At 39.9% G+C, this 50,882-nt stretch overlaps 1 protein-coding gene across 4 annotated transcripts; it reads right to left on the reverse strand.

Moving 5' to 3' along the window:
• Positions 1-501: 501 nt before the first annotated feature.
• papss1 (3'-phosphoadenosine 5'-phosphosulfate synthase 1) lies at positions 502-28,279 on the reverse strand. 4 transcript variants are annotated; one of them, XM_048246573.1, is made up of 12 exons: positions 28,153-28,279; positions 27,473-27,587; positions 17,124-17,359; positions 14,943-15,081; positions 12,497-12,615; positions 11,912-12,025; positions 11,540-11,651; positions 9,283-9,488; positions 8,634-8,769; positions 7,102-7,370; positions 6,019-6,248; positions 502-1,793 (listed from the first exon to the last, which is right to left on the reverse strand). In XM_048246573.1, exons 2-12 carry the CDS (start codon positions 27,582-27,584, stop codon positions 1,643-1,645), a joined length of 1,824 nt encoding a protein of 607 aa, XP_048102530.1. In that variant the 5' UTR covers positions 27,585-27,587; positions 28,153-28,279; the 3' UTR covers positions 502-1,642. The 4 variants fall into 4 exon arrangements, with proteins under 4 accessions (XP_048102530.1, XP_048102529.1, XP_048102526.1 ...); XM_048246572.1 differs by having other exon boundaries at positions 28,149-28,271; XM_048246569.1 differs by having other exon boundaries at positions 28,032-28,268.
• Between the last annotated feature and the right edge of the window lie 22,603 nt (positions 28,280-50,882).

Consider the following 50,882-nt stretch of genomic DNA (forward strand, 5'->3'; position numbering starts at 1 on the left):
CGTCAAGTTTCGTGAAAGTCGGACAAACATTTTAACGTGGGTATTTGGTATTTTATTTGGAAATACATTTTGATGTATTTGTGCCCATCCCTGACCGTTCGCAGTGCTCAGTCCGAGGGGCGGGATAATCGGCCAACAGCAACATCCATCTTCTTTGTTTTCAAGTAGCAGGGATTTCAAGCCAAACCGTTGCAACTCTGCCATCAATCACTATGTTAAGCCCGCCTAACGACTCTATACACGATTTGATTGGCCTGATAGAAGTTTAATTTTTCGAGCTCACAAGCCAACAGAGTTGCTAGACTAGCCCTGGAAGCAAATGTAATTTGCTGCCGCTAGGGTGCGTCTAGATTTCTAGGCTACCATCCTTGCATAGGCCTACTAAAACTGTCTCAACTGGGCGAGCTCATGAATAGTAATGAGCTCATCAATTCCACGTCAATCTGAAGAGCTTTTGCAATTGGCCTAATTTCTCTGCTTATTTCTTTTCAGTGGCTAGACTGACAGAGGAGGTAGCTGTTTATTTTCACATTCACGACATCGCACAAACACATATGGACGTAACATGTAAAAAAAATACAAGTAAAAACGGTTTTGTGTGGCAGGGCACCTTTAACTTAAGTACACAAATGTCTTATCCATATCTACTAGACATTACCTCAGTAGTATCTACTTGAACATATAACATGATACACAACAGGGTGAGATTGTGAGGATTGCAAAGAATGTACAGCATTTTCTAATAAATGTCATGGTTGACTATAATACATAGAACACAACACAACTAAATTAACTCAGATTCACCATTCTAAGTTTGTGATGCACTGAAATTACACAAACCATTTAAAAACTGAATAACATTTAATTTGCTAGCAGCCGGACCAACAGACTGTCTTCTGAATTACTGAAGCTAAGCAGGTGTGGGCTTGGACTAACCATGGAAGACCTCCCTGAAAAATGTTGCTGCTGGAAGTGGTGTTGATGGGTGGAAAGCAGGTGACACTCTTCACTCTGGCCAAAAATTGATCCCAATACCCCTGTGCAGTGACGGGGACACTGTACGGCAGGTGATGTCGTTCTTTGGATGAGACGTCAAACCAAGGTCCATGGTCATTAAATATCCCATGGCACTTACAGTATTGCAAAGAGTAGGCTTCCCTGGTGTCCTGGCTAAATTTCCAACCTGGCATTCAATCTGGCCCTCTAATCATCCCCCAGTGTAATTGGCTCATTCCCTGACTCTACTCCGCTATACATTGGTGGTGGTTAGTGAAGTTCCCCCTTCATTGTGAAGTGCTTTGGATGTCTTGAAAAGCACTATATAAATGCAATGTGTTTTGTTGTTAATTTGATCCAATTATCGACCTTTCAAAATAATTCAATAAATATTCATAATGATACTTATTTCTTAATCATGATATTTTAAGTTATAATATATGCTTCTGGCTAGCACTATCCTTACTTTGTCTTTCTAAGTAGACCATCTTTCAGAAAGATTTCCAGTGTAGAACAAAAAGGAGGTGAGTGTTTGTGTACAATGCGAGATATATGCCTAAGTACCACAAGCTGTCAGCACATACAGTATACTGTGTAGTCCAACAAGTTGATGAGCTTTCAGAAATGGGATGGATGTTGTCTATCCTTAGGCAGTATCCACATCTTTCTCTAGAGACTTGTAGTACTCCTTAAGAACATTCCAAGCTTTAGGGGCCATGAAGCCATCAGGAGGATTCTGACCCTCGCGAGCCATTTTTCTCATTCGTGTTCCCGAGATGAAGTCGTAGTCTTCATGCCTGCAACACATAAGGTGACTTTTAGTGTGGCAGAGAATGTGTGGTTAATTCATTTAGGGCAGGGGTGTCATATTAGATAGTGGGCCGGATTTGTTGGAATGAGACATCGTGGAGGGCAAACACTGTCATGATCATTATCATTTTTCTGCATGGGTGTCTGAGTGTTATTTGATGATATCACTTATGGGCAAACAAGTACAAATAATGCACTGCTGTCATATACTGCTCTTTCTCTCTTGAAATGCTCTACTTCCATGTTTGTTTTTACACTTCTTTCTTCCTTCCTGAGGATAGTTTGTAGTGCTAGGTTTAATCAAGTCATCATATCATAGAGATATTGCTTATAACACATTGAATATCTTTTTTTTTTTCTAATTTTCTCTTCCTACCCAAAACATCTAGGTAGGAACGATATGAAACCGGCTGGCGGGCCTGATTTGGCCCTCGGGCCTTCTGTTTGACACCCCTGATTTAGGGTGTATAGAGAAGGCAGTGTTTGTTTGTTTATTTATTTAGGCTATTCATTTATTTAATCTTGAGACACATGATGAAAAAAAATAACAACAAAAAAGAACAACAATCTGTTGATGCAACCTCCCAAATTTCTTTATATACAGGCATGAAAACGGGTCGGGTGAAAAAGGTGAGAAGGGTGCACGAAGAGGGAAATGGCCATTTTATAGCAAAACAAGCGCGAGTGACATTGTTGCCAATAGTGCATAGCTTCCATGGAGTATGAAGTTGAAGAAAACAAACTACAAAATGACTAATTTTTACAACAAAAAAACCCCCTTTATTTCTTCTTTTTGGCTTGGGCCAAAGTAGGGAAAGGGCCCGCTTGCACTGTTTGGCAACTTGCTTCAGCCTGGTCCTCCTCTCCTCAGTAATCTACATGAGTTTTCTTTCTTTCTATGTGCCTGAAGTTATCAGACATTTCTGAAGATTTCATAGGCCTAATGGACACTTCATAGTAGATTATTAGAATAAGTCTGAAAAGGATGATAAGTCTGAATATTTGTTGGACCAAACCAGGTAATAAATAAACTTGCTTGAGACGCACACTATTTCAGACTAACATTATTAACATTATTATATAATAGAGTGTCCCAGTGACGCCACTTCCACTTGCCTCCATGGGACCTATCTTTAAAAAAAATTTGAACGCCAGTCTATGGCGAGAAAGAAATTATTTTCTGGTCCCGGTTGACTTTTGCCTTAAATTACCCATATGATGTTTGTCCATTTTAAAGACAAATTTCATGTAAAGACATTTGCAGTTTGTTTCGTAACTATTGAATTACAACATTGTGAAAGATCGTAATTCCAACGACTACAAACCCATCAGTCAGCGCTTAGTGACGCGTTAGCTCATTCACAGCCACACTAGATTGTACAAGCATACCAGCAACAGGTCTTAATTGGGCTTTCCTTGCCGATGAAAATACCATGAGTCAGAGGATTGAACACATCAGGTAAGTTGTATTCGTCCATAGACTGTACATTAGATACTGTTAAGTGACATAGCAGGCAGCAAGATGCAACCGTTAACTAGCATAACAGCTAATCTTATCGTTTCATTACGTTGGTGGACGTTACATCGCTCTCGAGACGAGAGATGTAGTCCACTGAGCGGATTCGTACAAAACCAACATAACTTTTGAAGTCTATCGAACAACAGTACTTTCTTGACGTGAAAAATTATCTTTTAAATTCACACACATCATATGTGAAATTCGTGGCACAATTCAAACTGTACAAACAAAAAATAATTGTTATCTCTCCATTAACTCCCGTTCATATTTTTTTTGAAAGATAGGTCCCTTGTAGCGGAAGTAAAACGGAAGTCACTGGGACACTCTATAGGGTAGACTAGGATTTATATATCTATAGACCCTTTCAAGAGAGTTAAAATAAAGGGAAAATAAAAATACAGAAAATAATAATAATAATAATAATAATAAAATAACATTTACATAAAACAGGTACAATTTGACATAGGAAGGTTTGTGATTACAGATCTAAATTGATTATAGGAAAGTAGAGAGTTCATTTTTATGTTACATTGGAGATTATTCCAGGAAGTAGGGGCACCATAACAAAAGGCAGACTTTCCCAACTCAGTGTGGATACGAGGAACCTTGAGCATCAGTCATTTGATCTGGTCTGATAGGGACCAGAATTCCAAACAAGCATGTTTGAAATATAACCTGGTAATTTTTCAACAATACCTTTGTAAATAAAGAGATACCAATGAGTAATAACAATACCTTTGTAAATAAAGAGATACCAATGACTTTACCATAGAGGACACAATGAGTGAGTGCAATAGCCATCACCAGTAATGAACCTCAGGGCAGAGTGGTAGACTGAGTCCAGGGGTGAGCAAGCATTTCTACAAATCACATCACCATAGTCTAGAACTGACATGAAAACTGCTTCAACAAGTTGTTTCCTGTAGGGAGGTTGGCTTTGTTTCTGTAGAAGAAACCAATTTTTTTACAGTTTTTTTACTAGGATGGCTATATGGTAAATAAATGTGAGTTTGTCATCCAGCCATATACCAAGATATTTGTACTCAGAAACTCTATCAATGCTGGAACCATTGGTTATGTTTTAACCTGCAGCCTAGGCTACTTACAGGATTGTGGCATTGTGCTAGTGTGGTTAACCAACCAATAAAGTTGTGCGAACAGTGTTCACATTACATGTTAAACTGTACCCTGAAGACACAGACTACTGATCAGGCCACTGAATGTTTCTTAAAGACAGCATTACCATGTCAAACACTGCTTTTGTCTCTGAACTCCACAAAACAGCACAGTTTAGGAGCATTTAGTTAAACTATTTAGTTAGTCACATTAGCCTTTGCTACTGATAAAGTATGCCTATTTGCTTCACCTTTTGTTGATCTAGATGGCTCAAACTGCACATATTCTTCATCAAATGAACTCGTTATGTCTATATTTCTGTCCAATATTGCTAACTTTAACAACATTAGAAGAAGACAGCCTATGCTACGTTGCTACACTAATCTCAACGTCTTTTTCTAACAGAAGTTAAAAGTTTCAACTAGCCCACCTGCAATAAGCATCTTTGCTTCAGACAGGGAGGCTATTCCGGCGCAAGCGTTCTGTTCGCATTGCGTCTGCAGCAACAATTAGCTCCGACTGTTTAATAAATGCATAGGGGCTGCATTCACATATTCGATGCTGAAGTTTTTTAATGGGGATCTGACAACACATCAAGATGTGTTTGCGTCTGTGCGTGATTTGTAAACTCAGTTGTAACCCCATACCCCCCCCCCCCCCAAAAAAAAAAAAAACATCAGATCAGCGCGAACCATGTAAGTCCCCCATTTTGGATTCCAACCGGCGAATTTTGCCGAAAGGTGAGGATTTATGTGAGTGTGATTTATTTATGCGGCGAGAATGTCTAGGACTGAGCGGCGGTTATATTTGGTACCGCCATGTGATACATTTAGTCAGCACTCTCATTAGCTATTCCCAAGGCTACTCCCAATCAAACAAATGGAAATACTTTTTTTTAAGAAGTATACAATCTTTTGATTTTGGAGTAAGTAAGTAATTATGTTGATTAAACAGTAGCAATACAATAGAAATGGGTGAACTTCACTAATGACCATTTTCCACCGAACAAGACCTGCTCGGACCTGCTCGGTTTTCTTTCTTTTCGAGCACACAAAAGTGCCTCCTTCATTGCAGAAGGAAACTTCCGTGTCATCATTAACGTGGGACGCACAGTTACAGTTTGTAACAATAACAACAATGGAATCAAGCGAATCCGTGAGAAAGTGTTTGTTAAAGGAAAACTGGCGATTTTTTACAGATCTCCATTTCTCGAGGTCACTAAGTACTGTCGATATGAAATAAAGCGAAAAAACAAAAAGAAATGGGTGCTACCTGCAGCCAACAGCTAGAGCAACCAGGCAGCTACAGTGCTACACTCTGGGGGCATGATATTAAAGAGAGCGAGTTGAGGCAAGCTGAGCAGGTTCCCTTCAGCAGAAAACCAAAACAGAAACACTGCACAAAAAGCCAAGTGTGTGATAGGCTTGTCCAGCAATTTGCAGTTTGCATTTTTTTTCATTTAAAGTGATACTCAAATGTATAGCATTTTAGCAATTTATATAACTATTGTTTCCAGATTGCAATGTGTGACTATGACTGTGTAGCAACATAACTAAAAACGAAAAATAGCTCCTTACCTTTGGGAGTTATAAAAGTCCATGCTTTTCTTCACCTTGTTGTAAGCAGCCACTTTGAAGGGGACAATCTCCAAAGAGATGAGGCCTGGTGCCATTGTGAGAACTTTAGCTCCATGTGTAGCATCGTACAAGTCCTTTCCAGTGGATGGGTGAGGCATGCCTGCAGGATCACGACCAACGATGTAGAAGTTTGCACCTGCCACCATTCGCGCTCTGCAGTGCCACTGTACCTGGATAGATTGGAGTTGCTAGTTAAAATACTGATAAAATACTTTCTTCTGTCTCATCATTCTGCACTCCGCTGTGCAAGTTACAGGTGCTCTGCAGCACCCCTCTAGTGGTCGCCTAAGCTACCATATTCAATAGCATTTGTCTCGATGGGCAAAATAAATTGCAACATCAGTACACAATGCATGACATGATTGCACTTTACAACAAAGGTAGCCTCAGGTAGTTTAGATTAGAAACAGTTTTTAGAAATAGCCCTGCATTAGCACCTAGATGTAACTAATATGGAGCCGGTGTAAATGAGTATATGGTAGGGACTTTGCTAATAATAACAGTTAAATTTGGCGGAGTGCTATGAAATGTTATGTGTATGTCGCAACAGTGATCTATTGTAATTGGATAAAACAAACATTTAACTGATAGTTAAAACTAGGAGGTATTCTGATCCTATAAATCTAATGAAAGAAATAGTTTCTTTGAACATGGTGGAGAATAGTGCATTTGGCGCTTCAGTGCTTCATTCCTCTAGTTGTAACAATAACAATAATTGATTAGGACTATTTTAGCTAAAACATGAAATATTTTAAAGTGGTAGTTTTAAAGTGGTAGTAGAATTTTTTTTTGGTATATTTTAAAGTGGTAGTAGAATTTTTAAAGTGGTAGTTTTAAAGTGGTATATTTTAAAGTGGTAGTAGAATTTTGGACCTAGGACCACTAGAACAGGAACGAAAAAATTCTGTTTTCAGTCCCTGCCAGAAATTCCATGACCCGTGAGAACCCTGTTGGGTATAAGTGAGGCAAACTGATATGACAAATGGGGCTTTTATCACAATCCAATCCAAAAAGAATGTTTACTTCTGTTGGTCCAGCATACATCATTGGTGAGGGGAAGATGGCAACAACTGTTGATGAAGGGTCTAGGACACCATCTTCAAGGACAGCAGCATGTTGGCGCATGCGCCAGAGCAGAGGCACATCATCCTCTTTAGTCCAACCACCAAGTGGGTGCAGCAGTAACACTGGCTGCCGGTAACCACGTTCTACTAGCCTCCGCTGGGTGTCCTGCATTAGCAATGCATGGCCATTGTGAACAGGATTACGGAGTTGAAAGGCAAAAACAGCATCTGAAAAATAAAAGAATACAACAGAGATGTTAGAATGCTAGAATTTCACATGTTAGAATTTATTTCATTTCATTTCATTTCATTTCACGTAACTGTAACTTTGTAACTGTAACCATGAGCAGGATGCTGGCGATCATGGACAATGACTGCCACCCACTACACAGCACGCTCAATAAACAGAGGAGCATTATTAAGTGGCAGGTCATGTCACGGTCATGCTCAACAAACGGGTTGAAGAGGACTTTTGTCCCCACACTGCAAAAAGTGATAGCTTACCAAGTGTTATAATCTTATTTGAAGATAAAAAAAAAATCTAGTTAGTATTGTTATATAGATACTTACTTTGAGCTTTCTTGTAAGATTATTTTACTTAAAATAAGTGAAAATCTTCTTAAAACTAAGTCGTTTATTGCCAAAACTAAGACAAAAACAAGTAAATGTATCTCTCAATGGATTAAGAAAATGTATCTTAAGATTTAAGACAAATAGACCTCTTTTTTTCACTACTGACAGGTTCAACATGTAATCACAAATGTTGGCCAACATGGAAAGGATCTCTATCGATATATAACTATATCTGTTTTACCCAGTGGATGTAAAACAACTTAATACGAGTTGTTTTACATCCACTGTTGTTGTGCAAACTACAACAACTAGATATTTTTATCTTAATATAAGATTATAGCTCTTGGTAAGATATCACTTTTTGTCTATCTACCTTCAGACAGATACAGGAAGGGTGTAAAATACTCTGTGCTAAACACTGCAAAAACTGCTTATATAATAAAATCAAACCAAATGTTATTAATCTTATATCAAGATCAAAAAATCTAGTTGGTATTGTTTTCAGTATAAAGAGACTTAGACCTAGCTCTTTCTTGTAAAATCATTTGACTTAATTTAAGAGTTTAAGAGTTTGGCTCCTTTTAGCACTCTCTCTTTCGAGGGGTGCGGGGGTTCTTTCGAGAGAGTGCTAGGTAAGTCTTTTCACTAAAAATAATTGTTATGATCTTAATATAAGATTAACACTTGGTTAGATTTTATGTTTTGCAGTTGGTGAGTAGCATTAGAGTTTTGTTGGGCAATAAATGACTTGGCATAAATGATCCTTGTCTTCATTTATGTATAAGAATACAGAAAAAATATAAAGGCATGAAAGTAGGCCTAAATAAGAACTAGTGAAGTATTAGTACAAGAACATAGTACAGAAACCTAATTCTGGCCTATGAAGATGATTGACACTACTGTAAAGAGTCCTCATACCTGCATTCATCTCCTTGAATTTCTGTCTCAGCTCATTTGGAGTGAGGCGATATGCATCCAAGCCATCGTTCCAATAAATGCGATCCAGAACTTGGAGATCACCCCCAACTAACCATTCTCCACTCTCCATAACCATCTGAAAGAAAATCATTGTTTTTAAGTCACCATAAAGATATAGTACACTGCAAATAAATAAATCTAACCAAGTGTTATTAATCTTCTATTAAGATAACAAAAAATCTTTAGTATAAAGAAACTTCCCTGGTGCTCTCTCGTAATATTATTTTGACTTAATTAATAAGAGTTTGACTTATTTTAAAGAATCATATCAAATCAAATATGCTCAATGTAATGTTTTAAAGACAAATTTGTTTGTTTTCATGATAAGACGCCTTAAAATAAGTCAAACTCTTATTAAATTAAGTCAAATGAATTTAGGAGAAAGAGCTAGGTAAGTCTCTTTACACTGAAAAATTGATTTTTGATCTTGATGTAAGATTAATAGCTCTTGGTTAGATTTTATTAGATAAGCAGTTTTTACAGTGTATAGAAGATTGCGGCGGCAGGTGGAATGCAACATGTCTTTAGTTTTGGCCAACAGTTATCATCTTCTCTTCCGGTGCACATGTTAGTATCTCTTCACTCTGACCTTAATGTAAGGGTGGTCTTTGCAAGTGGTGCCCCACTGGCGGGCACAGCGCTCCTCCTTGCGATGTTCGTAGAATTCAGGGTTCCGAAGAATGGCCACGCGTTGGCCTTCAGAGACCAGTGCAAAGGCAGTGACGCCATTTAAACGGTCTTTGTCTGCAGTACAGACAGGCAGGACCACGGGCACAGACAAGTTGATAACCCCACCTATAAAGACATTACATTATTATAAATATGTTAGTGTTAGTTACAGGAGTTCACAGAGAAATAATATTGTGCACATACTTCTTGTCAAACACAGATAAGTCTGGCTTCAGAAACTAATAAGCGCTGCGGACACCGGCGCCAACATAAGTGCGGTGCACTCCACTTTCGACATTTGATTACTTAGACCCCATTATTCTCAATACAACCCCGCACACCACCGTCAAACTCTGCCGCAACCTCCGCTGGTGCAGTGCCGGCCCAAGCCTTGATGGGGCTCCCCTCCCACCACTGCGGTGTCACCTGTACTTGACTATTATTGATACAAATGTCACACTATAATGTAACATATAACACATAAATTGTATTAGTATAGTTGTTACAGAGTCCTTACTCAAACATAGTAAGCAGTTCTAATAACTTATGTATACTGGGGGTATAAATAAAGGTTGTCTTTGGTTATTTACTCTTTACATCAATGCTATACAAAACATATTGATCTCAATGGTGCATTTTGTGTTGTTTTGCTCTGACATGATCACCTGAGAGTACCTGAGCAGGGGTGGGGATATAATTTTCAATTTCAGTGATTTCAGTGGCACCTGTGGTTACTCTATACAAAACATATTGATTTCAATGGTGCATTTTGCCCATGTTCAGGGTGGAAAATAAAAAAGAAAGATTTGCATAAGACAAGTCAAATTGATATTTTTAAAAAGAAGGGATCATGGAGAATAAAGGAAAAAAAATATTTAAAAAATCTTTGTACAGTACATTCCCACAAAGTGTTAGGGTGGTCTAAAATGAGATCCAAAATGATTTTTCAGACTTGTGAGGTCTGCTGTTCAGACCCTGAAAGAATTTATTTTCTGTTCATTGCGTTTTGTGAGTGTTTCTACTTATCTCAATAAGGAAAATAAATTAAGAGCCTATGTTGAGTACAAATATGTCTTCTGAAGGCCTAAACAGAGCCCAGCCAAAAAATAAAATTTTGATCAACTTTAAGAGACAGCAATGACCGTGCCGGATCATCTGGACTAAACATGACAATTTTGCTACATACCATTCCTATTTATGTACCAGCATGCACAATTTGAGCCTCCTACATGGTTAGTTCTTGTGCTATGGGCTTGTGAACTTTGACAAAAAAAAGGCCGAACAAAATCGACACCTCCCTCCCCCTGTAAAACTGGCTGTATCTTGGAAAGTATTGATCTGACATAAAACTAATTTTACAGTGTATCTCCTGGGTAACAATCGCCTTATTCACCCGGCGGCCAGAACGAGGCTAGCAGATGGTGGTGGTAATGCACTCCGTTTGCAAACTGCAAAAAAAAAAAGCTTACTGAAAAAGAAGAAGGGTTCACTGGCCTGTTCTTCTTCTTCAGTGAGTTTTTTTTAGCAGTTTGCAAACTGAGCGCATTACCACCACCATCTGCTGGACTGAGGTGTAATGGCAAGTGTACCCTTTAGCCTCGTTCTGGCCGCCGGGTGAATAAGGCGAATAGGTACACCTAGTAATTTTTTCAGAATTTTTTGAGACCTAAGTACGTGGGCTCTGGTTGAATTGACGTGGAATGACCCAGCTGACTTGACTTGACTCTAGACATTTCTTCGTCGATTTATCACTTTTGTTGTGCCGTTTTTCTCTACGGAGCTCCCCCTTACAGCTTTAGGGTGCATATTTCACAACCGTCTGTCTGGTCTTTTCGCTGGATCTGCCATGATGAATGTCTAAAAAATTAAGCCATCGCTGCTTGTTCTTATATCTAGTCGGCATGGCTAATGGTTTTATTCCAAACTTGTAAAAAAGTATTTTTCACTATTATGGAGTAGCCGAACAAAGAACAGATTCTTCCCAACATCGTACAGTATGCCACATAAAAATTGTTCATTTCCACAGGTAGCACATAAGCTATTTTCTCGATTGAATACACCGCAGTAATGGCATGCGTTGTGGCATGTACGGATACAGTGTCTGTTTTGTTTGAGCCTTTTGCGTATATAGTGTGTGTTTTGTTCGTTTTCAGAGATACAAATTTTATTCACTCTACCATCCAGAAGGCAGTCAAAATGAAGACACTGCAGATACTCTCTCTCCCTCATGAAACCATTGAGTGGAGTAGCCCAACCCTCAGCCAGGACCTGAACCCATTGCAGGTCAACCTGGAGGAGGAAAACATTAAAGTAAAAGCATTGTAAAGGTTCATTTCAATATTAGTATAATTAAGTCTTTACCAAGGAGATGTTTAAATAGATACCTTAACACACATGAGTGTGACAACGACTGATATGTCAAATGTGTCTCCTGTTTCCACATTAGTTTCATCAGAGCCATTTCTGGTGTTTGCATGAGGTCTTCATGAGGGGGGATACTTACAACCACCTTAATATGGTGGAAAGCTATTTTTGTGCAAAAACATTACCTTTCCGATGCTCAGTGTTGGCAAAGCCTTTGCATCTGCTTTGACCAAATCCAGTTTATTCTCAGGTACATAAAGCTCTTTCACTTCGTATGAAGCATCAATCGGCACAATATCCTATAGATAATGACACCATATGGGACATTTGTGTGAAACGTGTGAAACCATATGAGTCCATCACCACTATAAAAAATGCTGAACACCAACTAATTGTGCACCCAGCTTTTTTTCACTGGCTTTCACACTGTTCCACAACAGATGGCTGCAAATAAATTTGCTATTGTAATAACAGACTGGTAAAAACTGGTTCAAAACATATATCCACATATTCAATCACTTATGTTTTTTTTATATATCACCTGTATATTCCAATGGCAATTGTGCAATAGCTATTCATATTAAATAGTATGATATTATCTTGTCAGTCGACATGGCTCTTCAGAAATGATCTTTGCCAGTTTAACAAATCCATATGCACCGTGTGCAGGAGGAAGGGTGCTAGTAATGAGTGGTATTTACGTTGCGAGTTGTGTAAAATACATACTCGCAACTGCAGGAGGAGCCCAGTAGCAAAAAAAGGTATATTACCTTTTCCTGCAAGAGGTCCAAAAGTTGTTGGATGCATTCATTCACACTGCAGGAGTCCGTCTTCAGCACCAGCTCTGGAGCTTCAGGCTTCTCATACTCAGAGTCGATCCCAGTAAAACCTGCAGTTATTAAAAATGAAAGAATATAGGCAAGTGGATAAAGTGAGAAAGCTATGGTAAAACATCAAATGGTTACTTTTATCCCATTAGAATTTCATTCATTATTATTATTATTAATAATCGATTTACTGTATATTTCAATATTTAATTCTCTATAACTAATGAGATCTGTCCAACTTGAGTGGTTTCAGTTTATTTCGAGCACACACACTGAATGAACGCTCACACCACTACCAATAATTTTATGCCTCTATGTTTGATGATGCCAAATTAGCAAGTATTTCCTGGGGAAAATTTATTTTTCTATCAGCCCACGGTTCCATGATCCATTATTGGGCGTTTTGAGTGACCAGAGCTTCAAGCAGAAAGTTGAAACAACTTTATGGTAATGAGCTATGACGTGGTTCAGCGGCAAACGACCGGCAACCAATTCAAAATGAAGTGCACACAGTTGAGAGAGCAAAACCTATGTGAACTTCAGTTCCTACCATAGACTGTATGGTTCCTACAAAACATTTGTTCCGTTTAGTGTTTGTAATAACGAAGATAAGAGGTCAAGTTAGTGTTTGCAGAAATTTAATACTTGTTCAAGGTCTATATGAGTGATATAGAGATTCAATAAAATGAATATGGTGTCCAAAATGTTTTTTTTTAAAGGCTGAATAATGTTACATGATTAACTTATCATAGTAGCGATATACAGACTATACTTTCCAAGGTAGTTGCCAGATGCTGTCAATGACCGTCATTCCAAATTGAGACAAGATAAAGCAATGTTTAATATCAAATGAAGGTAATTTGTGTAGAAATATGTTATACCAACGGTTCTTTTCAAATTCAACATTTTGATGATGACGTGTTTCCCATACATTGACTAATCTGTGGTGCACCGCCACAAGATCAACACTGCCCGCCACACAATAATGTTCTATGTTGTACTATTTAAATTAGATAAAATCCTTTTATTGGCAATTTTGGCATGCAGCCTTTCCTTGCCCCACCCTGCTCTCTCTCGTAACGGACCCACTGGCCCTCCTCTGCATGTGCATTTAACAAAACATTAACAATTGTTTAAGGATTGTTGTTTGCACATAGAAGCATTGCATAGAGGACGACAGGCTAAATTGCTAATGAATCCACTTAGCATCGTGACCATGCTGCGCAATTTTTGTTAAAAACTACTGCATTCAAGTTGACTCTACTAAGGTCTTAATACAACATAGTTTAGTCTTATGCAATCAAGCCGTATCTCTAAACTAACGTTAGAATACTGTTTATGGTTTTCGAGCTTAGCAAGCTTAGTTACAGCTGCTTGTCAAATTTGACTAGGCTACTCGTGCAGGGCTTTATTGACTCTGACACTAAATGTTTGCAAAATCCCGATGTAAATGGTAAAGTGTTTTCCAAGACTCAAAAGTGCTTGTCCCAAGTACAAACTTTTATTTTAACTAACAACATAGAAAACATTATGAATTGCATCCACACATATCAGTAGCCTTTTAACTGTGTTAACGGTGTTGTGCATTTTTGTAGGCAAACATCAGAGGTCTATTATCACACTTCCAACACACAATTCACTATGTCTATGCTGTATAGCTATGCTAGGTTAACGATTAGCCTATTACAAGTTAACCATCAAATTGGCTTTGTAAAGGTTATATTAAAGTGAAAATCTTGCATAGTGTACCTGACTAGTGTGACGTGACTAATACGGCTTGTGTACTTTAAAATCCCCTATAATGTTAGCGTTATGTGCCAACTAGCGTTATGCGTCACTTGTTAGCACCGATTTGCCTTGGGCTAAACATACTTGTCTGAATCACAAGTGTTGCGAGTGATTATCTAATGCAATGTAGATGTCCAGAGGAATGAGAGGGTCTGCGAGGATTTGATGCACTTAACTTAGTCGCTGACTCAAAACAATACAAATTCAAGATGACTTTGGGTGTTGTGCCTTGACAATGCAAAAGTAATTAGGCTACTATAAGCCATCATTTAGGCTATTGATCAAGTGAATATTTTGTTGCGGCACTCACAATCTCAAAAACGAAAATTCTTGGTCTAACCATTGATGTGCCGTGTGAGTGGGCGGAAATAGGGCACCCACCAGCCCAACACCAAACTCTGAGCACGGTGAACAAAATCGGATTTTGAAGGCAGTAAATGCTCCTGTTAAGAACCAAACCAGATTTCGTTCAAATCTACACACCTATGGCTACTGAAAAATGTACGGGTCATTTATCAAATGTTATTGTTAAGTATTAAAAAACATCTTTGTTTTAGAATTTTCTAAACGAAAGGGGCGGTAGTTGGTGCTTTTCCTATACCTTTGATTTCCCCAGCTCTGGCTTTTTTGTAGAGGCCCTTTACGTCTCTTTGCTCACAAACATTCAGTGGGGCATCGACAAAGACCTCGAAGAAAGGAAGTCCATTTGCCTCATGGATCTTTCTGGCATTTAGCCGGTCCTGTGAAAGTAATGCAAGAACAACTATTTGGAACAGGCCTCAAGATAACATGAAAAGGGCAATCTAATTGGGTTTCTACCACACTTCCCACTGTCCCTTATGCTTGTCCCTTACTTTTGCAGACCCCTAAATCATTTGAGCCCATAATCACATAACTGTATTTATTCAATAAATATAGACTGTCCTTGAGTCTATTAATTAATGTTTTTTTTTTTTTTTTAAATGCCTGGTCCTGAAAATTGCCCTGTCCCTTTGATCATACATGGAAGTTCAGCTGTGTGGGCTACTTTTCATTTCAAAATATGATTTTCTTAAATCAAATCTCATATACATTTAACTTTAACCAGGGTTCCCACTCTAAGTCAAATGGAAAATTTCATGACTTTTGACAAAAAACCTGACTTTCCATGACTTACTATATAATGAATGGTACAATATACCGACCAATGACTTCAGAGCAGCCACGTGTGTGTAGTGTTCAAGAATCTTTTACTTTGTTAGAGTGGAAGATAAAGAAATGGGCACTGAATAAACAAAGTTGGGCTACTCAAGCAAGCAGTAAAGCTAATACCAGATATACACCAGTCCTGCGTGGAAATATTTGTTATTATTTATTATTATTAATGTATTTTAGCAAATAAATGGAATAAATAAAAGGAAAATTCGTACTCATTCTGTTACTCAGAAAGGGGTGTCAGCGGGTTCTGCCTTTCACACACGCGACACAGGTTCGTGGATATGAGTGTCGCGATTTCGGTTTTGAATCGCATATCGTTACAGCCCTAGTACGATGTACAACGGGATCACACGTTTTTGTAGGTCAGGATTTTTAAAGTCAGGTCCTCCGAGTTTTACAAACGGCCTTTTACCCCTCCCAGGAAGCAAGTGTAAAACTGGGGCTCTGTGTGTGTGTATGTCTACATGTGTGTATCTGTTACTATCAAAGTCGCTTGGTCAAAATAGTATAACCCGTATTTGAAGAGTTTGGTTCCAAAAACGCTATATCCTCCATTTCAATGAATTTTCATAAATATTTTTTTTTTTTGCCTTCAAATGGAAAAATTTCATGACTTTTTGACAAAAAAACCTGACTTTCCATGACTTACTATATAATGAATGGTACAATATACCGACCAATGACTTCAGAGCAGCCACGTGTGTGTAGTGTTCAAGAATCTTTTACTTTGTTAGAGTGGAAGATAAAGAAATGGGCACTGAATAAACAAAGTTGGGCTACTCAAGCAACAGTAAAAGCTAATACCAGATATACACCAGTCCTGCGTGGAAATATTTGTTATTATTTATTATTATTAATGTATTTTAGCAAATAAATGGAATAAATAAAAGGAAAATTCCGGTACTCATTCTGTTACTCAGAAAGGGTGTGTCGCGGTTCTGCCTTTTCACACCGCGACACAGGTTCGTGGATATGAGTGTCGCGATTTCGGTTTTGAATCGCATATCGTTACAGCCCTAGTACGATGTACAACGGGATCACACGTTTTTGTAGGTCAGGATTTTTAAAGTCAGGTCCTCCGAGTTTTACAAACGGCCTTTTACCCCTCCCAGGAAGCAAGTGTAAAACTGGGGCTCTGTGTGTGTGTATGTCTACATGTGTGTATCTGTTACTATCAAGTCGCTTGGTCAAAATAGTATAACCGTATTTGAAGAGTTTGGTTCCAAAACGCTATATCCTCCATTTCAATGAATTTTCATAAATATTTTTTTTTTTTTACATTTTGTTTAACAGGTAATTTCAGTGCAACTGTAATTGGGTCATCGCTATCTAATTTATATTTACTCAATCAAAACAGCAAAACTGCAATTGTATTGATATTACCTGAAATACACAATTACATGTAAATAACACGACTTATTCATGTTTTTAGAAATGGAGATATAGCGTTTTGGAACCAAACTCTTCATTTGATCTGCTAGGTTTCTAAAACAGATTTTATTTTCATTGGTTTGTAGAAAATTGTGCTAACACGGTAATGTCCACCTATATTTAAGCTATTTAGACAAAATGCTCAATTACTTACTCTGCTGTAGGGTGAGATGAAGCTGGCGATACACACCAGACCAGCATCAGCGAACAATCGCGCAACTTCTGCTATGCGCCTTATGTTCTCCTCTCGGTCTTCAGGGCTGAACCCCAAGTTCTTATTCAGGCCTTGTCTAATGTTATCTCCGTCCAGTGTATAGCAAGGGATGCCATGACATACCAGATGCTCTTCTAAAGCCATACTGACTGTGGTCTTTCCTGCGCCAGAAAGGCCTGGGGATGGACGTTAATTAGTAGTCTACAAGGTTTATAAACATTAAATGGCAGAATGTGAAAGAACATCATGCTAAAAACACAGACTGACAAGTTAGCATAAGACCATTCTTACCTTATAGTCTAGTAGCCAACTAGGTGAACCCGGAAATGTTGAGTACACCAAAGTTTTATTCCAGAAATGTGAAGTATGGGTCCCCAGTATACAGAAACTGCCATATGCTAATTTGCATATGTTGATCAATTTGCATAATTAACATTATTAGCGTAATCGTCCATTTTGACCACATATTTTGCACTGTATGGCCAATTTCTACAATATGTAAGTGGTTTTAGAGGATGCTGATTTCATTTAAATTTCAAAGAGCTAATTTTACTAGAAAATCAATTCCAAGGAATTACACGAGGGGATGCAATTTGCTGGCTAGTGTGTTGGTGGGGCTATTGAGCTTGCTGCTAGCTGATTGGTACTAGGGTAATTGTGATTAGGGCTGCACGATATTAGGAAAACATGCGATATGCAACATTATTGAGTACTGCGATAACAATATAATTTGCAATATTTAAATATTTAATGTTTTTCTCCATTCTCCTTGGTGTTAGCATAGATTGTGGGGTAAATGTATAGGCTACTTACAAAAATAAATGTATAATTTTCTACATAAACAATATAAAATATTATGTAGCCTAGGCTATATATGGCCTGATGAAAGTGGACAGTTAAGAGACCTACTGACTAGGCTAAGTTGTGTGGAAGATCTGCTCCAAGAAAATCCTTGTAAAAGATGGATGGACAGCCAATCTGAACACTTGTGCACCAACCATCCCACGTTACCTGCATGCCGACTACGAGGGCAGCGGAAAGTGAAAGTAAGAGGCTGCGATCGCGCAGTCCAGGCTAACGAAGTAGGCTTTTACTTTTACAAATAACGAATCCTGATTACCTCTCTGCTGCTGTCTGGGGCTTTTGCTAAATGCAAATTATGATATACAAGACTTACAGTAAAAGACAGATCTTCTGATCCTATAACGATAACAAAAGAAATTGTTTATTTTAACATGGGTGTTAGAAGGGTGGAGAAGGATGCATTTGGCGCTGTGTTTGTAACACGTCATCCTTCATAAAACCAAAATATTTCCATATAACAGACGTGCTTTTGCTTTTAGTCACCAATTCCACTTCACCCAAGTGTAGCCTACCTCGCTTGACTCACTATCTTCAGCCATCACGACTTAGCTCCCGCCTCAACACCTACAACACCACACACATAAACTGGTAGGGGACGGCTTCTAGGGCAGCATGACAGCATCGGTTTGGTAAAATATGATGACATTCAGAATGTGAATACACCACTAGACTGTATGGAATGTGCACAGCACAGAAAATGTACAGAAATTTATCGAAAATTAAGTAATCTTTGCGGTATGTCCATCGCAAGTGTTGATATTGCGATAACAATAGATTTTAGATATATCGTGCAGCCCTAATTGTGATACCTGCAAAGGTGCTTTTGGAGTAACCAAATGTGAATCTTGTGTGACAAGGCGTTCTTGAGATATCACACTCAAGGTGTTTTTGACCTTGACATTTGACCTTCAACCTCCAACATCAACTCACTTCATCTTTGAGTCCATTCAAACTAGGGCTGTCACTTGAATTGTGAAAAAATCCTGTTCAATTTTTGAGACATAAGTGTTCATTGAATCGATTGTAAAATCGATTTTTCATGTCTAAAGACGTTTCCATTTTCAACGCCAAATATAGGCCAATCCACAAACAACTAACAGGCATTAGGACAAACGTAAAGAGGGCGCTTGTAGACGCAAGCCAGCAATATTTCTTATGATTTATTGGTGTGAAGTTTCGTGCACAATGACAAACAGGAGTGTAACATTCTCGAAAAACAATAAGCCGAGTGGACTGCCATTACATCAGTGACAAAAATGACTGCAGGCTTCAACGTAGCTGTGTCTGTGTTTACGATTAGAAATGTCAAACAAATTTCGCCTACATAGAACTCGATTGCACAGTTTGCATAGCCTACCGCTTTGTTCTTCTCCATAGTTGATATACCAAAAACACAAAGTACTTCCACATCGAACTCCTCAAGTTATTAGGGCCTATCACTCGTCTCTCTCATGTCGCACAGGTTGATCGCGTTGTCCTCCATTTTTTAGCAAAACACGAGCAGCACAGCAGCTGATTGAAACAGCTGTTTCCGGTGCGTAAAATTGGTGGGAATTTTCTTTTTAGCTTTCGCAATGCTTACTGCACTTCGGAATTCTTTTATATTCTTATATTCTTGTTTGTGAATTTTGTTACATCTATCCTTTTTATTCGTTTAAAATTAATAGTGTACATATTTGGTTAAAATCGATTCCCTATTTTAGTTTTCGAAACTTGTGTTGTTTGGTCCAATCGATTGTGCAATCGATTTTTCGAACGTAAAGTGACAGCCCTAATACAAACACTCGTACCAAATTTAAATCATGTACGTCAAGCTGTTCTGGAAATATAATGCTGAATGCATTAGATATGGCTAGGCATTTTCCATTATTCCATATTCCAATATTAGGCATTTTCCAAACTATCGGTATTGGCTTTTAAACGGCCGATAAATATTTTTAAATCAAATAAACTAAAACCGAATATTCATTTAGATGTACAGTATTGTCATTACGTGGTTTGTCCACCAGATGGTGCAGCTTCTTGCTGCAAGACACATGCTGCATGACTTGGTTCCACTTCCTAGGAGAAGGGTCAGGCTGCAGAGCCGCAGACCATATAGCAACCGATCTACCACCACCGATTTACCACAGCGGATCTAGCAGCGCATTCGCTGATGTTCTTCTTGCTTAGATAATAGCTGAAACTAGTTTAGTAGAATAGAATAGAATATACTTTATTGTCATGCCTGCATGAAAATTGTCTTTGGTCTCACTGATAGGAATAGTATAAAACACATAGGAAACATAGTAGAGTAGACACATTAATTCCATTACACACAGACATATATCCACAGGATGAACACAACGCATCACATGTATCCCCTCCCTCTAGCCCACACACACATGCATACACATCAGATACAAGGCAAAGAGCACCAGTTCCAGCCCATTTGTAGTGCTCTTGGCTACACCTCCCTTCTGTCTAGTTTTTCCATTGTTTGTTGACCATGGAAATTGCATTTGGAATAAAAGAGTTTTTGTATATTTTCCTTGCCATGTCTACTCTGTAGCATCGCCCTAGGGGGAGCAGCTCAAATTCAGAATGGAGGGGGTGTGTGTCATCATCTAGTATGTTCATGGCTTTTCTGTGTACTGCAGTGCTGTATAGATTATCTGGTATTTTTTGAGGTCGCCCTATGATTTTCCCTGCCATTTTAACAATTCTGGACAGCTTGTTCTTGTTATCAAGTGACCATACCAGACAGAAATGTTATAGGTAAGGATGCTTTCCACAACTGACATATATCCTCTCAAGAAAGTAGCTAGTGTGTTGCCCTACGTCGTCAAAACAAAAAAAGTAGCCTGTCGTGTTACTCTGTCCTGTTTTCTCCCTTTCATTCCAAACCGTGACCAACGCCAGTCTTCCTTCTCTGCAGAACACATTAAAAAAATAATAAAAAACGTGCCATGAATCGAAAAATAATCATTTTCATTAATCATATCATTGAAATTTAACGATCTTGGTTTTATTAGCGAGACAATTCTGGGTGGGTTTGGGCATGCCTCAGACTCGTGGTGTGAGCGGTATCGGAGCGGCCGCTCCGGTCTCTAAATTCAAAAGCGCTCCACGCTCAAATTATATCCATATTACACAAAATAATCTAAACGTCCTTCACTCTCGGTGTATAGATCAGGACAGACTTGCGAAACAGGCTGCAGGGCAACAGTCTGACAGCCTGCATGAAGATAAGCATTAATGGTCCAATAGTAAAAGAGTGCAATTACCAAAGGGCCCTTGAAATGTTCTTTTTAAAGCCAAGGAGGATGGCTTGTAGCGATGCTAGTTGTCAGCTCTGCCATAAGTAGTGACTGATCACATTTGCACATTTTGTTGTTTTGCACTTGTTCTATAGTTTGTAATAGTCTTTGTTGAAATTGCACAAATTACACAAATATTTTGAAATATTTGTATACTGTTGTATAGTTTGTTTGGTGTTATTACTTTGTTAAAGGAGAAGTTCGGTGTGATATTGACCTAAAGTGTGTTGAAACATGATACCGAGTGTGGACTTTTGTCTCATAGCTCATCAACTTGTCCCCTGCACTCCGAAATCTGGCGCTAGTTAGCCGATGCTACCAACAGGTTTTCAATGGGGGTGCCTCGGGCATCGGTCTAGCCATGCAAATAAATCACTGTTTTACACCATTTACGAGGCTCAAAGTAGCTCCACACTTCATTGGTAGACTTCCGAGGGCCCTGACATTTAAAACAAGACATTGAGAACTTTGAAAAAGCACTGGTAGTTTATTTACAAGACGATTTGACTTATCGTGACTAAATTCAAGATGGCGGCGAACGGTAAACTTCCTGAAGGTACTGTCTGTATAAATAGTCTTAAATCGTGTATAAATGACATACTTCTCACCACTGAATGTTGTGCCTGAATCCATGAGTGCCTTGCATGCTGGGAAATGGCAGAGGTTTGTCTGGGAAAGCTGGGCTTTCCATAACACAAGTTTTGTGGAGAATGCTCTGACATTGTCATATGCATCACTGACAAGCTGGCCTTGTAACTTCTTGTTCAGTACATTCAGCTCTTGTGTGATGTCAACAAGAAAAGCTAAGTCCACTAGCCATTTGGGATCACTTAGTACAGGAACAGTCATCCCATCCTTCTCCATGAAGGCTTTCAGTTCTGCTCTCAACTCAAAAAACCTCTTCAAGACCTTCCCCCTGCTAAGCCAACGTACCTCGGTAAAGTATACTACATCCTCATATGCTAACTCAATTTCCTCCAAAAAGGCACGGAACTGCCGGTGCTTTAAACCGCTGGATCTGATATGGTTGACAAATTTCACAACTTCAGACATCACATTGTCAAACTTCAGGCATTTGCTGCAAAGGGACTGCTGGTGGATAATGCAGTGCAGAGCAATGGCCTCTTCCACACCCTCCTCTTCCAGTTTTCTTTGAACAAGTGCCACCAGTCCATTTTTCCTCCCTGTCATTGATTGGTTGTTATTCCAGCAAAACGCTTCCATAGTAAGCCGGCATTCACAATGGAATCACATAGCTGGCGGAATATTTCTTGACCAGTGGTCTGGCCATGCACTGGAATCACTGTGAGCAACTCCTCCATCACTTCGAAATTGTTATCAACACCACGGACATATATTGCGAGCTGCGCAGTGTCAGTGAGGTCTGTGCTCTCATCAAGAGCGAGTATGAATGGAAATGTTTAGCTTTCTCACGCAGTTGATTGTAAATGTTATTTGACATGTCAGAAATGCACTCTGCCACTAAGTTAGCTGAAATGCTGATGTTGCTAAACTGACCTTTTTTTCCAGGCAGACTATACCTGTAGCCTGTAACATGCACAGTTTGTTGAACTCGCCATCTTTGAATGGCTTTCCTGTTAATATAAAACGCCGGATGCATGTGAGAATAAACGCGTGGGTCGCACTAACACCAAGCTTCGATTTCAGGCAGGGGGCCACAAAATATCGTTCTGCGGGCCGCGAGTTTGAGACCCATGCACTAGATCATTGGTTCCCAAAGACGTGGGTCGCAGGAGATTTTATTTGGGTCGCCAGCATAGTCACAATTTATGTTGTGTAGGATAATAGCTTATAGCCTACCATTCAGCCAGGGAAGCTAGCACCTTTCTTTTAGGATCTAGTACGTTTACTACCACAGTCTAGTGGTGTCATGTTTTTTGTCATAACTCAATCTGTGCATTTTTGCATGTAGTATAGTTGCACAAACAATACCAGATACCAGCTCTTCAGCTTGGCCGATTAAAAACTAAAATGTGTCATTTAAAATCTCAAAGACCGCGCTGTCAACAACGACGCAAACATCCATAGACCGGACATTATGCTATTGATAGTTTAGATTGTAGATGCAATCTTTACAGTTAATAGCAGCCTCCTCACATTCCTCCTTAGTTCTGATTTAAAATGCACAACAGTGCATTAGATTAGGGTACCTTTTAAATTGACATTTTAAACGCTTTCCTGACGTTTTCCGTCTCACGAACTCAACTACAGTAGCCTGACGGCGCATTATCGTTGATCTTCCTGTATTCTTCACCAATTGCGCAAAAGCCTCTTGTTCTGATATTTATTTATTTCACAGTCTTACAACATAGCCTATTACAACACCAATACAGCCTTAGCACAAACAATCACAATTTAAAAAATGCAGAAAATGCAGATTTAAATTCCAAATAAAGAAACCTCCACAATTAGGCTACAACAGCGTTTCTCAAACTGTGGGTCGGAGACATGCCAGGTGGGGCGCGAACTGACGTGAAAAACAGGAGTTTTATTTATTTATTTTTTTATCTGTAGCCTGGGCCCAGGTAGCACCCGATGCGCAATGGACGCACTGTTATTCACAGGGAAGCGCTCGTGTCAAGGCAGCTTAGTTAGTCCCGACCTACATGACATTTTGAACGTTGTTGTGAGAGTGGTGAATTTCATCAAAACCCGGCCCTTAAAAGCGCCTATCTATTCTCCGACTTTGAGAAGAGATGGTAGCTGACCAAAGGCTGTACTGTTTCACAGTGAGGCAAGGTGGCTTTCGAGGTAAAGTGCTGTCGCGTGTTTGAGCTCTGAGTCGCCTCTTCTTGGAGGAAGAGCGCATGTTTGAATCTGCAAGCACGTTCACTAATGAACATTTCTTGACGAAGCTGGCCTATCTTAGCGATATATTTGATAGCGATACATTTGAGTTAAATGTCCAGTTACAAGGCAAAGACAAGCACCTACCTCACCTAGCAAATAAGATTACTGCATTCACCAAAAAAACTTGAGTATGGGACAGGCGCCTCGATGCCTTTGAGATTTCTGAGCGAAATCGCTAAAACGTCTGATTGGGAGCCACTCTTATTATCCCATGTATTAAACAGTAGGCCTACATCACATCCCTGCAAAGTTTATTTCAAAAATATTTCCCAACCAGCAGTGCTCAGTATGACTGGATTATGGATCCATTTAATGCAGCATGTTGGTATTTAATTGAATATATTGTTCAATGCTGTAAAATGGCCTATGCTTCCTAATATGTTGCTGGAAAACAGAAATATGTGTGTTATGTATTTATTTATTATTATATTATTTAAAAAATTTGGGAAACACTGCACTAGAGAGTATTTGAGGCTTCTGATAGCCATTCATCAGTCCAGCATTTTTTAAGGACCTGAGACAGATAAGAGATTGACCCTCGACACCCTTGGTAATTCCACCACCCTTTTTACTTGTCTTCCTTATTACAGTGCATGAAAATGTTTAGTTTGTCTAGTTTTGTGTTGAAATGTTTTTTGACAGCTTAAAGGATAATTCCGGTATTTAGCACTTTGAGTCCCTGTGACGACTCACACTCATCAAATATTATAGTTCTTGGCAGATGCTTATTATTACAGCTTTCAATACTTTCTGTTTACAGCCTTGGGGAAAAAAAACTGTATGCACAGATATCGAGGATGTATAGTACATGGAGGTGTGCAACCAAACTTTTTCCTCATTCCAGATTGTCAGTGCAACAATTGTTTATACCTATTTTAGATCAAAGAAGTGAGAACAGTCCAAGACGCGAAAGTGGCAATTGAGAAGGCAGAGGACAGCCTGGCTCTTGTTGGAGCGTGTAGGAACATCACAACTCTCAAACAGAGGGATGCCCTGGTGAATTCTTTGTTGGGGCCAGATTACATGCTGCATTGCAACAGTAAGTATTAGTTTAAACTTGTGAGACAGATTTGTTCTGGCATTTCTCTACACCTTACATTTTAGGACACTCCATGATTAAATAAGTAAGGGATACTGTATTGTCCGCCAGTCATTATCGAAAAATGAAGTCCCCACAGGCGAACAGGACTCTGACCCGGATGGGTCTTGCTTCGTCCTGAAGGGACGTATTATGAAAGACGTAATTCAGAGGCACAAAACATATTTCCTTGGCAGCGGTCTATTATACAAAATTGTCAGACATCCGAACGTTGGGAGGGCTCATTCAAGTGAATGGAGCATTCTACAGCATTATTAAGAGAGCCTTGTAATAACTAATGTTAACATTGATTTGTGTGCTCTTTGTGTTTGTGGAGGGCTTCAACACCCTCGGACTCCTCCACGAGATAAGGGCTCACCCGGATCTCTTCCATGGATTGTTTGTGGAGAATGCGGCCCCCTTGAAGGCCACTGACTTGTCATCACTCTTTCAAGTAAACTTCTCAGCAACAGGAACCCACTCTAGAGAACTGGAAAATCAAATCATATGCTTCTGGAGAGACTGGCTCATTGATGTTGAAGGTAATAAACCATCTGCCCTTTTAAAGCCTTCCTTGTTTCCTCAGTGGTTCCTTGTTGGAATGAGTTGCCCAGTGTTCTCCGTTCCTGTTATAGTTTTGGGTCTTTCAGGAGGGATGTAAAGGCATATCTGTTAAAGGTTGTATCATCAATTTCAGGCCCAAAAAAAGGCCCAAACATAAATGATCACATTCATCTAATCTTTCCTAACAATCTGCTAGCTGCCTGCCCCATAAGCAGGGCATCAAAAAAATGTGTCTTTGTAGGCAGCCTAGGCTCCGAGATCTGTACACAAAAACAATTGCTACCAACAAGGGTTGGCAACCACTCAAAGGCAACATAAAGTGTTTCAACCAATAACCGACGAGATGCGCGTTTAGGAGTTTTAATTGCACGTGAGGGAGGGGAAGGGAGTAGCGAGCTAGCTCTGTTTTGTTTGAACATCAACAGAAGTGACGTATCCCTGCTATCGCTGATACAACCTTTAAGCAGTCACTTAGTAAATTAAGCGTTTCTTGTGAGTAATGGTTTGTATATTATATTATAGTATTTTTTATTTACAATGTTTATTTTCATTAGGCTAATGATTGCATTTAAAATGTGTATTATTGCTATTCTCCTTAATATAGTCTTAACAACTTTTTAAAACTGTTAATTGTTAATTTCACTATTGTATTGTTTTATTTGTGAGTAGCTTTGGACAAAAGTGCCAGCCAAATCTCATAACCATAACAGGGGACAGGTGTTTGAAATGCAGGGAAAAACAGTTTTCAACAACAAACTCAACTTTCATTTCAGAAGGAGAAAATGCCCCTTTATCATTGGAAAAAGTCCTGGAGTTCTGTTCGGGCTCATCTTCTCCATCACCAGCCAACCATAGTTTTTATCTTCAGAATCCGGCAAGATTTTCCCTGAGGCCAACACTTTAACTCCCAAATCAATGCTCCAACAAGATTTGAAGAATACATACAGTCTCAATGTAAGTAGGTATTGTCTCTGGGAATAGGACAGAGGGATTTGGCAGTGTTGCCAATGAGGGGATACCGTAGTGTTGTACAGCAGTTAGGAAACTAACTATATCGGTTATCGGCTTTATATCGATATTGGTATCGGCTTTCAAAATCCCATATCAGTCGGACTCTGGTGTTTACCATGAAAATAACATAAAATTGTGTCCGTAATTACTAAACAATGTGTCTAAATTTAACCAAATCTGTTATAGAATTACCATTTTTGAAGTCTGAAAGTGCCAGAATTGAATTCAGCATCCTTTAAAACCACTCAAATATTGACGAAATTGGTCACACAGTGCAAAATCTATTGTCAATCTGGACTATTATGCTGTTTATGCAAAATTGCTCAACATCTGGAAATTAGCCTCTGGCAGTTTCTGTATAATGGGGGCCCATAGCCTACTTCATATTCCTGCAATAAAACTTTGGTGTACTCAACATGTCCGTGTTTACAATGGGGCTCTATCATAGACTGTAAAAATGTTGCCGCTTGGGCTCTATGGGCTGGTTATTACCAGAGCCTTATAGATTATTACTATTACCAAAGATTGTTAAGGCGGGTCCTGAAGAAATATCTTGGTCCGCCTTAACAATCTTTGCTATTACGTTCTAACATTAACCTTACCTGTTAGCCAAACAGTGCATCCACGAAATCCTCGACGAGTTCCTATCACTTGCCCACGTTTATTTCTGCTTACATGGTGGGCTTGGTAGGTAACATTCGTTGCTCTCTGCATCCCCTGGAACATGAATATGTATGTAACGTTGATCCTACAGAGGAACAAAGCTAATGATATGTTGACTGAACATAACGTTATAGTTATAGTTCTGATAGCGTGACGTTAACGGTGTCAGCTAACGTTATAACGATGTCATTGGCAAGTAGAACTAGTCGGCTAACAAGTGCCGTCTAACGTTAGCAGCTAATCGGTCTCAAAGACGGTCACTCTGAAAGCGTCCATGCTAACTTAATATCACAACAACTCTACCGTTACACTCTTTGGTTAGCAGCTAGCCTACTGGTCTAAATTGGCTGATTTACGTTAACGTTAACTTTAAAGTTATAACATTAGGCGAATGTTATAGCAACCCAGCACATATAAACCAGGCTGTCTGTCTGGCCGGTAACGTTAAGGTTCCACATAAAATAATCGACATGGCATCGTTAATGTAAGGAAACCTACCCAATTTTCAGGAACGTTATTCAACTTTTGCTTCTTCAACGAACTCCCCGAAATTTCCATATTTGTACAATGATTTTATACCAGAACCGTTAGGTGATAAGTTACAGCCTCACTTACTCACTATGAATGAACAGCTTTGGCAATTGGATGTCTGTCAGCCAACCAATCACGGAACATGAAACCTCTTTTCCATAACAGCTCTTCTCCAAAGAACAGGGCTGCAGCCAGAGAATGTCTAATAAGGGGAGAACTGCCACTCTCGGAAAACTTCCGGTTTCTGAACTGGTTGCAGTTCCTTCTGTGGTTCCACATGAGGGCGCTCGTCCACGAGTGCAGAATGCATGGAGGTCTATGGCGCTGTACCCCTCAAAATCCACTTTTCTCGGGATATAATTTTTTTTTCAAGTAATTTGAGTATTGTATTCGAAAGGAGAGGCAAATAAAATACACTTGGTTGAGTATTATATTTTTTAAAGTCACTTAATTGTTCTAAAAAGCCTTTAAAATGTGTCAATGACGTCATTCATTAGCACAATGCTAGCGTGTTATGTTCAACAACGACCCAACCTGTAAGAAATCAAAAGGACATAAGTACTCGTTCATTCAACTTTTGACCTATAACCCATGTTGAAGTTATACAAACTACAATCAAATCTGAGATTTGTCAACGACAATCAGGTGAGAGAGACAAATTTAGCCGTCTAGCTCCATTGACTCCCATTCATTCTGCACTCATGGCGATCGCCCCCAGTGGAACTCTGGTGGAACTGCATCCAAAATTCGGTACAATGGGACTTAATACGGAGCCGGATGACTCCCTAACTCCATTGTACCTGCAATCTGTTACAGTTCCGCTAGGGGCGATCACGAATAAGTGCAAAAATAATGGGGGTCTATGGAGCTAGACGGCTCTTTCACCTGGTTGTCGTTGAAAAATCGAAGATTTGACTGTGGTTTCTGCAAGCTCAATATGGATTATAGGTCAAAAGTTGAATGAACAATACTTACGTCCTTTTGATTTCTTACAGGTTGGGTCGTTGCCCACAACACACTAGCTTTCTGATAATGAATGACGTCATAGACACATTTGAAAGGCTTTTTAGAACAAATAAATGACTCAAAAAATATAATACTCAGTGGTGTGTATTTTCTCTGCCCCCTCTTTCGCATGCAACATTCAAATTTCTGGGCAAAAAATTATATCCCGAGAAAAGTGGATTTGAGGTCCATAGACCAATATTCATTCTGCACTTATTCGTGAGCGCCCTCATGTGGAACCATTACACATTCTCTGGCTGCAGCCTACGGGGCGGGGACATTTTTTACAGTCACATTTGTTCTGCACATGTGCGGAACTTCTCTCGAGCGCTTTTGATATTATTGGCGCTATCAGAGCACTATCCAGTCATTACTTTTCGCGAATGTATGAAACGAAGACCGTTCCAAATATTGGCTGCCATGGATCTTAATAGAGGCAGAAGAGCTGGATGAGGTGATGGTCAGACCGTTCGTCCAAATGGACACTGAAAATATGGCCCTCTTCTCTTTTCACTTCAGCAGCCATCAAGACTGTGAAACATTCCTGGTTCATGTACGGGACAAATATGACTTTGGGCCATTGACAGCATTTGTTCGAACACCACATAAAAATGAAAACTAACAGCTTGCAGCAGAACTCATCTACACATTTTTTCAAATTGAATTGATTCTGAAACTTTTGTTTTTGTTCATTTACATAGTTTACATCTGTTTAAGTGTACTGTATTCCTATAAATGTACCATCTGTTCTTGTCCTGCTGTTGCCAGTGAGTGACTTCTATACACCTACATTGTAGCAGTACATCCTCTTCAAACAACCCTGTCGACAAAAATAATATAAATACTAAACAATCCAATCCAAAGGATGGTATAGCCTACACGTCAGTCATATGAGCCCTAAGTCCATGGATTTCTATGCAACGTCACGAAAACATGCATGCACAACTAAGAGGCAGAAAGCACCACAGAACAGCATAGGGCAGTGCTCTACATGAAAAGAATAATATGAGTTTTTGTGCTGAAAACTGCACCAATTCGAAATCACGATGGTTAGAGAATGTTTAATATCCCTATTATCAATATTAATAATGCAAATGAATGGCAAACTCTGAAATCGTCTGAAATGAGATGTCATTATCATTGAGACAACAGGGTATAGGCTACAAAAAAAATTCCGATTGTTGCTTACAGCTGCCGACTATTTAGGTTAAGTTTAACGTTGTGGACCAAGTACACCAGCGTCCCCGGGAAACCCGTGTATAGGCTTACATGTAGATCGATTTTGATGTAGCCTAATATTTTTCTCAGTACGTATGAGGTTAGAGAGAAAGAGATACGGCGGTTTCATTTTACTGCAAGCATTAACGCTGGCATTAACAAAGAGAATTTTCCTCTGGAACCTCCGGAAAACTCCAAATAATGAGGTATGTGACACTGACGCTCAATGTCGATACGTAATGACGTAGCATGTGACGTCGCACTGTGGATGTCCCCGCCCTCTCCAGCAGGCTGCATCCAGTCAAAGATTGTTAAGGCGGAGCAAGATACTTCGTCGTAGTTCATGTCTATGGGCGCGAAATGGGGATCGAATCCTGTCTGCATAAAGAGGCGTGTCGATGACGTATTGATGAGCGTACGTTGCAACTGGCCAACAGCAGCGGCATAAATAACCGGCGCACACCTGATATAAAGTTGATTTTCTCCAGACTGGAATACTCAAAAATGCTAAAAATGTACCTGAAATGTTCAGAAGGGTTTGAGGATCATGAAAACGTGCCCGAATTCACATTCCTAACTCTATAGAACCAAGACCTTAGCATATGTGGTAAAATTCTGAGCTATGCCCATAGACTTCAATGGAGCAGCCTCTGCTCTGCATAAAGGGGGATTATGACCCCCCCCCCGTGCGATCCGGGTTCCCGGAAGTGGCTCCTGATGAAATATCTTGCTCCGCCTTAACAATCTTTGATCCAGTCATTATTGGAGGAACAGACCAAGCCCATCCCGTTCCATAATTTGTCAAAATAAAAGTGATCTTAATTCCAGACCATAGACTGTCTATATTATACAGTCTATGTTCCAGACAACTGGGAGGTCCGATGTATCCCACTTGGAGCTCACAAGGTCCGACCTCAAAGCATTCCAGGTGAACAACTTCATTCAGAACATGGCTGACCATGAGAAGTTGACATTTGTTTTATTTTGATAAGGCAATTTGACTGTCAGCAGTCCAAACGACATATGAGGTACAGATCCCATAATACTTTGAACACATCCTTGTTTTTTTCCGTTAGACATTCTATTCACTTAGTCTTATGGAAACATGAGAAAGCAGACTGGCTAAATACATGTTGCTGTTATGCTGTTAAAAAAGGTATTCACTTTTTGTTAAATAAACTGCTAAAATTAAGCCCACAAGTAGGTAGCCTAACATAGAAATAGCTTATGTTTTTTATTTTTCTCCCTGTGTGGCTACATCCAGTGTTACATGAACAGTTAAACAGCAAGCCGAACTTGGTGTGCAAGTTACCCCATTCACACGTTAAAGGATAATTCCGCTATTTAGCACTTTGAGTCCCTTTTCTGGTTTGTTTTGGATGAACTAGAGTGGTGGACACCGATATTTTGACGACTGATCCTGTCTCGACTTTTCTGACTTGTTTTGAATCGCCTTTACTGCTTCAAAGTGGCTGCCTACAGGTATGCACAAACATGTCCTTAAAACAACCCTTAACGTTCGTTTTCAAAACTGTGCAACTCACTGAGTGGTTAGTGGTGTTCCAGACGCGGCTCGTTCACTTGGGCAGGAGGGGCAGAGCCCTACTAAAGATTCATCTACTAGAAAAGATCCACAAAATATATATATATATTTTTAATAAAATGTTGTTTGTTTATTATTGTAATCAGTGGCAAAGTACTCAGTCGTGTTACATTTTTGTATGATTTGCAAAGAAATTTCGAAAAAATCGCAAAGATCTCGTTGATCATATCCGTAGTTGTTGTAGGCCTACTGTAACATTACATTTAATTTATGGTAGGGCAGTGACGTCACTGCTCTGAAGAAATTGAACAGCGCCTGCTGTTTGTCTATGTAACTCTGTCGACCGATAATGGAACTACAGCTAGAGCGCGGTTAGTAGAAGATCGGGTGGGCAGATCATGGCACTGCCCACCCTATACAACGTCAGAACTTACTGTAATATGCCTACTGTACTGTAGTATGCCTACTTTATTAGTCCGCACAAAGTTTGTGAGGTCAGACAGACAGTTGAAAAATGGCGAGTGAACAGCAATAGTGTGGAGTTTCTCTTAAAGAACTCATTCGAAAGACTTGAGTTTGTAGTTAAATTAGCTATCAAAGACCTAGGACCTGATCAGCCCGACATTAACATTGTATACCAACAAACAAAGGACAAGAGTCGGTCATTTAATCTGACATTTTTATGTTCGTGGTAGGCCTATGTCTGATAAGAAGCTCTGGTTGTCCTGAACGCAATAAAATGTTCCGTTTTCCATGCCTGCTTTTCCGATCTTCTGGGGGACAAAGGGATGTTTGGAGTAGGCTAGTGTAGGTGTGTGTGACATGAAACATTTTTCAGAGAAGGCAAAAAACATGAGGCTAGCATCTGAGTTGTGCAAAATTAGCCATGCTGAGGAAAGATTATATTGCAGCACAACTCGATGAGGGCTACAGTGTAAGTGCGAAATCGTGTTCAAATGTACTTCCAAGACCATTCAGAATGAGTTACTGGATTGCATGTTTGATGTAATGCAGGATCATATCATAACAGATTTGATCAGAACTGATCTGATCTGTTAGCCTGGGTGCCATTCCAGACTTAGTCCCACCCACAACATTTGAGGCCGGGAAGTTCGGTCTGGCAATTGCTCCATTAAGTATGCTCGCCCTAGATCAGGCGGACCAATCAAATCGGGCTTTATGATGATGGACAGGTGAGCAACAGTGCCTGGTCTATCACGTCATCTGAGCATGCTTAGATTAGGCTTATGTTTGATACAAAAACGCTGTGGCTAGAAGGATACATTTTAGCTTTTAAGACCCCATATGGAAAATGCGCATTATTTAATGAGGTTTTATCACTAAAAACGATTATTTCCGAAAACTTTGGCCAAAGTTGAGATGTGGGAACACTTGTGGTTTCACATTCATCAAGGGAAAACAGCGCTGTTGCATTGCGAAATATTCCCTCGTTCGTTTGAAATCTCTGATTGACCACCTGTTCGAGGGATTTACGACAGCCTTTCCCAGCTGTTTAACATGTTTGTAGCATATCAGTGTTCAACAGAATTATTATAAAAACGGAAGGGATATAGGCTATCCGTTTTTTCCTAATAGCCTACCCTACTACGCATCTCTTAGATTTCGCTAATGAGTGTTGTAGGCTAGTTATTGACGGCACTAACTTTGACAAAAGACCAGATAACAAAGGCATTTGTGTAGAAGAAGGATGGTTCGTGTGTTTTCTTCCTACACCTCACGGTAAGCTATTTCGTTGCTCCGATTGGTTAGGTCTATCCAATTGAGGGCAGAGGCATTCCCCCCCTGCATCGGTTGAAACGCCCCATAATTATGTCCCAATGGAGCAGTATCAGACTCATATTCTGACTAGAATTGAGTATGACTACGTCAGGCTAATGATCTGTGCAAGCAGAGGAGACTACAGACGTGTCCACCCACTGCCAATTAGTTGTAGTGTTTAGCTAGGCCTACATCTGCGAACACTGTGCAAGAATGATTTTTCTGTTTTAGATCCGTTGATGGGCAGACGAATGCATATTCGATCTCAACCGTGTTTTTGGGGCAGCTTGGTATAGTCTACAAGATCATGCCCCGTGTAGATGTGCTCTATGCACAGCTGCAGAAAAGAGCAATTGATGCAGTGGAGGCACACAGGGTTACAGACAAGTTTGTGGCCAACATGAGAAAGATAGGCCTACGTGATGTCCCGTGCCTTTGTGCAAAGCATACCGGTGTCCAGGATAAGCACAGGGCCGCTTCTAACTTTGCGCAAATTGCCTATGAAGTGTGACAATCATAGTTACCGCCACAGACAGATTTTCATTCACTGCCATTTGTCTGCTGCCATCCTATTTGATAGTTCGAGCTTCCTTAAAATTTCCAAATCATTCCCCAAGGAGCTTGTAAAGTGTATGTGTCACTTAATTCAATTAATCAATTAATTTCTTTACAAACCACGGTGGACACGCAAGCACTCATTAATTTAGTTACTTATAATTTATTTTATGAGTAGGCCTACATGACAATAAATAACTTTAACTTGACTATGAGAGCTGAGTGGTGTAAGGCGGCGTGAAGCCTACGCTTGGAGCTCCAGTGGAATTTTGATTTCGCAATTAAAAAAAGAATTCTCGGTTAATTTGTTTCCCTCTTCAGTTTTTCCCCCAAAGTACTGTAGTTCTCCACTGTTCTGAGCTAATGAGCTGATTACCGGTACCTACCTTGTAGCTTTTATTTGTCTTGAATCTCGAAAATTTTAAACTTCACGTCGTATGAATAAAATAACATTAAGTAGGCTAACCATAGGTTAATAATGCAGGCGCAGTAATATCAACGTGCAATGAGTCTTCCAACAGAAATCAATGGGATTTTACAAAATGGCAAATAAAACACGTCAGAAACTGTATTTCGCTATGCTACTTGTTTTGGAACATCAACGAACACCACTAACCACTCGATGAGTTGCAGTTTTGAAAACGAACGTTAAGGGTTGTTTTATGGACATGTTTGTGCATGCCTGTAGGCAGCCACTCTGAAGTAGTCAAAGGCGATTCAAAACAAGTCAGAAATGTCGAGACAGGACCCATCGTCAAACTTTCGGTGTCCACCACTCTAGTTCATCCAAAACAAACCAGAAAAGGGACTCAAAGTGTTAAATACCGGAATTATCCTTTTAACTAATACATTAGGCCTATGCTAGTTGGTTATCGCTAAATAGGCCTGAGACCATTAGGGTTAGAGACGTGCGTGTCACACAGGCAGTGTGCAAGTAGGCTACCAGGCAGTAGGCCTAGGAGGTGTCCCAAGAAAACAAATACACCCACTCACTAAATAAACTAGATGTACCACAGAGCGGTACAAAATATGACCGCCGCCCAGTCCACCACATTTTTTCCACAAAAATAAGTCACGCTTGTCAAATTGTGTTCATTTCCTACTTTGTTCCTTATTTGTGTGTTTGTAATTGAGTGTGTGTGGTTGTTTTTGTGTATGTATGCTTCTCTGTGTGTTTATTTAGTGTGTGTGCCTGCATATAAGTTAGTTTTTTGTGTGTGTGTGTTTGTGTATGTAGGTGTGGGTGCATGTGTTTGTGCGAATCGTGTGCATGTGTGTCTTTATGTATGTGTACGTAAATAAAGCAAATCAGGGAACCACCTACTTTGCGATAATATAATGTTTTATTTTATATTCTGATATAAAAAGAGAGAATATTTAATTTCTGATATTTATGACGGCACACAAATGCAGATTAGCCTATAGCCTAGGCCTACTATTTCTATTACAGCTCTACCTCTTTAATTCAGCTGTCTGTTTGGAAATATTAAACAAAGTAGCATAGTTGGTTAGTTTATCAGTCTACTTGTTGGACTCCCCATGTGTGTTTAAGTTTCAAGGTAATACTTGTTCTCCTTGGGACAGGCCCTTTTGGGAAACATTGGTATTGAGATGATCAGTCAACTTGAAAGCTAGAGTTGAAAAAAAATATGTGCAGCATGCTAATAATGCTAACCGGATTTAACAGTAATTTAACTAGTCGTCTTCTATGCGTCCTTGCTTTCACGATTGTGAATGTTTTATTTGGATTGTGCAGAGTAGCGCGTGTCCATTGAGCGAGAGAGGGAGAGAGAGCAGGGCAAGGAGAGGGGGTTTACATCTATACTGCTTCGTAAAGTTGCACGCATAATCTACAATGAAAGCAACAAGAGGTATGAAATTATGATTTATTTATTTATTTTTGGACAACGTAGGGTAGGCTACCGGTAAGTAAAGCGGGATATGTGTGCTGCTTATGCGGCCGCGTAAGCTGCGTTAAACACTAGAAAGGGTGTGTCGCGGCTCTGCCTTTTCACACCGCGACACAGGTTCATGGATGAGTGTTGCGGTTTCGGTTTCGAATCGCATATTGTTACAGCCCTACTTTCTAGAGTGCGCATTCATTACGTGTGTAAGATGCTTCAGCAATCTAACAGCAATCAAACATTATCAAATTGTATGACTTTAATCCAATTTGAAAAACAATGTAAGCAGGGCTCCGAACCGGTTCAAGGAACGAAAACCGAAAACCAACGGAATTTTACGAGGAGCGGAAACGAAAACAAAATGGTCTTCAACTGTTCCAGAACAGAAACGTTATTCTGAAATCCACAAAACCGGTTAATAACGTTTTTTTTTCTTCCGTTCTCTATATAACAGCCTAATAATTTGATTTCTGCAGTTTGAAAAAAAAAAAACGAATAAATGACGCTTCTACTTCAGGGAATTCTCCTGCCCCCTTGTACATAGCTCATTTAGATACACGTATGTTGTGTGTGCTTGCGTTTCTTTAGGAATCCGCTGTCTTGGTTTGTATAGAAATGAATAGGCTATTAAGTGGCATACACGTAAAAGGACAGAAATAGTTGACTAACTTCGATAGCATACAGGGGTGCTTTTGCATTGCAACCAACAAAGTTGCAACTATGGTTTTGGGATATGCGACTTTCTGCTTATCCTGTTTGAAAATGGGTGGTATTGGTGGCGTTTTCACAAGCGAGGGCGTGTCGAGGTGTAATGCGAAGAGGCTAATGGCCTGACAGTCTGAACACCAACGTGTCAGTAGCCCAGGCTACAAGCCTCATAAACCTATCACCAGGTGGCCCCTCAAAGTATTGGCTGAGTGTCGGCTGGGCCTCTGGGCCTGTACTGGCCCACACACTACATAACTGGTGTAGCTGAGTGTTGACTGGGCTTGTACTGGCACAGAAATGGTCAAACATCCACAAACAAAGACAATAAACTGAAATTCATTTAAAAACGTGTATTAACAGAAACAATATTAAAAAGAAGATTAAGACAGACAATAAAAAATCTGATTACAAATTGATAACATTGATTACAAACTTTGAAAACACACACATTAACAGACAGACAATAATAATAAACAAAAACTGATTATAAATTGATTACAAACTTTGAACACACACACACTCATAAAATCACTTACTCACACACACACTACACAATAACAGACAGACAATAATAAAAAAAAAAACTGATTATAAATTGATAACAAACTTTGAACACACACACAAAAAAGCATTTTCTTTGGTGAGGAGCCTCCTTTTTCGCCCTCCCTCGCGGTCTGCTGCCAGCTGCAGCCACCTCTTCATTATAGCCTCCACAGCTGCCTCAGATGCACCAGCGGACAGTGGGTTTCGGCATACAACAGCTTTGGTATAAATGGAAAATAGAAATGGAATGGATACATAAATACATACTGCCATTATGTGATATTAAAGGACAATTACCGCGATTTTTCACATAGATCTTTGTTTTCTCGAGCTTGCTGAGTACTGTCAGTATGAAGAAAAAAACAAAACAAAAAACAATTGATCTACCTAGCTCAAGTTGATGCACTGAACTGTTCACTGTTAGAGCTGCCAGGCAGTTAGAGTGCTACACTCTATGTTCATGCCCTCAGTGTGTAGCACTGTAGCCGCCTGGCAGCTCTAGCTGTTAAGAGATCTGTGAAAAATCACCAATATTCTCCTTTAAGATTATTTCAACATCTGATATCAATATTCTGTATGAGCCCAAATATACTTACCAGTAATCACCTCCTTTAGATGGAGGCTGGGCAACAGTAATCACCTCCTTTAGATGGAGGCTGGGCAAGGTCTTTCCATTGACCCCCCAGTTGAGCCCCTTGGCCAGCCCATTTGATATGAGGCGTCCCAATATCCGCCAAGTGCAGTCACGCACATCTGCACCCCCATTTATGGCCAGGTAATTGATCTAAATCAGATTTTAAAAGAAAAACAACCATTTACGATCAAGTTTCTGATAAACAAAATGTTATTCTTTTGTCCTGCCACAGTTGTTGTGCATTTTGTGTTTGAATGCATGTCATTCCTTGGTTTAAATTAAATTGCTTACCATTTTGTCTCTTTGATCCCGATCCTGGAGGCTCTGCTTCAGGACCAGCAGCTGGGCTATGTCCTGGAGCGGTAGGCCTTTCATCGCTGCTACAGCTGTCCCCTCCCGATGCTGGAGCAGCCATAGGATGGTGGACTGCTGGTCCAGCACCATCTCCAGCTTAGTTAGTACTACTACAGAAAAAATAGGTTGACTATATGTTAAAATTAAATACAAACAACACAAACTCCTATAACATTTATTTATTTAGTTTTTTTAGCTGACACTTTTCATCCAAAGTGACTTACATATGTAAATTATATTACAGGGGACAACATTGTCCCCGGTACAACTTGGGGTTAAGTGCCTTGCTCAAGGGCACACAGTGGAAGTCGGGAATTAAACACAGTTTTTCAGGCTACTGCATGCTAGCCCAGCTCTTTAATCACCACCACCAATAAACTGTAAGATACAGCCAAAACGGCAATGTCTAGAAAATTAGAAAATGTACTTATTCAGTGCTTACATTGTGTGTCCCCATTGCAGCCTACCTCAACACAGACTCTCAATGAGTCCTTGCCCCGTGCTCTCTCTCTCTCCCTCTCAACAGGCGCATCCCTCCTCAGCATGCACACGTAATCCAAACATTCACAATCGTACAAGGCGACTGTAAATTGCTGTTCACCCCTTGCAAGTGACGTCACGTTTTGTTCGCGCCACAGCAAAATAGCCTAGTGGACGGCAAGAACACGAATCAAATCAATGGGTTGTAAATGGGACATATCGCACAGCTAGGAGATTATAGTGAGATTTAACCGTAGTAATGCCCTTCCACGACTGTTGGCTTATTGTTTGGAATACAACAACATCCCATGTTCTTGCATAGATATATTTTGGTTTTGTTTTCTTTGTGTTTGGGGGGTATTTCAACCACAATTGCATGCTTATCTCCTCAGTGTATGAAGCACAGCAGCGGTTGCTATAGCAACCATAGACTCTGAACAGGACGGCAGATAGCACTTAGGCAAAGTCTTTGGCAAGATCTGAATGTAAACAGATAATACCGTTCAAGTTTTTTTTTTATTTCCTATTTCTTTCAATTCTTTAACTTAAGACATGTAAGAAGTAAGTTTATTCGCTGGGCAATGTACAAACTGACGAGTTACATTAGCCCTACCACTATGAGCTACGATAAACGTTAGCTAGAATAGCTAGCTTCTAAGTGTGGCAGCTAGTTATTATTTCATGTTCTGATATGACATTCTTAACGTTTTGACTATGTTACAACTGATAAAAGCAAGACAAATAAAGTAACCAAATCGCTTTGCAATATTTTAGTCCAGAAATACTTATGGGTGTTCATTTACCATAATGTTAATTACAGTAGCCTAACGTAACGTTATCTCCCCTTGCTGTTACCACCAGTTTTAATAACTTTACATTTGCGATCATGACCCATTTCATCTAACAACACCACTGGCATCTTCTTTGACTATCAGACCCCAAACAGCAATACATTGAACTACAAAGATGTTATAGTAATGGTGTTCAGTTCATCATAATCTTTATGACATAATGTAATTTGCCGTCCGTCTCCCATCTTTTTGCCGTCCAGCATGGAGCCGTCACGTGACTGCAAGGGGTGAATTAAATCCGGTTAGCATCATTAGCACGCTGCACAAATTTGTTCAAAACTGTTGCATTCAAATTGACTGCTAAGTTCTAATCATCTCAATCCCGATGCAAATGGAAAAGTATTTTCCAAGACTCAAATGGGCCTGTCCCAAGGAGAAACAGTATTTGTTTGAAACTTAAACACACATGGGGAAACTGAACAGTCTAACCAGTAGACTAGCAAATTAAAGAAACCCTATGCAGGTCTGGTTATTCCTTCGCTGTTTCTGGGTTTTCGCCTGATTTGGGCTCGCATTTTTCACAACATAGCTCCCCCTGCAGCAAGTGACTGCTACGCTAAACCCCCACTAGCTAGCGAGCTTGCCATTAAGAAACCAAGCTACACATACAGGGCTCACAATAAAACGGTCAAGCAAACACATGTTCAAGAGGCTATCAAACCACATTACAAAAACGAAGTTCACCCAAGGGTAGGCTACATACAATTTCAACAGCAACAAAGCCAAGTCGAAGTCCGTTTTGCAGTCTTCTTAGAAACTACAATCTGACTACATTTTCGAGGCGCGATTGGATACTTCCGCTGAGTCACATCTGGATGTGTTCGGACCGCGAGCAGAAAGTTGCATATTCGTTTTTTCCGCGGAGAAGCATTGGGGGGAGACGAACCACCCACCAAACGACCCAAAAAGTGTTGTAGATCCATCAGAACGACTCTCAACCTGCATACAGTGATGGCCAAAAGTATTGGCACCAATGCTAAAGTTGACTGAAAAGAGGAATATAAAATCATCTTTTGGAAATTGATCTTAATGCCTTAAGTGAAAAATGAGGAAATATCTAACCTTTAAGGACACCAATTTTCTTAGTGAATGAATAATGTATCATAAATAAATAAATGTTCTTCCTTAAAATACAGGGGTCATAAGTATTCCCATAGAGACAGGCAGATTTTTATTTTTAAAGGCCAGTTATTTCATGGATCCAGAATACTGTGCATCCTGATAAAGTTACCTTGGCCTTTGGAATTAAAATAGCCCCACATCATCACATACCCTTCACCATACCTAGAGATTGGCATGGGTGTTATTTCAGTTAGCCTATTAGCTGGTTTGATGCTCATTGAGCTAGGGCTGAAACGATTCATCGAGTTACTCGAATAACTCGATTACAAAAATTACTCGAGGCAAAAACCCTGCCTCGAAGCCTCGTTAAATTCCTATGACGCGCACTATACTGTATACAGTGTTAACAAGGAAAATGTAACATGAAATATGTGTATATAAAGTATATGAATCAGTGACAAAGCAGAACAATGCACTCACATGGCACGTGGGTGTCTGGCTCCCAGTTGTGGACCATGTCAGAAAAGCTTAGTGCAGTGGTGGGGAGACTAGGGAGTGCAGGGGAATTCAGGACGGTATAAGTGGGTTGAGGGGAGGGATTAATGCTGGGGATAAAAGGGGCAGGGGCGAGTTTCTTGGAGGGTTGGAGGGACTGTCCTCCTCCGACTCCACCTCTTCCACCCCACAGAGGGGGCAAAGTCGAACACTCTTTCTATTTTCAGACAGAAACATACACTTCAAAATTATGTGGAAACTTGTGTATAATGTCACAGAACCTATACCAATTCAGTTAAAAATTGTTTAATGTAAGACAGATATTAATTGGGCCTTGAGAGGAAATAAGACAAAGAAATAATACTGATGTGCTAAGCAAACTGACACACCTTTTCCTCCTCAATGGCCTTTCGCCAGATGCCTCCGCCTCAGATTGGAGGTCTGAGGTAACCTCCGCCTCCTTCACTTTACGGCGGCCCTCTTCATAGCTCTCTGTAAAATAAAGATGCACACATTAGTAAGTTCATCCAAACAATGATAACACATCTTAGTCAATAGTGAAAACACAATAATAAATTAGAAATTTGAGGTGGATTCTGATGATAGCTAGAGGCAACTTGCTTAATTTATATTTGCATTAAATTATATTTTCAAAACTTAATTTGTATTCGCATTTATTAGTTAAGCTGACAATCCTGTTGTGAAGAGAGCCCGGACCTCCCATGTTCTGGCTCCATTCCATTTTTAATGGCCTGGTGAAGTGCCATTCCGTTCTGGGAGGTAGGCCAGTAACACTGGCCATCCCTCACCCAGAGAGAGGGAACCAGTTCCACCTCCTGAGTTTGGGAAAATTCTACTACAGAATACATCTGGATACATATCGTCGTTGAAACATAAAATAGCCTAAACGTATTTATTTGAGTGAAATGTTTCGTTTTGAGTGACCCGTTTCGATGGTGCCCACTCACCACGGCAAGGTATGGGTTCATGAGTGAGGTAATAGTAAGAGAACAGAGGACAAGACATAAGACAAGGTTAATAAAAAATAAACTTTTTTTCTTTCTTTTTGAAGTTTTCATTTGTGAAAAACATACATTTATTGACGAAAACATACAAGCTACACATGGACATACACAAAAATGGAAAAGCAAATAAGGAACATTCAGTTTAGCACAAACAGAATCAGAACAGCGAAACAGCATCAACAACAGAGCAGTCTTTATGAGCAAGTTGGCTTCTTTAACAAGTGCTTATGCCCCGTTGATGTGGGCTCTAAGCAAAGCCAATAGCCTGAATACCCAAACAAAGAATCGGAACAGCAAAACATCACCAACAGAGCAGTCTTTATGAGCAAGTAGGCTTCTTAAGTGCTTATGCCCCGTAATAATGCAGGCTAGCAAAGCCTGAATGCCCAACAAAAGAATCCGAACAGCTAAACATTACATTAATACACAGGATTAGATGTTATAATCCCTTGTGCCAAAATGTAAGGTACATTACATTCAGAAGCCCCAACCCAAATTAACTTACATAAAGCATGCTAACCACCCATCTGCCAACCAATGGTCACAAACACAAGACAAGTTGCACATCTAACAGCAGTATGTAGTATGCAGCATGTCATTGGGGTTATCAAGTGAGCACCCTCATTCACCGATGTTTCGTTAAGTTAGGACCACGATTCCTCATGAAGTCTTAACCCTTTCGTGCCCGTGCCAAACATTCCATTTTTGGTGCTGAATGACCTCACACAAAAAAACCTTCTTGAGTATATTACATACCATCAATGGGATATACATATCATTGTAATCAGAAGGATTAGTTCTAAGAAATTATGTAAAATACATATAGTAATGTTGATATAGTAATGAACAGTCTTTGAAATCCTCTCCAAATGTTGGTGTTAATTTCGTCAGACGAGACGAGGAAATATGTTCGTCAACGAGCTTTTTTTTCCATGACTAAGACGAGACGATCAAATTCCAAAAATAATTCAGTAGAAATGCATAGATTCAGTTGCTTCCAGTAGCAGCAACTGGAATCCATGCATTTTTTACAGAATTATTTTTGGAATCTGATCCCTTATCATACCTGTTCGCTCAGACTTCGTAATTTCGACTTATCGTGACTAAATTCAAGATGGCGTTGAACGGTACTGTCTGTATAAATCGTCTTGTAAATAAACTACCAGTGCTTTTTCAAAGTTCTCTATGTCTCGTTTTAAATGTCAAGGCCTTCGGAAGTCTACCAATGAAGTATGGAGCTACTTTGAGCATCGTAAATGGTGTAAAACAGTGATTTATTTGCATGGCTAGGCCGATGCCCGAGGCACCACAACGAAACACTGTGTTGGTAGCATTGGCTAACTAGCGCTAGATTTCTGAGTGCAGGGCACAAGCCGAGGTGAGCTATGAGACATACGTTCACACTTGGTATCATGTTTCAACACACTTTAGGTCAAAATCAATCAACCGGAATTATCCTTTAACTAACCCTAGCTAAAAAAAAAAAGATTAGACCTACTTCAACAGTAGCCTATAATTAGTCTACACTATAGGCCTACTCACTGAACCACCTTGCTTATTGTCTTTGCACTTTGCTTATTGTGTGGATTCATACTGTATGATTTAAACTGGCATATCTTACATAGACAGTGTTGCAGAATTGTTTTTACATACAAGTTGGTTCAATATTGCAAACAACTCATCTATATTATATTTTACCATGTCTGCTCGCGGACCACTTGGGATAGCTTGCGGACCACCAGTGATTCCCGGACCACACTTTGAGAGACACTGGTCTACGAATATGACAGTGGTCCAGTCAAATCTTTTTCTGTCTATGGTCAAATCCCAGCCGAGCTATAACTGTAGCTCGACTTACCTGTGCATGTTAACATATTGACTGACAAAAAATCAGAATGAGTAATTATAACAGACGAGTAGCCCTGTGGACACACAATATTGTTGGAAAATTGAGATGTGTGAAACACTATTTGACTCAAATGGTAATCAGAAATAATTTGTAATAAAAAAGACTAAAATGTGTTGACTAAAACTGACTAAGACTAAGATACCTTTAGTTTTCTTTTGACTAAAACTAGACTAAAATGACGAGACTTTTAGTCGACTAAAACTTGACTAACAAAAATGATATTTGAATGACTAAATAAGACTAAATTAAAAATAGGTGACAAAATTAACACTACAAAATGTATATTCAAAATTTGTCAAAATTTAATTTAAATGTATTTGTTGTAATCACTTACCACAATCGGCTGACGTACAACTTTTTTGTCCCAAACTGAATTGCTCTTCACTAGTCTAGATACATCAGTCGAGTCATTCGCATTGTGGAAATTTGACAGGCAGGTTACTGCACAAGTGTCCTTCCACTGTACTGCTAAGACGTTACCCTCTATTCTACGCCACCCACGACTTGCCCTGCGCTCCCATTTTTTTAATATCTTTTAAGTCGTCCGGAATTTTTTTTACGGTTAATCCTACATGTTCCGCATGCATTTAGGCCCCATGTTCTAAGTTTAACCATAAGGGTTGGTGATGTATAGAAGTTATCAAACCAAATGGTGTGACCATCTCTAAATGGCTGTATTAGCTCCTCTACAACTTTTGAGGCTAAATCCAAGACGCGACCATCACGACCACCTGTGTAAATATTAGTCTAAAGTATACCCTGAATCTGATGTTGCTATCACCCACAGTTTGAAACCCCACCTAACTGGTTTCCCTTTCATATACTGCTTAAATCCTGAACGAACTTTAGATTTTACCATGCATTCATCTATGCTAAAGTGCTGACCTGGCTAGAATAACTCTAAACATTTATTTTTTAGGTGGTCCATCAAATAACGCAGTTTCCTAAGACGATCTTGATTGTTTTCTGTAGCTGGATCTACTACATACAGAGCAGCTAAGAGCCTTAAAACGATTGCGTGACATGAACAATTTGGCCCACGATCACGGCAAAGACTTGGTTCCCCAGTAGCGGTGGATATTAGGGAGGGAAGTGAAGCCCATGTAAATGATGAGCCCCAGAAACCTGTGACTCTTCTGGGGTCACTTTGTCCCATGTCCCTGCACTATTTGCATACAACAGCCTACTAAGCACAAGCTCCTACCCCCCTCTGGTTTGTAAAGCCACATCTGTCTGACACAACAGCGTGAGTGAAAAACAACATAAAAAAGTCTATTTCACGCAGAGTTTTAGTGGCAGTTTGCACTGCACTACGTACGCCACCTAAATCTACACTAAGGGACGACGCAGACTAAAGGCTATCGGAACTGCTTCTGTGTCCCTATCACCATAAGAAGGACAAGGGTCAGAGAAGCGTTTACGCTTTCTCCCTGACACAGGACCTACGGGAAAATGACTAATCAACCCCAAACCCACCAAATAAAATGAATTAATAGAAATGTTAACATATTTTACATATGAATATTGTATTATATAATACATGCAATCAAATACTTACAAGACTGAGGATGATGGCAGGCCACTCTCCCCCGTCACTCAGCAGCTCCTGGTCAAGAAGGTCTTCTTCTTCCTCCATTCCTATCCCTTATGCTAACAATGGTAACTATGCTAACCATGTTACTTAGCTAACGTTTTCTAGCAGTTTTGCTAAAAATGCTAACAATACTAACTAGCTACAGTGGGTAGGAGTCATAGTTGATGACGGTGACAGTTACAATGGATGAACAGTTAAAAAGTTCAGTAGTTTAAAGGTTTAAATTGTTTAACAGTGAATTATTTTGATTTTGAAACCATTTTTGGCAGAGGAAGCAGTTGAACAGGATGTGTAGTCTTAAGAGAGCCAGTTTGTATGCTTAAAGCCTGAGACTGGCAGTTGCTGCCACTGATCTATAAAGAACACTGGATAGTGCAACTACGTCACAAACCTGAAGCCTCCGTGAAATCGGCGCGGCAACCATATTGGGACCACTTGCTGGTCCGAACCCCATGGTCTAGCCTACGCTGCTCTATTCTGCAAATAGCATTTCACTCACCAAAATGAACTAACCTAGGCTGCGTGATGCACACACGGAGAAAAAAATCACTGTAGGCTTTTAATGTTGTCAATGTAGCCTGTGGCTAGCCTAGAAATCTAGACGCACCCTAGCGGCGGCAAATTAATTTGCTCAGCCTGTACGTCTAGTATCAAACCATAGGGATTTCTATTGGCTGACGCCGTGGACTTCATCCAATCACAGCGCTCTATTTTGTTAGAGTCTGTTACGCAGATGCTCCTATAGCATTAATATTGCGTTGCCTATTTGCGCTGTGGCGCGTGGGTTGTCTTGTCTTGTCTCTGTCTCCCTCTCTAGGTCATCCCGAGTGTGGGCCGATTGCGGGGCGGGGCCTATATAAGACGGCCGCGTCCTAGAAGGAGGTCTCTTTTCGCTCCTCGCTCTCGCCTCTCTCAGAGCGGAAACTGCTGGCAGCGTCGCACTGCGTCGTCCTCTGGCCTCGCCATTTTCCCTTTGTTTGAAACCTACGTTCGTTACAGTCACGTATACAGGCTATTTGTAAAGCACTTGTACTTTATTTATAGTTATCTGAGCGGGTGGTGTTTGGTGGCGGGTTATTGCACGTTATTAGAAACAGGCCCAGGGAGTGAAGCAGACTCGAGAAGACTCACCAATCCTTATTGTCTTTTGTTTACAGTCGGGAGTCAACTTGGTTTTCTTTTGAGTCAGTCAGTCACAGGGTTTGTTTTCTGTTTTGTTACTCTTTAGCGTTAATGCACCACCTTGTTCTGTTGTTTTTCGTTGCGTTTTATTCATCTTTGTCAAACAACGCACTGTTAACAACTATTATTTCTGGCTATTTGTTCAATTAAATATCCTTAAACCGTCACTTCTCTCTGGCCTTTGTTATGTTATGTTGAACCATCTCATCAATTGTATGGTCTCGTAATAGAGTCTTAAGGCGGGCTTAACAGGATAACGTCAGTCCTGCGACGGTGAACAACAAGGAAGGTGGCTATGGCAAACGAAGAGCGGTTGTTTGAATCGACGTTGGCGTCAACTTTGGAGGAGTTGGACTTGTGCTTTTCTTTGAAAGTTGAGCAACACAATGCACTTAAGTCATTCCTTTCGAAGAAGGATGTATTTGCTGTTTTGCCGACCCGGATAACGGATATGGTCGTAAGCTGGCCTATTGCATGCCTAGGCAGTTTGAAAGACAATTCTCTGCCCGCCCCTTGGATTAAGCGAGGTGAATGGTTCGATTCCAGACTATACATTTCAATGATATAGGATGGCCCGCCAGGCTAGCCTGTGGCGTCATAATAATAATAATAATATAATCGTAGTAGCCTATAAAACAGACACAGACAAAGGTCTCCAGAGAAGCATATTTATTTCTTTAGATTCTTGATTTTTTTGTGTGCGATTGACCTGCATGGAGAGGGAAGACAAAGCATGTTAATAGGCTCATATATCAGTAGGATATAGCTTACAAACAATAGGTTGGTCACCTTAATAGGCTACCTCATTGGTGTTTGAACAATACCAATTTGTTCAGCTTCTTTCTCACGTTTAGTCCCGTCGCTTTCTGGCTGTATTCTTTCCCCAGGTGATATAGCCTTATTTTGCAGTATGATTTTGTGATTCATTTTATTAAATGATAAACATGATTGTCGTTGATTGCGGTGTCCATCATATGAGTATTCAGATCTGTGAAGATGCATGCAAGGTTCAGCTCTCCCAGCACGCTAGGAATCCCCTTTCCTAATATGACCAAAATAACATTATTATTGCGGTGCGTTATTGTGGTGATTGATATACATCATGCATTTATTTATTTTAATTGCTGGGTTTTTTTTTTTTTTTAAATGAAACCTAGGATGTGCGAATCTGTAATAGCTTAAAACACTTATTGAAGGCTACTATAAGCCTATCTTTCCTACAAGTGTGCAGCCAGGCAGTGAGCAGACTCTAACACCAATTAGCCTACGTAAGTTTACCACACCCCCTTTTCCCCGCAAAATTAAAACACTTTTTTAGGGCCTGTCCACACGGAGACGCTTTTTTAGGTTAAACGCAGAGGTTTTGCTTAGTCTTGGCCGAGCGTCCAAACTAATCCTGTAAACGCACTGCCCGAAACCGCACTTTTCTGAAACTTGGTCCCAGAGTGGAGAAATCTGAAACCGTAGCCCGTTTGAGTTCGTTTAGACAGCGAAACCGCACATCCTGCTTAGCATTATCGATGATGTCATCGCCACACCTCAGCTGCCCTGGACTTTCACTTATAGTATTGCCTAACAATACTAGTTTTCATACATGACATTACCTACGATTACACTCCGTTAAGATAAATATCACAACTGATGCTGCGCAGCGCCGATAGCTTATGACTTATGACTTTTTTATGCATTCTAGCTACTGTCAGTGACGCGAGAGAACTTAAGTTATTAGGGAAGTGCGGTGTAAGTTTAGGCTACATTAATTTGTGCATAGTGCCAGTGTCATTCATTTATTTTTCATGTCTTACAACATATATGCATGCATTCACAGTCGAGTGAAATCAGATATAAGCATACAAAGACGCTTAGAACTCACGTTAAGCCGATGGTAGCACACTGAATGCGAATGCACGATTTGATGCAGGCAAAAGTATTGACTGTTACTAACGAAGGTTTTATAGCAATATTATAAATGTGACGACAGAATAGCCTAGAACTTGGGTAAGCCTTGTGTTTAGTAGCCTAATTGCGGTGATAGCCAAAACTAATGTGAATCACGGACTATCCTACAACCAAAGAAAGTAAAGGTGATTAGTAGGCCTACCTGCGTTAGCCAAATAAAGGACGGGACTGCACCCTTCACAAATCGTAAAATAAAGTTTATTAGTTTTACAGTTGGCTACAGTTGACAGTTCACCATCAGTCCACACAAACAATTCTGGTTTCCTTGCACTAGCCATTTCGCCGTAGCCTATTCTGTCTGTTTTTAAAGCGCAAGTTTTGGTAAATTTCTGTAAAGACACAGTGCCACCTATAGGCCTGGGGTATGAAGTAACGTGTTGAGTCGTGTTGAGATGGATCCGTTTGGACGCAAATATTCTTGATACGGTTCCAGGGAAGACGGAGGGAAAAAAGATCGGTTTGGTACGTGTGGACTAGGCCTTAGTTTCACCACTCTCGCAACAGCAACGACAAGACAGAAGACACGCAGCTGGAGGCTTTCGTGAAGGCGTCGATGAAGCAGCGGTTAACGTCGCGGAAGAACAGAGCCAGGGAACAAGGACTCGAGTCGGAGGTAATGTGATTTGCAGTATTGTCTTGCAGTGTTGTTGCAAATCTGGGTAAATGTGGTTAAAATATTAAATATTTATCGTGGCTTATCCACCTGTCGGTAGCTAGCTTTTTTAATCTTTGCTAACTGGAAGTCAGTCAGTCAAAAATATGACATGGCCTGCCTGCTTAATAACCAAAGGAATATGATCGACGTTGTGTGATACAGGGATTTGTTTTAATTGTTGGGTGATTTTTCAGCGTTGAAATATAGATTGGCTTTCTGGTCAGCACTAGGTCTCCAGCTGTAACGTTAGCAAGCTAGCTGCTAACGTTAACCCAGCCAGTTTTTCTTTTTTTTTGTAGCACTAAATGGGGCGTGCCACGACGAAATGAGTCCAGTTTGGCAAAATAAAAAATGGGTTTATTGGATATTTATAATCCACATACCTTATGGTTTAAAACAAGGGGTCATTTGTTCAATTCCGTTAGGCAACCCAGAGATATTAATGACTTCTTGCAGAGGCCAAAAGCCAAAAAACACGAAGTTATCAGACCAAAGAAAACAAAACTTTCCTGTTCTCACGTACAGCAAGTGTCTGATCGAAGAAGAACACGTGAACTTTTTATCCGAACTTTAATGCAGCCTATACATTTGGCCTTCATATATCTAGGTCATTTTACAGTAAAATATGTAAATGAATGATTGATAAGAGGTTTAAAGAATGTGTTCGTGGTGAAATTAGAAAATACATATTTTAGTCATTTTTTGACTGTCTCTGCATTTGTTTTCGACCCTCTCCTCTCTGCGCTGTATCTCGAAATGTATGACACTGGACTCATTTCTTGGTGGCATGCCCTAAATGGTGTAATGTGATTAGTAAATGTACATTTCCTCTAAACAGTGCAGAAGTGCATTTTTCATTGGAACAGTTTTCCAATTTGGCCAGGCTGAAATATGTTAAGGGAATGCAATTGTTAATTTGACATACAAATATAGCAATTGAAGAGTTATACAGTTGAACAGTGAGTGCATGCAGTATTGAGTTACATAGATGAAAGACTAAGCAATACAACACAAACTTAATTGAAAATGTAAATTGTATGCCACACTGCAATGTAATTTTGAGTCAGGATAATTGCATACCTTGAGGGAGCTGACCATTAGTTGAGGCAAGCATTCTCAGAAATCTCCTCTCTGTCTCCTCACAGATTCTAACGACACTCCTTGTTGGTTTGAACAACCCTCCTCTGTCCTTTAGTTTGAGAAATGGCAATGTTGCAGCAAGCGAAGTTGAGCCTAAAGCCTGACAGCATCTATCGCACATGATCTGGCCAGCTACCATCCTTCCCACATACCCAGCAATGTATAATATTGCAGCCGCTTTGTATTCGGATAGATCAGCCATGTTTGGTGAGTCACTGTAATC

The sequence above is a fragment of the Alosa alosa genome, chromosome 6 (assembly GCF_017589495.1).
Source record: "Alosa alosa isolate M-15738 ecotype Scorff River chromosome 6, AALO_Geno_1.1, whole genome shotgun sequence".
NCBI lineage: Eukaryota > Metazoa > Chordata > Actinopteri > Clupeiformes > Clupeidae > Alosa > Alosa alosa.

Coding starts and splice junctions, on each gene's coding strand:
- papss1 (XM_048246569.1), bottom strand. CDS start 28,091: ATGGAAATTTCGGGGAGTTCGTTGAAGAAGCAAAAGTTGAATAACGTT. Junction 17,360..27,472: donor ATGCACTGTTTGGCTAACAG/GTAAGGTTAATG, acceptor GTCCATCCCCAG/GCCTTTCTGGCGCAGGAAAG. Junction 7,371..8,633: donor ATTCAAGGAGATGAATGCAG/GTATGAGGACTC, acceptor TTTATTTTTCAG/ATGCTGTTTTTGCCTTTCAA.